This window comes from Triticum aestivum, chromosome 3A, assembly GCF_018294505.1.
Source record: "Triticum aestivum cultivar Chinese Spring chromosome 3A, IWGSC CS RefSeq v2.1, whole genome shotgun sequence".
NCBI lineage: Eukaryota > Viridiplantae > Streptophyta > Magnoliopsida > Poales > Poaceae > Triticum > Triticum aestivum.
The window spans coordinates 12,036,510-12,107,243 of record NC_057800.1 but is presented as its reverse complement, the minus strand read 5'-3'; the positions used below and the strand labels follow the sequence as shown (position 1 = coordinate 12,107,243).

At 48.5% G+C, this 70,734-nt stretch overlaps 4 protein-coding genes across 4 annotated transcripts; 3 read left to right on the top strand and 1 right to left on the bottom strand.

Annotated features, from left to right (window-relative positions):
* Nucleotides 1–12,907: 12,907 nt before the first annotated feature.
* On the bottom strand, nt 12,908–14,037 carry LOC123057535 (BTB/POZ and MATH domain-containing protein 1-like). Its single transcript, XM_044480484.1, has one exon. The coding sequence runs from the start codon at nt 13,982–13,984 to the stop codon at nt 12,908–12,910; it is 1,077 nt and encodes a 358-aa protein (XP_044336419.1). The 5' UTR covers nt 13,985–14,037.
* A 15,771-nt stretch (nt 14,038–29,808) lies between these two features.
* Nucleotides 29,809–31,295, top strand: LOC123057534 (BTB/POZ and MATH domain-containing protein 2-like). The gene has a single exon (XM_044480483.1). It carries the CDS (start codon nt 29,977–29,979, stop codon nt 31,126–31,128), a length of 1,152 nt encoding a protein of 383 aa, XP_044336418.1. The 5' UTR covers nt 29,809–29,976; the 3' UTR covers nt 31,129–31,295.
* A 7,714-nt stretch (nt 31,296–39,009) lies between these two features.
* On the top strand, nt 39,010–42,848 carry LOC123059823 (CSC1-like protein ERD4). The gene is made up of 6 exons (XM_044482337.1): nt 39,010–39,425; nt 40,158–40,303; nt 40,392–40,667; nt 40,786–41,630; nt 41,771–42,026; nt 42,208–42,848. Exons 1-6 carry the CDS (start codon nt 39,152–39,154, stop codon nt 42,586–42,588), a joined length of 2,178 nt encoding a protein of 725 aa, XP_044338272.1. The 5' UTR covers nt 39,010–39,151; the 3' UTR covers nt 42,589–42,848.
* A 17,889-nt stretch (nt 42,849–60,737) lies between these two features.
* Nucleotides 60,738–62,326, top strand: LOC123057531 (BTB/POZ and MATH domain-containing protein 2-like). Its single transcript, XM_044480482.1, has one exon. It carries the CDS (start codon nt 60,791–60,793, stop codon nt 61,877–61,879), a length of 1,089 nt encoding a protein of 362 aa, XP_044336417.1. The 5' UTR covers nt 60,738–60,790; the 3' UTR covers nt 61,880–62,326.
* The last annotated feature ends 8,408 nt before the right edge of the window (nt 62,327–70,734 follow it).

The window sequence follows — 70,734 nt, the reverse complement described above, 5'->3', positions numbered from 1 at the left end:
CTCATGCGTACGCTCTATCCATCCCCATGCAGCGCACGTTCCACCTACCCATGCTCCGGTGGCACAGCAGCAGCGTCATCGGCTCCAGCAGAGGCTACCTCACCATCGCCAGTGCCATCGACCGGCGTCGTCCTGGGGTCTTGTTACTGAACCCCGTCACCGGCGAGCAGATCCAGCTCCTTCCTCTGCCGTACACACTGGTAGAAAAAAGCCCTTTAGTCCCGGTTCGCAACAGCCTTTAGTCCCGGCTGTGCAACCGGGACTAAATAAGCGCGACTAAAGACCCCCCCTTTAGCCGCGGCTCTTACGGACCGCGACAAAAGTCTTTAGTCCCGGTTCTTGTGGCTAACCGCGACTAAAGGCCGCCACAGGTTTTTGAAAAAAAAAATTGAATTTTTTTTTTCAAATTTCTGAATTATTTTAACCTCTAGTCTCTAATCACCACCCCTTATCACTTCTCAATTTATTCTTTTATCACCCCTCATCATTTCAAATCATCTAACTTCCCAACCGGTCACCCATCCCTCTCACTACTCCAGCCCAAGCACGCTTAACTTCCGGGTTCTATTCTCCCACGCTCCAAGTCTGCACTTGTTGTTTTCCTGACAATAATAAGATGTCAATCCTATTAACCTTCAGGAATTTTGCTTGAGCATGAAGTGACACATTTCACTGTTTGAGTTTGAAACTATTGTTTTAAAAAACAATAATTATTTAGTAACACTAATATTTCTTGAATAATTAGTTTGACCATTGTTTGACCACAGTTTGACCACAGTTGACCACAGTTTGACCAGATTTGACCAAAATTGAAATAATTAAAATAATTATTTAGTAACACTAATATTCTAGAATAATTAGTTTGACCATAGTTTGCCCACTGTTTGAATATTTTTCAATTTTTTCCACTCTAGATCTTACAAGCCCCGTAACTTTTTTTCTATTAGGTTTTTGAGGATTTTGAAAATGTTTAACGGGGTTCCCAACAACTAGACCACATATCATATGAGAAACTTATTTTCTTTTATTTTTTTGACATTTCCATTATTTTCTTTTATTTTTTTTAAAACTGAAAAGGCGATCCCGGGGGGGGGGGGGGGGTTAGAGTTTGAAAATGGGACCTTTAGTACCGGTTCGTGGCACGAACCGGGACTAAAGGTCTCAACCCCATTAGTTCCGGTTCGTGCCACAAACCGGGACTAAAAGGGAGGAGCTTTAGTCGCGGTTGGCCTGGCCAACCGCGACTAAAGCCCGCGAGCGCCCTGGGCCCAGGCATTTGGTCGCGGTTCATCTGCCGAACCGCGACTAAAGACTTCATTAGTCGCGGTTCCTACAGTTTCGCGACTAATGGGGCTGGACGGAAGCCTCTTTTTCTATCAGTGACAAGCCCTACCCCTACCCCGCGCAGAGTCGTGCTTGGGCCGAACCCAAGGCCTGGTTGCTACACCGCCGTGGCCATCTTCTACCATGAGTACGCCACCGAGGTCGCCTACGTGACCAGCGGGGACGCGGAGTGGACGATCGCCAGAGTTGGCGTGAATGGAGCGAAGCTGGTCGATCTGATCTACAATGCCAGAGGTGGCGGACCGTATGGACTCACCGGCGCCCATACCCTTGTGCAGATGGTAGCCGGCGATGTTGAACACGTGCTTGCCCCTCGCCGTCTCGGAGGTGCACGTAGACACGGTCGTTGGCAGCGGTGGTTCCATTGCTGCTAGCCAGTTTGTGCGGCGGCGGCGACGCAGGTGGGGATATTTTCAGAGGGAATGGGGAATGCGAGGGCACAGAAGAGCTACAAGAAGCAAGCACAAGCGGAGGCCCATCAACCGGAGAGCTTGGCCCACTTGCTACAACATCTCCATCAGTGCACATAACCAGCAGTAATTTTTTTCTCAAAAAAAACAAAACCAGCAGTACATTTTGCTAAAAGAACCACCTCTACATTTCCCTAAAGAAAACCAGCTTGTCAACGCCTGGAAATTATGGAGTATCTTTTTTTATTTACTATGTATATTAAAAGCTAAATCCCTTCCTCCTGACACATCTTCATTTGCGGAAGTAATCATCCAATATTGGAAGTGAGAATGGCTCGCTCTCCTTCCCCTCCCCCCCTCCCCCTCGGGCGAAGCAACCTTGACGCCATTAAGGCGCCCCAACCCCCAGCTTCCCACCCACCCTCACATCTCACCGAGCTCTCCCCGCCGCCAATCCCCATCCCAGAGCAACCATGGCTGGGGCACGTCGCCGCGGTGTGCGGGTTCGCCGGCTAGCGCCGGTGGCGAGGGTAGCGGAACCGCGGGCGCTTCCGCCACCTGCGGCGGCGCCGCTGCCCGAGATCGACCCGCACTCGCCGGAGGCTCGCCGCGAGATGCGTCGGGTGGTGATGGAGCGTTTCCCCGACCGGGACGAGTGGGGGGAGATCCACCTCCACATCCTCCGCCATGTGAGCTTCGTCGAGCGCGCGCGCTTCATCGGAGACGACGGCTGCGAGGATCTGGAGCTCCTCTTCTGGGCGATCTAGGAGGCAGAGTCGGCGGATCCACGTCAGGCTGCACGGTGGGAGAACTTCAGGACGGCGAACCCATCCGGGCTCAACATCAGGCCGCCATCGTGGGAGGGCATCGCCAACATCCCGCCGGAATTCCTCCCGCCGGGCATCGTTTGGCCGCAGCACCGCCAGTAGATCGTCTGCCCCGACCGATTCAAAACTCTGCGACGTCCCATCGAACCCCCACCTTGGCCTGGAGAGATAGGTATGAATCTCATTCATGTTGATTTATCGCTGAAATCACGTTTGAGGGAGTTTCGTTTGCGTCAGAGGAGGATTACAGTCCCATGTGGTTCTATGGATAGGTCACTGGGTAGGGAATTGGTAGTGGAAACGGGGGTTCTCCCTCGCCGGTCGGTGAATTTCAATGAGCGAGTCGCTGTTTGTGCAGCTGGTGAGGCCTCGCCGGAGTTGGGTTCCGGCGAGGTGCTTAACCATGGAGACAACATGGTTCCTATTCCGGGGGGCAGCTCTCTGCCGGTCCCCCTGTTCAAATCCAGCAGTGTCAGGGCCCGCCTTCAGAGTGTGCCTTCGCGGTGAGAAAGCGGGAAGTGAAGGTAGATTACGTAAAGTGGAAAACCTAGAAAGTGTGGAGGAGTACTTTGGCCAGCTATGGCTCATACCTTCCCCTCCGCGCCGCCGCAACCATAAATCCCACTCCCCCCAGCCTCGTGTCGAAACCAAATCCGGGTTCGTCTGCTGGATCCGAAAAGATCTAGTTGATAGTAACTCGTTCACAGCCGCTGATTGCTTCCCTGCTTTGATTCGACCTTTTGATCCACCGCCAAAGAACATCAAGGTTATGAGAGAGGGGATTGGGCCTGGATCTCTGTTGTTTGCGGAGGTAGTGAAGCGTGGTGCTAGAATGGCTGATCACCGAGCTGGGAGTAGTGGTAACCTTGGCGTTGGTCAATCTAAGGCGCATGTGCAGAAGGCTACCTCGTTTGCGGGGCGCAAGCAGCCATCTGCCCCGCCTGCAAAAGAGCAAGCCCCTGCGCCAAAACCTGCCAGATCTACAACGTCGACTGCGGGTTCCGCCCAGGTACAGTCATCTCAATCTGGTGAAGTAGAAGTAGAGCAGGTCTTGGACCCGAGGTACAAAGATATGATCTGTTTCAACTATGGGGGGCCGGGTCACTATGTGGGGGATTGTGTGAAACCAAAGGCATGTTTTATCTGCCAACAAAATCACAACGTCAACAACTGTGCTGCTTGGTCGAAAGTTCAGCCCACTGCTGCTTTCTTTGGCAGTGGGGCTCGAGGGCTTGGTTTCTACCATGTGGATGTACCTATAGCCAATTAATAAATGTATAAAATGATGTAGAAGGCAGAAAATAATTGCCTCGTCAAATCAAAATTTATAGAGAGGCTGCATTGGATGAGCTACTAGTTTCCATATGGTAAATGATATAATAATGAAAATGTTTAACGGGGTTCCCCCTGTTAAATTTGGATGTAACTTTTCGAGTAGATGATTTTTCATATAAAAAACTTTTTCATCCGAGTTAGTATGCAAAAGTTATGCCCATTTTTACAAATTTCAGAGAGATTTTGCAAATAAAGTCAAAATTCACATTTGCAAATTTTCCCAACAACTAGACCACATATCACATGAGAAACTTATTTTCTTTTATTTTTTTGACATTTCCATTATTTTCTTTTATTTTTTTTAAAACTGAAAAGGCGATCCGGGGGGGGGGGGGGGGTTAGAGTTTGAAAATGGGACCTTTAGTACCGGTTCGTGGCACGAACCGGGACTAAAGGTCTCAACCCCATTAGTTTCGGTTCGTGCCACAAACCGGGACTAAAAGGGAGGAGCTTTAGTCGCGGTTGGCCTGGCCAACCGCGACTAAAGGCCTTTGGGCACCTTTAGTCGCGGTTGGCCTGGCCAACCGCGACTAAAGCCCGCGAGCGCCCTGGGCCCAGGCATTTGGTCGCGGTTCATCTGCCGAACCGCGACTAAAGACTTCATTAGTCGCGGTTCCTACAGTTTCGCGACTAATGGGGCTGGACGGAAGCCTCTTTTTCTATCAGTGACAAGCCCTACCCCTACCCCGCGCAGAGTCGTGCTTGGGCCGAACCCAAGGCCTGGTTGCTACACCGCCGTGGCCATCTTCTACCATGAGTACGCCACCGAGGTCGCCTACGTGACCAGCGGGGACGCGGAGTGGACGATCGCCAGAGTTGGCGTGAATGGAGCGAAGCTGGTCGATCTGATCTACAATGCCGAACGCTGCCGTGTATATTGCCTCGATGAACATGGGGACGTGCAAGTTCTCCACATCCCCCGATGCGGCCGAATGCAGGAGCACACCGTCACGCCCTTGCTGGCTGACCGTGTCGGTCCTACCTTCGCCCCACCTTACCAAGCCGTGTCCAGCAAAATATCTTTCATGCGCCTCTTCTTTTGCGAGGGCGCTCTATACCAGGTGTGGCAGAACACCGGGGTGACCATGCGGTTTCGGTTACCGGCTGGCGGTGTATTCACAATGTACTCGTCCTAAGGTACTTACTACCCAGAGCGATCGCCATATTGGGATGTAGTGAAGGATCTAGGAGGCTACTCTGTGTTCATCGGCCATAACAACACGGCATTGGTGCAGGCTGAGGCCGTGTTGGGAGTAAGGCCCAACTGTGTCTATTGGATAGATTGCATGCAATGCACGCCCTGGGTGTTTGAGATGAGCACCAGAACCTCTAAGCGATGCGTTTTCCCTCCTACTAGTGTAGGAACGGCAAGATGTTGGTATTTTAGTGCTGCCTAAGATAACTAGTATCGACTACAAATAACAGAAGAAAATGCCGTATAACGAGGTGTGAGTCTGGAAGACATCCAACTCGATTACTCTCATGTTCCCTGCATTTATAGAGTATGATTTCTTGGTCTCTTGTATCAAGATGGTCCCTTCTCCCCGCTTTATGTGTATTTCACACTTCTAAGTTTTAGTTTTATTGTAATGTTCTAATTAATTTGTTTCAATTTATGTTTTTAAGCCACCCATCTAGTCCTGTCATGAGTGCGGAGCATTTTAGATGCTCGGTCCAACTATTCGATTTAGATGGAGCGGTATATATGCAGACGTGACAAATGACTAGTATTCATGGTTGGAGGTTCTCGGATCATACTATTCTGCATTAACTAGTCCAGTGGCCCTCGCAAATGAGGCGTTGTCCTTAAAACGACACATATAGGGGCAGTACTAGGCGCCCGTCGACCGGCTGAATTTCGGCCGGTCACCTGCCCAGCGTGCCGCGCTGTCCGATTTCACCTTCGTCTTCAACTTTTTTTCTCCTCCCCCCCCCCCCCCCCCCCCACTCCAAACAGCCGCGCCTCCGTGCCACAGCTCCGCACATCGTGCTCGCGTTGTCCTCTCGTCCCTCGTGGCCTCGCCGCAGCCAGCTTGGCGCTCTCGACCTCCTCCGAGACTCGTCGCAAGCACCTGACAACGCCGGTCGCTGGACGTCGTCCCTGCCATGCTCATAGCCTCGCCATGGCGCTCACCGAGACGGCGCCCCTCGTGCCCCCGCCGTCTCGCAGCCCCCCTTGCAACTCCATGGTTATAGTAGCTGGGTGCGATGCCCTGCTGCCCTCGCCGTCTCTCAAAGTCGCCGCTTCCACACATACACGAACGCAGCAAGAAAAACACTGGATGTAGCTTTTCCGTTTGCGGGTTGCAGCCGCCACGGCAACACCACCCCATCGTCGCGCCGCCACTTCCATCTGGTTGAAGCAAAACAATTATTGGATCCAGCTTCGTGGACAAACGCTTCCAGCAATCCGCCTCGCCGGTTGCAGCTCATCTGTTACCGGTTCCAACAAAAAAAATCAGTACCTTGTGCAGCTCCAGTAAATGCCGGTTCCAGCAAATTCACGTACTAGTTCCAGCATTTGTAGCTTCCGTGGAGCCTTGAAGCATTGTGACACGCCATTCCAGCACGGGCCCTCGCGCCGGTTGCAGCTTTAGTCGCCACCGGTTGTAGCTTCCCTAATGCACGGTTGCAGCTATCCGCCGTCAGACACCGATGGATGCAGCTCCATCGATAGGTAGTTGTAGCATCCACCACCACTGGTGGTAGCATCTCCGATGGGTGGTTGCAGCTCTGGCTCCCAAAGGTTGCCGCACCTTCGCGTCCAGTCCGCCGGCAGCCACCGTGCTTGTAGCATCGGCCGGGGCATCGCTCGCTGCCCCCCGTTGCCTTTTGCAGAGAAGTGTGTGGCGTTTGGTTGGAGGTGGAAGAAGAGAGCTGCAGCGTGAGAGGGCCACCACACATGAGTGGGAGGAGAACGAGGAAAAAGGAAGAGATAAAGGAAAGTACATGGGGACCCACCACACATGCCTATCGTGTGGAACAGTTTTTAGTGGGCGTGGGAGGGCCAGCGTGTCCCGCGACCGTTCGGCCGGTGCGCCGGATACAAGCGTTTTCCTAAGGTGAATAAGAAACAATTTTCTCACTCAGTAGAACATATTAACAGTATGTATAAATCTCCGCCGGAAACACCTTGTCCGAGCAAGCCGTCATAAACACCCGCCAGCTCGATGCTTGACTTGATTACCCAAGAGAAAATCAATCTTGATACACGGATCTTGCTGGATTAGGTCGGTGGTTGTCTTCGATGAATTTGTTTGGATCTGATATTGGTTTGTCTGTGTTCATGTGTCTACACGTTGGATCCTTCCGATTTACGCTTCTTTTCAGCGGCGGCGGTTGTCATTCTGGTGCGTTGTTTCTTATGGCTTAGCACGACGACTTCCCGGCTATCTACTACAACAAGGTTTTTCCGGCTTTGATGAAGAAGGAGGGGGCGATGGCAGCGGTGCACGTTTGGCTCGCTACAGTATTTGTAGTCGTCTCTAGGTGGTCTAGGGACATCGACATCATTTCTATTGCTTCTTCTATTCTTTGTACTACCATGATTTTTGATGAATAGATCAAAAGTTTTTGCTGCAAAAAAGGTGTCAGTGCCAAGAATTGTGTGAGTTGATAACATTTACTTATTAGAACTCGCCCTTTGCCTACAAGTAATCCGTGGGCACTGCAAGCAGAATGATGGAGTCATCGAGGGAGGCAACATTTGGCCACCATGAAGCATATACTATGCTACTTACTATCGGATATGGTTGCATCTACAATGTGGGCAATCACTAAGTTGTTAATAAATATGCATAAGGCAAGATATGCTAGTTTAACTGATTATCCCATAGATAGTTGAACATTCATCATCAAATGCTGACTTTCTTGCAACATAAAAGCATTCACACAAACTACTGAAGACCATAGGTAATTCCATATCCAATCATATCAAGGCCTCTCGCCACGGATCCTCCTAGCAAGTTGAACATCCTTAGACATGATGGTGACACGGTTGGCATGAATAGCACATAGGTTCGTGTCCTCAAAGAGACCCACTAGGTATGCCTCTGCTGCCTCTTGCAAAGCGAGCACCTCATGGCTTTGGAATCATAGATCACTCTGCAAAAATAGCCGAGGAGCAAACAAAGATCACTCTGATGAGATACTATCCAGACCGATAGCCATGCTGGGATGTGGTGAAGGATCTGGGAGGCTACTCCATGTTCATCGGGAAGAACAACACATCGGTGGTGCAGGCTGAGGCCACCCTGGGAGTAAGGCCCAACTGTGTCTATTGGATAGATTGCGGGCAATGTATGCCGTGGGCGTTTGACATGAGCACAAGAACCTCTAAGCGGTGCGTTCTTTCTCCTAGTGAAGGAACGGCAAGATGTTGGTACTTCAGTAATGAATAACACTACAATAACACAAAGAGAAACCCGAGCAACTTGATATGATTCTAGAAGACTTTAGTTGATTTTCCAGACCTTTGTATCAAGATGATGTGCAAGCATTCCTTCTCTCGCCACTTTATGTGTACATTTCTAAGTTATTTAGTTTTATTGTGATGTCCTAATTAAGTTGTTATGGATTTATGTTTTTTAACCAACCCTCTGGCTAAATTGGATGATGCCAAGAGCCGTTTGTGTTAGCTTGACAAATCCTGCTCAAACCAACAAACGTGACCATGATCGATTGGTAAGAGATGCACGCAAAGAGATATGTTGGTTAGCTTGTAGCGTTACATAGAGTAGAGTTACATCAGTCAACGAACTGAGCTTACTCCAGACAGACATGATCTTACAATAATTGATGGTGTATGCTGTTTGATTCGCATTGGTCCTCAGCTCTATCCATGCTTGTTAGCAGTGGCGGTGACAGAAAATCAGAAATGTTGTCTTGTGTAGTCAGTTTAAAATTGTGTAGTCAAATATATGAATTTATACAAATTTGTTGCAATATTTCTACACCTATATGCTAGTTTCACCAAAATACTGGGTAGTCAATTGACTACCCAGCTTGTACGTGGCTTGGCCACTGCTTGTTAGGAACAGCATCAGATAAATGTAAATTGTAAAACCTCGGGGACCCACGGTACACAACAATAGCGATATTGTCGTGCATATACATTGGTGATTCTTACAGATTTCATAAGTCAGAGGACACAGCTTCTATACTCAAAACAAGCAGATGAAAACACAGAAGCAGTTGACAGATATTCAGACTGTGCACCATGCAAAAGTGCACTAGCACCATTCACTCATACCACGCACTTGTGGTAGTGCATAACAATAAGATCACAGTCACTTCGACTTCTCGAAGGCATTTAATTGACCAGCTGACTACAGAAACTACATGTCTTCATTAGTGCTCCCATCACCTGACAAATGCAGCGGTCATTGTCAGATCAATGCACACAAGCTAGAAACACCGTCTTGTAGAATGACCTCGATCAGCATCATCTACAAGTACAACCCTCCAAACGTCATCCCGACCTCCAGCATCCACATCGTCACTAGCACTCTCGTGGTGATGGTCATCTAACTATTAGAGTTGTGTCGAATATTGTATACAAGTTAGGTTACATTTGGACTCTGAGTTGTATTGTGTTTAGGTAGGATATGGAGTCGTGTTCTAGTAGGACACTTGTATCATAGGCCTCTCATATATAGCGGGGCTAGCCACACGATGTAACATATGCCAACATAATAGCACCGGAACGCAGGGGAAGCCAGCGGCATGTGCCGGTGTCCAGGACGACCGTGTGCGGTATTGTAGCGGTGTCATGGGGAGGAGCGCCCATAGTCAGGCCCCGGGGATGTAGCCATATCGATGAACCTCGTTAACAAATCTCGGTGTCGTGCTCGTGTGATTGCTTGGTCCTCGGATGATCGACGACACGCCTCAGATTTATTCTAACAAGTGGTATCATGAGCTAGGTTATTCGAAGGTCGTTGTGTTGATCAAGAGGTGGCCGAACCGTATGTTGATTATCGGCGTAATCGGACAGCGGCAGAAAAAAGTAACAGTTTTGCTAAAGCACATCTAGATGTGTCATAAGTATTGCACATCTAAATTATATGCCATTGATATTACATTGAAATTCGTGTGAATATTTTCTTATATTGCACATCTACATACCGGGCCGGGAGGGGCACTGGTTATTTAAACCGGGTTAGCCCCTAATCCAAACAAGGGTAGGCCCTACATGGCAGTGGCCTAGGCAGCCTCTGTGTGGCTGTGCTTGCGTCCATACAGGCAGAAGAACACGACGACAGTGGGCGCGGGGGAGCGGCAAGCGGCGACATGCGACTGCGGGCGGGCGCGAGCACGCGTGCAGGCGGTGCAGGGTGCCATCGGGCGCGACCTGGGGAGAGGCAGGGCGTAGGCAGGAGTGAGCGTGCGTGCGCGCGAGGAGCAGAGCTCCTGGTCATGGCGGCAGAATGCGGTGGGAAGCTATATGGCGACAAATCGAGGCTGGGAAATGGTGGATCCGGGAGAGGATCTCACTGTGAGCGTGATGGCGAGGTCGGGGACACCGGGGCGGTCACGTGGTGCGGATCGACGGTGAGGTAGCAGCAGCGTCCGACGAGGGGAATCGACGCGGGCGATGGCGAGGCAGCGTCTCGGTTCAAGCTAACAGGTGCAGGCGATGTGGACGACGATGGAGGTCCTCCTGGAGATGCCCGGGCGTCTCGAAGTGGATGATGGTCGGGGCAATGACGACGGCGCGGCGATGGCAGCATGCAGTTGAGCTCGAAAGAGAGAGTGTGGGGCGCACAGGGGAATGGAGTGGCCTTGGGTTTCCGGGGGTCGATGGGCACTTGTAGGTCGCCGGGGCGTCGCTGGGTGGTTGGTACGTGGCCAACCGTGGCTATGCACGCGTCGCAGTCGTCCACCTCGTCTCTGATGAACAGAGGTAGGGAATGACCCGGCTGGTGGGCTGGGCCTCACTGTGCACTTGAGGCCCAAGTGTACAGTGGGGGCTATTATTTTTCTTTTATCTTTTACACCTCTTTTCTCTCTACAACATCGAATACGGTAGACCTCTCATGTATTCCAATGTGAAAAAATGGACAGCAAGACACACACACACACACACACACAATTGAAAACTCGATTTTGTGTCCCCAATTAGTCAACAAACGAAATGTGTGGGCTGAAATTCCTACAACGGGTCAGACCCGTGCTCTCTCGTGAGCAAAACCTACGAGCCCAGTTGCGAGTCGAGAGGTGGCTTGCTACTTGGACAAAAACAACTACCTGCCTAGTTTGCGAGTCGAGTGGGGAAATGCAACTGTGACAACAACAACATAAAAGGGCCTAGTTGCGAGTCGAGGACGGACATGCAACTGTGATAACAACAACAAAAAACAGGCCCAGTTGCGAGTCGAGGGCATGCTTCCAACTGGGGCAAAAACAACTACGAAGCCCAGTTGCGATTCGACGATAATTTGGGTCGGTTGAGGGTGGGATTGATATTTTGAAGAAAACAACTATAGAGGCCAAGTTGAAATAGACTGTCATGGGCTTGCAACTCGCACAAAAAATTACAACAAATAACCAGGTGCCTAGTTGCCGGTTGATGGTGGACTTGCAACGAAAACAACTATGGGCCAAATTGCGATTCGAGGGTGAGCTTGCATCTAATGAAACACAACTACATGCCCACTTGCGAGTCAAGGGTAGACTTGCAACTTAGGCAAAAACAGCTATGTGGCCCAGCTACAGGTCGGGGTTAGTCTTGCAACTACGACGAAAACAACTATGGGCCACTTGTGAGTTGAGGATGGGCTTACACATGGGACACAACACGTACATGGCCGATTGTGGAGTCTGGGGTGTGGACTTGCAACCGGGACAAAAAACACAACTACAGGAGCAATTATATGACTATGATGTGCTTGCAACTAGGACAAAAAACAACTAAACTGAGATGTTAGTGGAATGCAAGAAAACGAGACCGAAATTGAGAGAATGCGCGTGAGAAGGAAAACTTTAAGTTGCCAGCCCGGGGAGTCGAAATTTTCAAGCCAGCCCATTTAACTACGATTCCACACCAGCCTAACCCTAGTACCCTTCTCCCATCTCCTCCGGTGCCAACCATCAGCCGCCGCCACTCCACCTATCCATCTCCTGACGCTCCATGTCGGCGCACAGATTTAAACATCCTTTGAATTCGTATGTGCGCACAGATTTCAGCCGTTGATTTCATATTTCACGCGGTCTTTATGCATGTCTTCTGATTTAGATTTAACTTCATGATGATTTCCCTCCCATGGCATAAAACCAGGTTTCCTTGGCCTGGAGAAGTTTGTGATACCTAGGCGTTTCATCCATTTTGCCGAAAGAACTGCATCATTTTGGCTTTTTAGTGCCTTATAATAGTTGATACCCGTCTTACTAGCCATAAACTAGTTCATTTGATGTTTGGGTGCTTAGTTATCTTCATCCTAATCCTTGCTGTGTTTTGTTTGAAACAGAAACGCCGTCTGAAGAACACCGTGAAGGATAGCAAGAGGAGCTTGGATGATGTCGACGTGAGTGACATGGACGCCGCGAAGGGAGACCAGTGAGCCGCATTTTCTTTCGCAGCTGATAGCCGAAACTTGTTTAGTCGGGAGTTTATGAGCAACATTTTCTTATTTGTTGAGTGGTAGTGATCCGAGGTCAGAGCAGGATGTGCTATGCGACTGGATTAGGATATGCTAATATACTATGTAAGTGGAGCAGAGGACTTGTTCGGTTTAGTTGCTTCTTCTTCTGTTAACAAGAAAGGTGACTGCATCGGGAGTAGGGACGTCGACCAAGCTGCAAATTACGTCAGGAAAGTCCGAATCCGGCATGATCAAGAATTAGAAGATGATCACCATTTTCATTTATATTGTATCTCAACTCAACTGCTAAGTTCACACCTCTCTGGAACCCTGTTTGCCTTCAGACTTTTTTCAGGGAAGTGTTTACACCATTAAATGATACCAAAGGCAGGGATACTTCCAAGAGCAGTTAAATTTTCCGAGACTTGGTAGCCCTCTCAAAGACATCAAACATGAGAGCAGGACATGATCTTTTGAGGTGTGCGTACTCTCTGCTTGCCACCACAGCATTCAGTCTGTTTGAAGAGAGGATATATTCAACACAAGCATCTTTTAGCTTGCTGCAGTGATGCTGATCAGCTAGAGCCAACGTGGTCGCCGCAGTCTCGACATCAAGGCTCTTGCATAGAATATCTTCACACATCATCTTCATCCTGTCCATGGCATACCTATCGGCAGCCACGAGCAAGTGCTTAACCATGTCTTCACTCTCACCATCATCAGCGTCATCCATAGCAGGCAGAGAATCCGTGTAGATGAAGTGAAGCAACGCCTTGAAAACAGGGGGCTCCATGTCTTTGACGATTATGTTCTTACTCATAGCACCGGCATCGCTCAGGGGTCCATAGAGTTGAGCGTCGAAGACCGGCGCGATCGCGTAGCGAGCATAATCTTGTGAGTTGTGAGCAGAGAAAACCTCGCCTTCAACCTCAAAAGTCACGTCTGCTCCTCTCTTGCCATCCAGCAATTTCCCGAGATGATTCGGCAGGTCCGAGGGCGGCACATCCTGCACCTCAGTTTTTGTTTTAGCATTGATAACCTTGACTTCACACTCAATCACCAGGCGGTCGTCCCGTAGGTACGATGCTAGCTCACTCTGTTTCATGAACTTGTTAGCTCCATAGCCATCGGGATCTTCATCTGGGTCGACGGGGGTGTACTTGCTGGTAAACCTGCGGACCACCGACGGCAGAGCGCTGCCCGAGTTGTCGATGAGCCTGAACACGTAGTCCGCCCTGACCTCGGCGTCCCTGGTGAGGAGCTCGAGGTAGACCGAGACATAGCCCCTGCAGTCCCGGGATATGTCCCCATAGGGGTAGTAGCGGACGCACCAGTCGTAGCCGCCGACGGCGAAGGTGGCGGACCGTATGGACTCGCCGGCGCCCATACCCTTGTGCAGATGGTAGCCGGCGATGTTGAACACGTGCTTGCCCCTCGCCGTCTCGGAGGTGCACGTAGACACGGTCGTTGGCAGCGGTGGTTCCATTGCTGCTAGCCAGTTTGTGCGGCGGCGGCGATGGCGGCGGCGCAGGTGGGGATATTTTCAGAGGGAATGGGGAATGCGAGGGCACAGAAGAGCTACAAGAAGCAAGCACAAGCGGAGGCCCATCAACCGGAGAGCTTGGCCCACTTGCTACAACATCTCCATCAGTGCACATAACCAGCAGTAATTTTTTTCTCAAAAAAACAAAACCAGCAGTACATTTTGCTAAAAGAACCACCTCTACATTTCCCTAAAGAAAACCAGCTTGTCAACGCCTGGAAATTATGGAGTATCTTTTTTTATTTACTATGTATATTAAAAGCTAAATCCCTTCCTCCTGACACATCTTCATTTGCGGAAGTAATCATCCAATATTGGAAGTGAGAATGGCTCGCTCTCCTTCCCCTCCCCCCCTCCCCCTCGGGCGAAGCAACCTTGACGCCATTAAGGCGCCCCAACCCCCAGCTTCCCACCCACCCTCACATCTCACCGAGCTCTCCCCGCCGCCAATCCCCATCCCAGAGCAACCATGGCTGGGGCACGTCGCCGCGGTGTGCGGGTTCGCCGGCTAGCGCCGGTGGCGAGGGTAGCGGAACCGCGGGCGCTTCCGCCACCTGCGGCGGCGCCGCTGCCCGAGATCGACCCGCACTCGCCGGAGGCTCGCCGCGAGATGCGTCGGGTGGTGATGGAGCGTTTCCCCGACCGGGACGAGTGGGGGAGATCCACCTCCACATCCTCCGCCATGTGAGCTTCGTCGAGCGCGCGCGCTTCACCGGAGACGACGGCTGCGAGGATCTGGAGCTCCTCTTCTGGGCGATCTAGGAGGCGGAGTCGGCGGATCCACGTCAGGCTGCACGGTGGGAGAACTTCAGGACGGCGAACCCATCCGGGCTCAACATCAGGCCGCCATCGTGGGAGGGCATCGCCAACATCCCGCCGGAATTCCTCCCGCCGGGCATCGTTTGGCCGCAGCACCGCCAGTAGATCGTCTGCCCCGACCGATTCAAAACTCTGCGACGTCCCATCGAACCCCCACCTTGGCCTGGAGAGATAGGTATGAATCTCATTCATGTTGATTTATCGCTGAAATCACGTTTGAGGGAGTTTCGTTTGCGTCAGAGGAGGATTACAGTCCCATGTGGTTCTATGGATAGGTCACTGGGTAGGGAATTGGTAGTGGAAACGGGGGTTCTCCCTCGCCGGTCGGTGAATTTCAATGAGCGAGTCACTGTTTGTGCAGCTGGTGAGGCCTCGCCGGAGTTGGGTTCCGGCGAGGTGCTTAACCATGGAGACAACATGGTTCCTATTCCGGGGGGCAGCTCTCTGCCGGTCCCCCTGTTCAAATCCAGCAGTGTCAGGGCCCGCCTTCAGAGTGTGCCTTCGCGGTGAGAAAGCGGGAAGTGAAGGTAGATTACGTAAAGTGGAAAACCTAGAAAGTGTGGAGGAGTACTTTGGCCAGCTATGGCTCATACCTTCCCCTCCGCGCCGCCGCAACCATAAATCCCACTCCCCCCAGCCTCGTGTCGAAACCAAATCCGGGTTCGTCTGCTGGATCCGGAAAGATCTAGTTGATAGTAACTCGTTCACAGCCGCTGATTGCTTCCCTGCTTTGATTCGACCTTTTGATCCACCGCCAAAGAACATCAAGGTTATGAGAGAGGGGATTGGGCCTGGATCTCTGTTGTTTGCGGAGGTAGTGAAGCGTGGTGCTAGAATGGCTGATCACCGAGCTGGGAGTAGTGGTAACCTTGGCGTTGGTCAATCTAAGGCGCATGTGCAGAAGGCTACCTCGTTTGCGGGGCGCAAGCAGCCATCTGCCCCGCCTGCAAAAGAGCAAGCCCCTGCGCCAAAACCTGCCAGATCTACAACGTCGACTGCGGGTTCCGCCCAGGTACAGTCATCTCAATCTGGTGAAGTAGAAGTAGAGCAGGTCTTGGACCCGAGGTACAAAGATATGATCTGTTTCAACTATGGGGGGCCGGGTCACTATGTGGGGGATTGTGTGAAACCAAAGGCATGTTTTATCTGCCAACAAAATCACAACGTCAACAACTGTGCTGCTTGGTCGAAAGTTCAGCCCACTGCTGCTTTCTTTGGCAGTGGGGCTCGAGGGCTTGGTTTCTACCATGTGGATGTACCTATAGCCAATGAATCGAAGTGGTTAAATTTTCAAAACTGTGCTGTGGTGAACATTCTGAAAGGTGATGTGGATTGTCCCAAGTTGATGGAACTCCTGACTGCAACTTTCTGCAAAACTAGGCAATGGCCATGGCAAATCAGAGGGTTATCCAGCAAAACCTTTTTGGTTAGATTTCCCCCTTGGAAGAAAGTGGAAGATCTCATTGAGTTGCCAGGGTTCTCTCTACCTCAAGATGTAAATGTCACCTTGACTGAATGGAAGGGTGGATGTGATCCTTTTCGGGAATTAATTGAAGCTTGGGTGCTAATTGAGGGCATTCCTCCCAAATGATGCACATGGAAAGTATTTGCTCAAATTGCTTCCCTTTTTGGGGTGTTGACTGATGTTGACTGGAATGGTATGTTCAGGACTTTCTTTGAAAATGTCAGGATTAAGATTGCTTGCAGAGACCCAACTAAGATACCATTTGAGAGACAAATTGAGATGAAGAAGAAACTCTTCCTGCTAGGCTTTACTGTTGAGGGATTTGAACAAGTGGGTGGAGTAGATTCTGTCATTGATATTGAGGAGGATGAGGATGGTGATGAGGAAGCAGAGAAAGCTGAAGAGGATCAAACAGGAAATGGCAGGGGGACTTAGGATGAACATAAATCTGATGGATCAGAGGATGGGGGTTTGGCCATTGAACATGGTTCTGCCAACAAACATGTGACATAGAAGCTGGTGTTCTCACCAATGGAACCTTTCATTGATTCTGACCAGGAAAACTTTGTCCTGGCATGTGCTTTATCTAAAGCTGGCAAAACTACTACATCTTCTGATGGTGATGGAAAACAGAGCAACCAGAACAAGCAACTGCAGATGGAGAAAAACTGCGATGATGTGGGTAAAGGTGAGGATGATGCAGTTGTGGGAGAGAGCCTGACCCAGAAAACTCCTGTCTCTATTTGGAAAAGAAAGGAGGTACCAACAGATGTGGAGAGGTCTGGCAGTATGGATTACTGTGAGGAGCTACTCAAGGCGGTAGACATGTCAGATTCTGAGAATGAGGGAAATGTGGAGGAAAAGTTGGGGGTTCTCCCCCCTGAGGCGGTTCATATCCTACAAAGTGATAAATTAAAGAGATCTTTGCTTGATTCACTCAACCATGCTCAGGTGAAGGGAGTTGTCCCAGGGAAGGGATCTAAGTGGGGACCTGTTCTTGCTCAAAAACCTAACACTAGGGGGCATGGGAACATTAACATTATGGAGAAAGCTGCTGCATACAAGAGAAAGAAAAATCTGGAGATTCCTGAAACCTTTAAAGATAAATCCTTCTCTACTAATGATAAATCTATTCTTGCTGATCAATTGGAACAAATGAATTTGGTTATTGGGGGTGATGAATCTTAAAAATATGATGTCATTGATGATATGGTAGTTGGGGAAAGAGAGAGATGCCTGGTTTTTGCCAGTAATAACCCTGATATAGTTCTCCCTGAGAATCTGGATCTTGAGGTTAATGATTTAGTTAGCACACCTGTGAGTGATTCTTCTTGTAAGCCAGTGGGCACTGCTGATGCTTGCAGAAGAACACCCATTGTCCTGACTAAGGCCAAGCCTTGTGGCTTATCTCACCCTTTTAAAATTGCTTAGTTATGATAGGTCTAATTTGGAATATTAGGGGCCTTGGACAACCTGGAAAAACTCAGTGCCTGTGTGATACTATTGCCAAATCTAACCCTGATTTTATTGGGTTCCAAGAAACTAAAAGAGAAGTTATTGCTGAGGGTTTCCTCAAAACTATTGACAGGTTCAGTGAATATGCTTGGCACTTCTTACCTGCTGATAATACTGCTGGTGGGATCCTTTTGGGCTTTAAAGAAAATGTTTATTGGTTTCATTAACCAAAGATTCTCTATTGTGGCCACTATTAAAAATAAGTTTGATGGTTTTATTTGGCAATTGGTGTTGGTTTATGGTTCTGCTTATTTAGAATTCAAGATGGATTTTGTAGCTGAGTTGCATGATACCTTGAATGTTGCTTCTTATCCTATTATGGTGTGTGGGGATTTCAATTTAGTTAGAAATGAATCTGAGAAAAGCAGTGGGCATATTAACCAACAAACTACTTTCCTCTTTAATGACTGGGTTAATAGATGGGCCCTGTTGGAAATTTCTATTTCTAATAGAGTCTTTACCTGGTCTAATAATCAGAGTGCTCCTGTTTTTGCCGTCCTTGACAGAGTGTTCACTTCTGTGGACTGGGATGCTCATTTTCCCTTTTCTACGTTGATTGCTCTTCCCAGGGTTGGGAGTGATCACACACCTTTAGTCCTTGATACTGGTTCTAGGGCTCCAACTAATCCCAAACCATTTAGGTTTGAGAAATGGTGGTTAGCTCAACCTGGGTTCCATCAGGTGGTCGCAGAGGCTTGGAATTTTGTGACCTCCACTAAGTCCTCTGCTGACAATTGGATGATTAAAGCTAGAGTGCTTAGGAAAAAAAATCAAAGGTTGGCACATTAACAGGGAAGCTACTTTGAAAAAAAGAAAAAGGCACTCCTTATGGAGTTTGATGCTCTTGATGTTCTCTCTGAATCTCAACAGCTTTCTGCTGATGATTTCGAGAGGATGAAAAATGTCAAACAAGAGCTGGATGATATTTGGAAAAAAGAAGAGACTGCCTTATGGCAGAGATCAAGGGATAGGAAAATCTTAGAGGGGGATAGGAACAATGCCTATTTTCAGGCTCTTGCTAACCATAGACACAGGAAAAACCATATTGCTGAGCTGAACAACCCAAGGGGAGTGGTTACCTCCACCAGAGATATGCTTGATGTGGCTACTTCCTTTTATAAGGAATTGTTTGCTTTTGAACACAGACCTGACATTCATTTAGATGTTGATTTCTGGGGGGTGGATGAAATGGTTTGTAATGAGGAAAGAGAAGCCCTAGAGAGCACAGAAGAGCTACAAGAAGCAAGCACAAGCGGAGGCCCATCAACCGGAGAGCTTGGCCCACTTGCTACAACATCTCCATCAGTGCACATAACCAGCAGTAATTTTTTTCTCAAAAAAACAAAACCAGCAGTACATTTTGCTAAAAGAACCACTTGCTTGTCAACGCCTGGAAATTTATGTATAGCACGTGTTCTACGCGAGGTCTTGTTCTACGCGAGGCTGGCGGGTACGCCAATGGCGGCGGCGTGTTCTATGCGAGGTCTTGTCAGGAGAGGTGACGATCGAGGGAATACACGCAGCGTGCAGCAGTGGCGCGTCCCGACGGCCCAAGGCCCAGGAGTGCAGCGGATCAGCGGGAGGGCGTGCATTTGCACGTGTAGATTTAATAATGATTGATTTTATCTAGATACGTGCATTTGCACGTGTACGATTACTAGTAGATTTAAATTTGGTGTAGATTTAATATATTACATAGAACTAAAACTAGGTTCGCATATTTAGATAAAAATCTAACCTAATCCGATTCGTCGGATTCTTCCTCGAGTTGCTTTCATTCCCTTCTAGACATGCCGCCGATCATCGGGTCCGGCCCGTCGCTGCCGCCATCATTGGAGCCGTTGTCGTGTCCGTCGTCATAGTCGTTGTGTTAGAGTTGTGTCGAATATAGTGTACAAGGTAGGTTACAGTTGAACTTGTAGTTGTATTGTGTTTAGATAGGATATGGAGTCCTGTCCTATTAGGACACTTGTATCCTAAGCTTCATATATAGCGAGGGTAGATACACGATGTAACCCATGACAACATAATAGCACAGGAACGCAGGGGAAGCAGGTGGCTTGTGCCAGCGTTCAGGACGACCGGGTGCGGTACTGTAGTGGTATCATGAGAAGGAGCGCCCATAGTCAGGTCCCGAAGGTGTAGCCATATCGGTGAAGCTCGTTAACAAATCTCGGTATCATGCTCGTGTGATTGCTTGGTACTCAGATGATCGACGATGGCCTCGGATTTATTCTAACAAGTGGTATCATGAGCTAAGTTGTTTCAAAGGTCTTGAATTGTTGATCTAAAGGAAGCCGACTTGGTTCACTTGTTTAGTTCGTCGCTGGAGACGATCTTGTCTCAACGGACGGAAGATACAGTCGAAGCAATCGGGAGACAGCAGCTCGCACTGCAACAGCGGAAGCAGATTTGTGGCAGGCCAGCAACAGTTTTCGGCGTGATAGGTCTTGGTGTGGAGGCTGGCGGGTACGCCAATGGCGGCGGCGTGTTCTGCGCGAGGTCTCGTCAGGAGACGTGACGATCGAGGGAATACAGGCAGCGTGCAGCAGTGGCGCCTCCCGACGGCCCAAGGCCCAGGAGTGCAGCGGATCAGCGGGAGGGCGTGCAAGGTGTGGCAGCCTGGTGCAGCCCAGGAACAGCTGGCTGGTGCAGCGCTGCTGGATGGAGCTGGAGGCAGGCACAAAGTGGCTGCGATAGCTGGTTGTGGGCGTACATGCTTGAGATTTGTTTAGGAAAAAAAATTGGCACAAAGACTAGTCGAGACCGGGATGCTATCAAGAAGAAAAAAAGAAGATAAGTCCAGGAGCTATATACGTGTGCTCTTTACACGGGAAGGTTGTAAGGAATTTTACCTTGGTTTTCTTTGGTGGTACACTTTTGTGTATGGATGGCGTATCCATTGACGGCTTGAGGAGTCTGGAGCGTGCCAGGCAGCCAGATAAGTTTGGCTGGGTCGGGTTAGATAGTCTGATGGATCGACACAAGTTGATTGGTACAGAAGATGGTGATGGGACCGACGATGATGACATGGAAGCGTGATGCTGATGGTGACCGACTTCTAGGCGTGGTAACACACAGCACGTGCCCGAGGCTTGTGTGGCTTCGACAAGACTATGACGCGGGGTTGATTCAAGGTGATGTGCACACGGAGTTTGAAGTCGACAGGGTGCGAGGGATAGACTGATCATCTACCATGGAGTCATGTTGAAGGTGGAGCTAGATTGAGAGGCTAAGGTGTAAGGATCCAGGGAATCGAAGCCTATTCAGCAAGGGGGAAAAGCGAGTGACATGCAGTTCGGACTGGAGCTCAGTGGTCTCATGGAAGCATGAAACTCGTCATCGGTCGGTGATGATCGTTGGTACTCTGCAGTGGGTGCTCAGTGGTGTGGGTTCGCGACCCTTGAGACTCGACCAGGACAAGGAGGCTCGACGCGGTAATAGCGACGAGGCATGCGGTATGCACGGTACATGGAGATGGTCCAGAGCTCTGGTCGTCATACATGTGGTGAGACAATTGCGAATTTGACTCGGGGTGACTATAAGCAACGGTGAAATTTCTTTAAGTTTCAAACAGGCGGTCAAGGAAGAGCAGTGATGTTGAGTTCAGGTAACTCTTATGTGTGACTCCCAATATGTGAGTTGTTCACTTTCATGCAGATCAGTGATCAGTGTATGATAACATTGGACTGGTACTCTGGAAGTTGGGAGTACAAACTAGAGTAACAAGGAACTTAATTTTGCTCGAGCATTGACTGTGGTCAAGAAAAGAAGAGACTACAAGTTGCAGGTGGAGTCATATGGAGTCTTTGGAGTAGCAACAATTCTCATGGGAAAAGGTCAAGTCTGTAGAGAGATATTTTGCAATACAATAATCATTGTATTGATGGGGTGCTGGTGCACGTATATATAAGTACAGGATAGGCCTCAACCTCTACTATACACAACTAGGAGGTGGGCCACAACACGTAATACATGCAGCACAAAATACAACTCAACACCCCCCCCCTCGCGCGGTCAAAGCGTCGCCAGAGACACAGAGACTGGACCAAAACTCCTTGAAGACGGAAGGAGGCAATTCCTTAGTCATCACATCAGCAAACTGTTGCGACGTCGGCACGTGAAGAACCTGAACAAGGCCAATGGCAACCTGCTCGCGCACGAAGTGAATATTGATCTCAATATGCTTCGTACATTGATGGTGCACCGGGTTGGCGGAAAGGTAGACTACGCTGACGTTATAGCAGTAGACAAGAGTGGCCTTAGGAACATCACAAAGCAACTCCAGGAGCAGCTGACAGAGCCAAGAGCACATGGCCATGGCATTAGCCACGGCGCGATACTCTGCCTCAGCGCTGGAGCGGGAGACCGTGGGTTGCCGCTTCGATGACCAAAAGATCAACGAGGGCCCAAGGTAGACATGGAGCGTCGAGTGTCGGGGCAGCCAGCCTAGTCGGCATCCGAGTAGGCCACGAGGTCGATGGAGGCAGAGGCTTTCAGGGTGAGTCCCAAAGACATGTTGCCGCGTATATATCGGAGAATACGCTTCACCAAGGTCCACTAGAAGTCACGCAGCGTGTTCATGTGGAGGCACACCTACTGAATAGCGTACTGCAGGTCAGGTCGAGTCAGCGTCAGGTGCTGTAAAGACCAACAATGGGGCGATAAAACGCTCCATCGGACGCGAGAGACCCCTCCAGAGCAGAGACCTTCGCCTTCGTGTCGACGGGGGTGGGTGCCGACTTGCAGTTAAGCATACCGACACGCTCCAGGAGCTCATGGGCGTACTTCTGCTGATGCAGAAAGAAGCCGTCAGTCCGGCGGACCACCTCGATGCCGAGAAAGTAGTGCAGGGGCCCCAAGTCCTTGAGGGCGAACTCATCACGAAGACGAGCAGCAGCCGCTGAAGGAGATCAGGGGTGGACGCCGTGAGGATGATGTCATCAACGTAGAGCAGCAAATATGCAGTGTCAGCTCCCTGATGATACACGAAGAGTGAGGCATCAGAGCGAGTGGACCGAAATCCTAGAGACTGCAGGAAGGCTGCGATACGCTGGTACCAAGCCCGAGGCGCCTGCTTCAACCTGTAAAGAGAACGGGAGAGCAAGCACACAAAGTCTGGGTGCTCAGCGTCGACGAAGCCAGTGGGCTGCTCATAGTACATCTAGTCGGCAAGATGGTCGTGCAAGAAGGCGTTGGAGACATCCAACTGGTGCACAGGCTAGGCGCGCGAAACCGCCAACTGGAGCACGGCGCAGATTGTGTCTGGTTTAACAACCGGGGCGAAGGTGTCGGTAAAGACCATGCCCGCGCGCTGCCGAAATCCACGAACCACCCACCGAGCCTTGTAGCGCTCGAGAGAACCGTCCGGGCGGGTCTTGTGGCAAAACACCCACTTGCCAGTGATGATATTGGCACGAGGGGGTCGCGGAACAAGCTGCCACATGCGGTTGCACTGTAGGGCGTCGAACTCCTCCTGCATCGCAGCTAACCAATAGGGATCCCGAAGGGCATCACGAGCGGAGGTGGGAACGGGTGATGGTGTCAACGTTGAGGCGACGCACACATACTCGTCGGAGGAGTAGCCCATCCTCTGCCGAAGCACTCCTGCTCGGGCCCGAGTAGTCATGCCTAGTGGCGGGGCAGCATGGCCGGCGATAGCGGCAGGGGCCGCGGCCACGACAGGGGCGTCAGCGGCTGCGGGGGCACTCGCGGCGGCGACAGGGGCCGCGGTGCCGGTGACGGGGGCCGCGGAGGCGGCAACGGTGCCAGCCAAGCTGGCGGCCGAGGGGGCGAGGGCGAGGAGGATGTCGAGCCCGTCGCCGGGGTGGCGGCGCAAGCAGGGTTGGCGAGCGGAGTACCCACCGGCTCAACCTCGTAGGAGGGAGACGGGGATCCAGGCGCCTGGTCAGACTCGACCTCTGGGGAGGGAGTCGAAAAACAGGGTGGTGGCAACAGAAGGCGCCGTGCCGGAGGGGCCTCCGGGGGCCGCCGCCGCGCATCGCTCCAGGAAGGGCATGCGGGGGACGGCGCCGAAGGGGCTGAAGAAGGAGGAACCTGAAAAAAAGGAACATCGTCTCGACAAAATACACATGCCTCGAGGTGTACACACGATGAGTGACAGGATCACAACACAAAAATATATGCAACACAAAATACAACTCAACAGAGTCCAATGTATATGACAGTTTGACGCATTGACGAATTCAAGGTGGTGGAGAATATTGCCAAGGTGGGGTTTGTTAGAGTTGTGTCGAATATGGTGTACAAGGTAGGTTACAGTTGAACTTGTAGTTGTATTGTGTTTAGATAGAATATGCAGTCATGTCCTAGTAGGACACTTGTATCCTATGTGTAACGCCCACGATGCGGCTATATTTTCCACGTGTCGAGGCACGGCTTAGAGCCATAACCGCATGGTGGTTTAGTCGCAAGTGGGGTAATCTTCACATAATCTCATGTACTGAATTAAGAAAGAGATAAAGAGTTGGCTTACAATCGCCACTTCACACAAATAACAAGCTAAGCATACATTATCCAGAGTACAATCAAGGTCCGACTACGAAACCAATATAAAAGAAGACCCCAAATGCTAGATCCCCGATCGTCCCAACTGGGCACCACTACTGATCAACCGGAAAAGACGCATAACAACGATCAAGATCTTCATCGAGCTCCCACTTGAGCACGGTTGCGTCACCTGCTCTGGTATCATCGGCACCTGCAACTGTTTGGAAGTATCCGTGAGTCACGAGGACTCAGCAATCTCACACCCGCGAGATCAAGACTATTTAAGCTTATGGGTAGGATAGGGTAATGAGGTGGAGCTGCAGCAAGAACTAAGAAAATATGGTGGCTAACATACGCAAATAAGAGCGAGAAGAGAAGCAACGCAACGGTCGTGAAACTAGAAGTGACCAAGAAGTGATCCTGAAACTACTTACGCACAACCATAACACAAGAACCGTGTTCACTTTCCGGACTCCGCCGGAAAGAGACCATCACGGCTACACACGCGGTTGATGCATTATAATTAAGTTAAGTGTCAAGTTCTCTACAATCAAACATTAACAAATTCTCATCTGCCACATAACCGCGGGCACGACTTTCGAAAGTTTAAACCGTGCAGGGGTGTCCCAACTTAGCTCATCACAAGCTCTCACGGTCAACGAAGGATATTCCTTCTCCCGGGAAGACCCGTCCAGTCTCGGAATCCCGGTTACAAGACATTTCATCAATGGTAAAACAAGACCAGCAAAGCCGCCCGAATGTGCCAACAAATCCCGATAGGAGCTGCACATATCTCGTTCTCAGGGCATACCGGATGAGCAGTCGATACAACCAAAACCACCCCTCAAGTTTCCCCGAGGTGGCGCTGCAAGGGGCTCTAGTTCGGACCAACACTTAAAGAAGCACTGCCCCCCCCCGGGGGGGGTTAAAATAAAGATGATCCTCGGGCTCCGGAAACCCGAGGGAAAAGGTTTAGGTTGTTAGGCAAATGTGAAACCAAGGTTGGGCCTTGCTGGAGGAGTTTTATTCAAAGCGAACTGTCAAGGGGTTCCCATAACACCCAACCGCGTAAAGAACACAAAATCAAGGAACATAACACCGGTATGACGGAAACTAGGGTGGCAAGAGTGGAACAAAACACCAGGCATAAGGCTGAGCCTTCCACCCTTTACCAAGTATATAGATGCATTAATTAAATAAGAGATATTGTGATATCCCAACATATCCATGTTCCAACATTGAACAATCTTCAACTTCACCTGCAACTAACAACGGTATAAGAGGGGCTGAGCAAAAGCAGTAACATAGCCAAACAACGGTTTGCTAGGATGGTTGAAAAAGGTTAAAGGTATCATGGCAATTTGAGAGGCTTGATAAACAAGTGGTAGGTAGCACGACATAGTGATAGAGCGAACAACTAGCAAGCAAAGATAGAAGCGATATCGAGGGTATGATCATCTTGCCTGAGATCCCGCAAGGAATAAGAACGAGTCCATGAAAAAGACAAACAGACGTAGTCGAACGAATCCTCACAACTCCAGAACGAAACCGAAACTAACGAGAGAAGCAACCCAGAAAGAAGCAAGCAACATGGTAAACAACCATCACATAAATATGGCATGATGCACAATCAAGTATGACGCATGTCCGGTTTAAAGAGGCATGTCATGGCAAAGTGCAACAAACAATACAACGAATTAAGTGGGTTGCATATTGACGAAACACCACATGACTTAGTTAGTTCTCTCTCATTTATGCTACTCAACAAAATTAAATGTTATTAAACATTGCAAGGGGTGAGGCAAAAGTAAACTACACATTTTAGGCAATTTAAATGAGGTCAGAAACATAGAACAACAATTCCGGTAAATCCTCATGTGTATTAGTAATTTAATGCAACATCAATTTTAAACATTTTAAATGATGTTATCATGATGCGAATGACATGTGCAAGTTTTATGCAATTTTTGTTAGAAGTTGACACGAACATGATATGAAGCATTTGTCATCGTGGCGGAAACGAAAGGGGGTGCCACGGCGACGATAACGAGACGGTGCCACGGCAACGTTCCGGTTCCGACAACTCATTGAGATGTCGGTGCAAAAGAAAGTGTGGCGGGAGTGTGTCAAGCACGGATGGTGGGGTGATCCCGGTTACCGGGTTCCCTCGAGACAACGGCATGGCAACGGGGAACATGCAAGAAACATGTCGGACACGGTGCAAACGCGAGCATTTCATACAACATATGCATTCGTCCACGGGCGATCGTTCTCGACGGTTATACCTTCGAAGCATGCGTTTTTAGGCGGACCAAGTTCAAAGCGGTGTAGGTGAAGTAGACATTCTCGCGACAGTCGTGGAAGTAGTGGTACACATTCGTTTCGGATGGGAACTTGACGAATCCACGGTCGACGGTAGTTGTACACTTGGTCTTGTCGGATCCACAGTTTTTTGGGCAACGGTAGTCGTACACTTCCGTAGATGTTCGGGGCCGTCGGTAGGGGTACTCGTGGTATTGCGATGATAGTGGTACAAGGTCGTCGGGGTACTTGTCGGTTCGGTTTTGAAGGTCTTGTTTTTGCGACGGTAGACGTATTAGTCGGCGGTAGTGGAACTTGACGGATCTGAGCTCTTCAGGCGTCGTGGTACTTTGCGTCCAAGTGGGCTCAGGGAGACTTGTGTATTTGCGTAGTCGTACATGGGACATTTGACTGCGGTCTTGGCGGCTTGAGCAGGGGCCACCCGAACTCGGCAGGAGGCAGAAAACGAAGCAGAGTGCTCATGCTCGGGGACGTTGCAACAACAGCAGCAGCCGGAAGTGCACGCGGAAGGAAGGGTCGGTCCTAGGCCGGATGCAGGGAGCAGCAGGGGAGGTCACAGAGGCGAGCTCACGGCCAGCAGCATCAACAAGGCGCGGAACGGGACGGAGCCGGCGTGTTTGAGGCAGAGGTCGCCGGATCCAGCGAGGAACTCAATCAGCGGCGATGGCGGGTCTTGGCGCGAGCGAAGGGCATGGGGGGCGGCGCTGGTCCTCTCCTCCAGCGAAGCAAGAACGACGGGTGAGCGGGCGACCTTCAGGCGACGCAGGGGAGTCCTGCTGTCTTGGTGGCGCGACGAACGGGCGAGGACGGTGGGAACGAGGTCGGGCTCGGGAGGAGGGAGGCCATGGCAGAGGAGGGCGGCGCGGAGCAAAGGCACGGTGTGGAAGGAGGAAAGGCCGGCGTGGTCCTGGTGGAGCTCGACGGCGGCGTCGCAGGCTTGCCGGCGCCGGGAACAAGGTGCAGGAGAGGAGAGGCCGGCGAGGAAGACCGGGAGCAGGGGGCGGGCGACGCGCGAGCTCCTCTCTGGTGCGTGATATGGGAGACAAGGGAGAAAACGAGCGGAGGGAGATGGGGCGCTGGGTCTGGCGGCGCGAGGGGAGAGGGTGAGGGAGAGATCGAGTGGAGGGGAGTCGGCCTAGGGTTGAGAAGGCAGGGGCCGACTGGGCCTAAAGGGGCAAATGGGCCGGCGCTGGTGGTTGGGAGGCCTGGCTGGGCTCTCTCTCCCTTATTTTTCATAGCAGAAAAATAAATGCAAAGAAAGAAAAAGAAGTGAGGAAAAGGTTAAAGAGTTTGGGCATGGGATTATTTTCCCGGACTCACAAGAATATGCTTGTTCCGAGAAAATAGAAAAGGTCATGATTGATAGATGTAAATTCAAACTCATTTGAATTTAATTCAAATGGGTTTCAACTAGGACTTGGTAGAAGGAAGGTCCAAAAATGTTCGGATTTTTGGTGGAGCTCCGGAATATGATGAAAGAATATGTGACGAGGTTGGAGACCAAGAATTAAGATAACAAAGGCATTGGGATATTTTGCAAGTGTGTTATGGTGAATTCCAAATTAATGAAATGTTTAATATAGCTCCTTAATATTGGGAGGATATGTTATAAAGAGCAATCACCATGTGAGTCCCCTCGGTTTAAATGGACCGAAGATCCATGCAATTTATTTAGTTGAGTTGCAGAGATTAAAGACATGATGGCATGATGACATGATGCAATGCAAAATATGCAATGATGAATGCAACAAGCAAAACAAAACACACCACGAAACTCGGAAAACATGGAAGGCATCTGGAGCGCCGGTCTTGCGGTGTCACACTATGCCTCTCATATATAGCGAGAGTAGACACATGATGTAACATATGCCAACATAATAGCACAGGAACGCAGGCGAAGCCGGCAGCTTGTGCTGGCGTCCAAGGCGACCGGGTGTGGTGTTGTAGCGGTATCATGGGGAGGAGCACTCATAGTCAGGCCCCGAGGATGTAGTCATATCGATGAACCTCGTTAACAAATCTCAGTGTCATACTCGTGTGATTGTTTGGTTCTCAGATGATCGATGTTGGCCTCGGATTTATTCTAACATGTTGCATTCTTTATCTTTGCATAGGTCCATCACATTGGTCCTTCCCATCGCGTACTTCGCGTACAATCATCGTTCGGCCTAGCTCCGAGAAACGGCGGCGGAGCTCGGCCATGTATGACTTGCTGCCAGCCTCCACTATGAGCACTCGCGGGCCACCTGGTCCTCCCGCCTCTCCCTTGCGCTGGCCACCCAGTTGTCCACCGGCGGCTCCGTAGGCGGCAAATATCCATCGGGGAAATTACGTCGGCCAAGGCACCGACTTAATGTCGTATGGTCGGGCCGCTCCCTGCGCTGAGTAGAAGGAGCTTAACTAGTGGGTCTTCCCGGTGTCACGGTTGTATATTTCTGCGACCCAAGTGCCCCACTGGAGTTGCCGCACGCTGTGGTATCTCGGCACCTACGGCAGGGGCAGTGCGATCTCAGGGGATGCCGCTGGAGGAGGAGCTGCCACTGATGCAAGAGGAGGAGGCAGAGCTGCAGCGTTGATCTGCGGGCAACGCGTTGTGGATCATAGGTGGGGAGCGGCGGCGGCCTCCGGTTCCACCCATGTCGCCCGCGGGGTGAATGGATGGGCGGCGGGTTGCGGCCGAGGCGTGGATTCGGTGGCGGCGGCGGAGAATTGAGTGGCGCCTAGAAGGGAGAGAGAAGGGAGAAGTTTTATTCCTCGGCCGAGCGAGCGAGTATATTTGATCCTCGTTTGTCGCTCGGAGTAGAATTTATAGTCCTCTATGGGTTTTAGGAGATCGGCTAAGTCCAATTTAAAAGAGTAAACTAGAATTTTTATTTCTCTAATCGGATCTAGGTGATCGGCTAGAGATGCCCTTAGCTTACGGAGGGGTTTGTCAGGAGCAAAGTTTCCACTTTCGAAACCAAGAAAATTTCACTCACCCTTGAATTTTTTTCAAAATTTCAGGAAAAAATTGAGCAAATTAATGATTTTTTAGTTTGGATAAGTCCGATTTTGAAGAATTGAATAAGCTAGTATATTTGCTGGCCACACACCAACCACGGAAGCCCATAGACTATGACCGAGATCCATACAGCGAGAGTAGCCATCCATGAGACCATGACCGAGATCCAGCCGTAATGGTAACAAACTCTAACCTCTATCCTTGCGTCTCGGCTGAAATCCCAACTGCCTACCTTCCTTCTAAACTCATCAATGGAGGCCAGGCACGCATGATCTTGTGCACTCAACAAAATCGTTAGCCGCCATGGGTTGTGTCATGTCCAGCTCCTCCACCCCAACTCCCTCCGCCACCGCCGCTGCCGCCGTCAAGCCTCAGACCGTCTCACCCAGGTCAGGCTCGCATGTTCTACTTCTATACATCAACGTGTACCCGACATACCAAGGGCTCGGCAACGGCAAGTGCGTCAAATCGGAGACCTTCCTCGCCGGAGGCCGCCGCTGGTACGTCGAGTTCTACCCCGACGGCCAGGGCCCGCAGGACGCCGGCTGGATATCCGTCTTCCTCTTCCTCGTCCCGGCCGGCGCCTTCGAGGTCGTCACGACGCAGGTCAAGATCAGCCTACTCGACGCGCACGGGAAGCCGGTGCCGTCCTACGGCCGCAGAGGTGGGTGGAGGTGCTGCACCTTCTCCAGCAATGAAGGGCCGTGGGGTTACTCTCGGTTCATCACCAGGGCTGATCTGGAGAGATTAGGTCACGTGTCATGGGAGAACGGTGGTTTCAGTGTCCAATTCGACATCATTGTGTCCAAGGAGATTTCCACTGAGTACGTTCCTGGACGGAACCATGATCGCATGCTAGTGCCGCCGTCGGATATCCTCCATGATCTCGGTCAGCTCCTCTCCTCCGGTGAAGGGGCGGATGTCATGTTCGAGGTCGGCGGTGAGATGTTCGCCGCACACAGGTGTGTCCTTGGTGCTCGTTCCTCTGTCTTCAGGGCGCAGCTTCTGGGTCCAATGAAGGAGAGCACATCAATGTGCGTGCAGATAGAGGACATGGAGCCAAAAGTATTCCAGGCATTGCTTCATTTTATCTACACCGATTCGGTGCCCGATGTCGACGATGCCGATGCACTAGGGATGATCCAGCATTTGCTTGTTGCCGCGGACAGGTACGGCCTCAAGAGACTGAAGTTGACCTGCGAAGAGAAACTATGCGGTTACATCAACACTAGCACAGTTGCCACTACACTGGCACTCGCCGAGCAACATGCTTGTCCTGCACTCAAGGAGGAATGCTTCAGATTCCTCGAGTCCTGTAACAATAGCATGCTGGATCTGATCACACGGAGTTCTGACTTTGAGCATCTAGCAAGAAGTTGCCCGTCTATTATGAAGGAGCTTATTCCCAAACTTGCTCGCAAACCCCCTTGTGTAATAAAATATAGCAACATGTAACTAGCTATATATTGAGGAAGTTTCCAAAGTCCACATTTAGTGATCAACTGCTGTCGACGAGGATGGGCGCATGATGGCCAAAGAATGTACTGGACTGGTAGTACTGCTATCTTTTTGCTTGGTCACGGTGCACAGCACACCTTTTTATTTAACGTTTGAGTATTACTATGGAGTCATTGATTATTTGAATTATTGAATTTTACGGTGTGCTGCCAATGAACTAGGTATCATCGAGTTTGCAGCTCATACATTATTATTGAATTAGATGACTCAATTGGATCCCAAGGTGGTTAGTTACTTCTGTTGCTTAAGGGTGTGTTTGGTTGGAGAACGAAGTGGAATGGAATGTCATGGTTCCGTGACATTCCATTCCACTAGAATGGGTTGGTTCCGTTCTTACGTTTGGTTGGGCAAGTAGGTGTAATGGAACGGTTCCATTTCAGTGTTTGGTTGGAAATAACGTAATGGAAGGCATTTGATGTCACATATATGCATAATTGTCACTAGTCTTTGTATTTTTAACACATAATAAGAAAATGCCAGAAGCATACTAGTTATTCACTCATATACATGTCAACAATCTGTCAAAACGCTAGCCTAAAAACTGTCAAAATACAAGTCATGCATTCATATTCATGCCAAAATACGAGGCATCCATCCATATAGATGTTAAAATACTAGCCATTTACGCAAAATCATGCTGCTGTGATTAGGAAAATCTACCAAGTTTCAGAACACAATAGTACGTATTCCCGAATCGATTCAGCAGCTGATTGTCGCTGCTTGCCCAGGTGTGGCACATAGATAAGGGATTAGCACTGCAGCCGGAGCTGGCAGTCAATGGCCGGCACCACAAAGTCGCCACTGAGGGACGGCAACGAGTTCACCAGCACATAGCTTGCTTGCGAGATGTAGCCGCCTCATCACGATCCAGTTTAAGCTCACGGAGATCCGCAGCAACCCGACATGGAGCATCACCGAAGATCCGCAGCAGCCCGACATGGAGATCCTCAGCGACTAGACGCGGAGCTGATAGGTGATGGAGATGCATCGCCGGAGAGGGAGATACCTCGCTCGAGAGGGATGGAGGAGGAGAGGCGGCGCACTAGTGGGAGAGATAGAAGAGGGAGCGGTGGCGGCGCGGCGATGGGACAGAGTTCATGGTTGCGGGAGTCGCGGGCAGAGGTGAGAGACGCGAGGCCGAGCCGTTCCTTGTGATTCCTCCAAATCGGAGGTACGAGTGTATTCCGGATCTTAGGGGAATATTCCGCCCGGGCGAATGGGTTGGTTCTGGCGCTTCGCTACTACCGAACATAGGAATGTGGGGCAGGCACGGGATGGACCCGTTACATTCCATCCGGTGACCAGAACCAAACACACCCTAAAGCTTTGTGTCTATCTCTATCATTCTTCTATGTGTCATCCTTTCAGCTAGCATACATTGCTCTTCTGTAATGAATTCTACACAAGAAGAAGATGGCATACATTGTTTGTCTGTAATGAATTCGACAAAAGAAGAAGAAAATTACATTTATTCGATTATCTTTGTTGTACTAATTGCTCTTCCAAAAAGATGTAGACTTGAAATCTATCACCGATATGAAGCAGGCACTATGGTGTTATGCATTTGTATGGAGCTTCTGGCTGAAAGTCTTTGCTAGTACCGAAGACTCAACGTGATCCTCCACACATCAGACATATTAAAGTATAAGTCATGAATTTGTATTAATTACTGGATGGAAAATGAGAAGATAGATAAATAGCAGAGTTAAGGATTCAATCTACTTGAACCTTCATCTCCCCAACCCAAAACCCATTTTGCGCTGTCAACTCTGAAAATTGGCGCACAACATGTGGTTTAGGTCAGATTCTCAGCATCCAACGTTAGCATCGATGATGTGTTGTATGTGTAGGTAAACATATACTACTATATTTTTTCGTTTGTATGTATACTGTGGTAAGCTTGTTTAGTACAGGTGCATCTGCTATAGTCAAGGGCTCAAGGCTTGCCTATGTATCCTAAAGATGTATCTGGCATCATCACACATACAGATGCACTTGGTACCTTTGTAGGAAGGTACATTTTTTTGCGAATAGTAGGAAGGTACATTTAACTAATGATAACTGAGCTTAACACAACTCACATGAGAGTAAAAATATGGTTTTTGTGACGAAGGTGAAAAAATTTAAAGTTTCCGTGCCCATTTGCCAAATTGGGATATCTGAAATTGTCGTAATGATTTCGGTTTTAACAAGGTTGGAGTTTCAAACTTCTTACATGTCATGTTCCACTTGGGTGCACTCACTTGGAGATTATATTAATATAGTTTTTGCAACGAAGGTGGAACAATTTGAAGTTTCTGTGCCCATTTGCCAAATTGAGATATTTGAAATTGACGTGATGATTTCGGTTTATACAAGGTAGGAGTTTCAAACTTCTTACAGGTCATGTGGCACTTTGGTGCAATAACTTTGGATGATGGTCTAGCAATAGAATTTGTGACGTATAAGTGTGCCATGTGAACATTTTTTTTTCTGATCGACATGGCATATGGCGTACTTACTTTGCATCTGCTAAGGATTAGAGGATGTTTAAAACTTCATAACAAAGATGATTGAGAATTTATAGAAAGTGGTTGCACACGAGCTGCTATATTTTATTCACAAGGTAGTGAAATATAATAATCGATCCAAATTAGAAACTAATAATTATTAAGGTAGTGAAATAAAATAATCAATCCAAATGATTAGATCTATAAATAAAAAGTACCAGAAGCACAAAGCACCTCAAACATAAAATAAATGCATTAAGGTCCATGACCACCAAACGACCACAGTCGCCACAAGAATGAGCCACCGACAGTTGCTTTCGCTGCTCCTATGTCGGAGCTGGCTTAACCTTGTCGATAATAGCCGAAAAGCCTTCATGCAAGAATTAGCGCCCCAGAGCAGCAGCCATCGCCGTTGAATCCGTGAATCGATCTGAAAAATCTGACACCAAATCTTGCCATTGTGTACGCACAACGAGAAACCCTAACCTCTCCGACCCGGGGAGCTAGAAGGAATCAACACCAGAGCTCCATTTAATCTGTCCCAATAGACGAACTTGAGGACGATTGGAGCTCGAAAGACTAACTGGAGAAAGAAGCACCGCCATTCGTCCGAACGTCGCCCCTACAAGGAATAAAACGTACCTACCTACTAGCCGGACCTAAGAACCAGGATTTTCCTCCCCGCTACCGGCTGTCGGAAAAACGGACAAAGAGGAGACGGATCATCGGCAGAGATGTGCCGAGATGGGGGGGAGGGGGGGGGGGAGGAAGGCTTTCCTCTAGTCGCCTTGCAAGAGGCGAAAGAAAAAACATAAATATATCACTGTCCAGAAAAAAGTCAACAAATCATGAGAAAACTAGAGAGAAAACATTCACGAGCCTCGGATGTGTTACTATGAGCTGGCCACATGGATATGAAGTTCGTGCTGTTCATCCAATTCGGATTGCAATCTAGCAATAGAATTTTGTGACGTATAAGTGTGTCATGTGAAATTTTCTGAAACCACCACGGCCTTCTGTACACTTACCTTGTACTATCTGCTACTCTCTCCGTTCCAAAATACTAGGTGTCATGAATAGCAGGTGTTTTCTTAAACACAGTACAAACGCAAGTGCTCATATTCACACAAGTCGGCATATCATCTTAAAATTTACGAAGTAACTGTAGGCACCTCGTCATCGACGGGAACGTCTTCTTCAACTGAATACGCATCGTCGGAAATTCTGAAATAAATTCAAAAATAAATGCGAGCATCAGGATTTAAACCCTGATGGGCCTAGGATAGCACAGCCCTCTAACCGTCCAATCACAAATTGGTTCGCAAATTAATAAATGTATAAAATGATGTAGAAGGCAGAAAATAATTGCCTCGTCAAATCAAAATTTATAGAGAGGCTGCATTGGATGAGCTACTAGTTTCCATATGGTAAATGATATAGTAATGACTACAAATTACAATCTAAAAAGGTCAATATATGTCTAGAAAAAATCTGCAAAACATGAGAAGACAGAAGAGAAAAGAGCGGCGGACATCGGATGCATCATCATCTTGGGTTGCCTTGGTCCCGAGCGGTGCAGCTTCGCCAACCCGATATCGGAAGGGTCTTCCGTATCCGTTGCGTGGCCGCCAACGACGTTGTCCTCGTGCTTGCACATGTCCTCCTGAACCATGCTGCTGCAGGGGAGCTCCGCCTCCTCGAGATCATCACAAGCATCCGTGGCCGTGCTGCCAAACACTCTAGCCGCCGACGTGACGACGACATCGATGTCGCACCTGACGATGAAGCAGTCGTCCACGACGTAACCCGACTTCTCTAGCTGGTCTCTTCCCATGAACCTAGACCGTTCGCCGATGACATGGCCGTTGAACTTGAAGACGCCCCCGAAACTGGAACGGTAGTGCTTGAGCTTGGCCGGCGCCGGCTTCTTGCCGTCGTGAGGGACGAGAGAGAACCGGACGTTTGCGTTGACATGGCTGAGGACGTACTTGTCGGCGATGCTGAGGGCGAGAGAGATGCCGTCGGCGTTGTTCCACGATCCTCCGTTGGGGTAGTAGTGGATCCGCCAGCGGTGGCCGGCTGCCTCGAACTCGCCGGACGGGGCCGCCACGCCGTTGCCGAGGAGCTTTGTCTCCGTATAGCCGTTAATTCTGAGGACATGGCTGCCGGTGGTCACCGTGGTGGTTAGGGTCGAGGTGGAGGCGTCGTCGATCATCATAGTCGATCGCAGGTAATAGGTTGTAGCGATGTATACCGGCGGGAGCTACATATATTCACACGATCACATCAACCCTGTCCGTGTAGGCGTGGGTATATATTTCGATCCGGATAGGGCTATATATCCTCTCCGACTCCGACTGTCACCGTCTTGTTGTCCCATCGTTGATGTATTTTGTTGTGTAAATCCTTTGGTAGCTACTACTCTCTTTGTTCCTAAATATAAGTCTTTTAGGCATTTCAATATGGGCGACACTAGGCGCCGGCGCACCGACCCAACAGTTGGGCAGGTCCAGCCCTAGCCGCCCGATGCAGCGATTAATGACCGTCAGATTTGTCCCTCGCTTCGTCCTCCTCATGAGTCATTTTTTCAAAAAAAATTGCAACGACCCGAGCGCCGTCGACACCACGTCATATCCCCGCAAGAAAACAACCGAGCTTGAAGCACCACCGCGGCGTTCCTCATCGTCGGTGGGAGCCCTCGCCGGCTGTCCGCGCTTGCCTGAGATCCGCGCTCGCCATGGATGCAGCTTCGCTGCCCGCACTCGTCAGAGATCTGCGCTCACCATGGATGCAACTCTGTCACCCGCGCTTGCCATGGATGCAGCTTCACCGCCCACGCTCGCCATGGATGGATCCCGCCCTCACCGTCGCGCACGCCATGGATGCAGCTCCGCCTCGCTGGTGATTGACTGGTTCCAGCAAATAGAATTGCCCGTTGTAGCATTTTTCATTGTTTGTCGTAGCAAAATGAAGACACGGTTGCAGCAAAAAAGAAACGACGCCGTTTTCACTGGTTGTAGCTCGCCGTTGCAGGTAGCAACATTTGCATAATGAACGGATGTAACAAAACCCGTTGCTAGACGTAGCAAATACCTACGACGGTTGCAACAAAAAGTCGTCGTCGCCGCCGCGGGTCACAGCTCGGCCGTGCTGGATGTAGCAATACATTATGCCAGTTGTAGCAAAAAGTGATGCTAGTTGTGGCAAAACCACAACGCCGGCTGTGTGTTGTAGCAAAACGTGACCCTAGTTGTAGCAAAATCTATACCGGTTGAAGCATGTAGCAAAACTGCAGCGTTTTGTCATCTTCTTCCAGCTCCAGCCGTCGCTGGTTGAAACTTTTTCAAACTACAGTTGAAGCTTTCATATGGACGAGTGTAGCTTTTTTCTGTGCGCGGTATCCGGTTGAAGCTTAATATACCGCGGGTTGAAGCTTTTGAATCAAACGGTTGTCGCTTTTTGCATCATCGATTGCAGCATTGGGTGGAGGAGCAAAAAATGCTTTCAAGTTCGTTTCGGGAGATGGTGGTTGCAGCGGTGGGGGAGGAGGTCGCTCCGCCGTGGCTGTAGCATCTCCGGCGGACGGTTCCAACACAAGGAACTATGAGCAGCAGTTCACGGACGGTGTATCCATGGAGAGTTTCAACTCTGTCTCGCCGGGGCGGAAGGAACCTGCAGCCAGGGGCAGCGGAGGGAGTTGGAATGAGCTGAGGTTGGAGGTAGGGATCTGCGCGGGATAGGAGCTAGCCGCCAGCGGGATCTGAACGAGAAAGACGAGGGGCTGGCCGCCAGCATGCGTGGGTGCGGCTGAGAGAGAGAGAGAGAGAGAGAGAGAGAGAGAGAGAGAGAGAGAGAGAGAGAGAGAGAAGGGGATCTGGAGGAGGAAGAAAATAAGGTGGGGCAGGAGGTGAGCAGAGACGTACGATGGGCTCGCTTGGCTTGCGCGTGACCGGCTTGTGCGTTCCGACAGCGCTCCGGCTCTAAACGTTTACCTTTCAATATGGATCACATATGGAGCAAAATAAGTGAACTACATTCTAAAATATGTCTATATACAACCATGTGTATAGTTCATATCAAAACCTTTAAAAAGACTTATATTTAGGAAAAGATAGAGTACGAACTAGTAAAGACTTGTACTCATGCTATCTTTGCTGATACTACGTGCTTGTATGTAAGAGCATCTTCAATAGAAAATTGTAGATGCAAAAATAATTATTTTTTACACCCGTGAGGCCCTAAAATGCACCTTTAACAGATGTAAAAAAATTACATAACCTGCTCCAAATGATGTAAAATGCAACACAAGTACTAGAACCACATACATTTACAGACTTTTTTGTGGTAAAACTTTCAATCTATTCATCGTCGATTATGATAGTACAACGAATACCAGAAATAATAAAAAATACATGCAGATCCGTTTTTGTTTTTGAGAAAATTATGTTTTTTGTCCCTCAAGTCCCAAAAAGTATAGACTTGGTCCTTCAGGTCTCAAAACCGGATAAGTTTCATTCAAAACCAGATTTTGACCACGTTGACCAGGTTTGACAGGATTTGACCATGTTGACTAGATTGACTGATGAACAGTAAATTCAAAAAAATAGCAAATAAATTCCAAAAAATATGGAATTATATGAGAACCAAAATTCTTGGGTGCGGGAGGTACATGTAAATTTTTGTGGTCAAATAACTTCCAAGGATCTCTAACAAAAAAATAAACTTTGGTTTTTTTAGCCAAAAATTGGTTTTTTGCCACGAGCTTCACGAATGTCGAAACACCACACAAAATTTCCCTTTCACACCCAATCATCTTGGTTGACACAAAATTATAGTTTTTTTTAAATTTGTTTGCTGTTTTTTTTAATTTACATTTCATCTGTCAAAGCCGGTCAACACGGTCAAAATCTGGTTTTAGACGAAACTTATCCGATTTTAAGACTTTAAGGACCAAATGTCTACCAATTTTTTTAAGGGACCAAGTCTGTAATTTTGAGGAACTTGAGAGACAAAAATCATACTTTTCTTGAACATGAATATATACATATTGGTACAACGCACAGGACTGTTGACCTCCACGATTGCTGTTGTTTGCCGCAGCTACTGTCGAATGACAGAAAAAGCAAAGTCCTACTGGACCCGGATGGAGGGACTAAAAGCGAGACGATTCGAATCGTTCAGAAACAAAAGAGGAAAAAAGGGACGGAGACAAAGTTAGAACAGACACCGAGGCAAGGGGCATTTCAGACATTTTGCTGAAGGGAAGTCGGCAACCTCCTTTTACTTTTCTTGAAGCAGGGTGGTCGGCAACCTCCACAGCGCATGAGTCATCAACTCCCCAGTCCCCACCACGCGTCCACGCCAGGGCACACCAAAGCATCCAATGCTCACCCCTTTCCACCCATTACTACCCTCCACCACTAACCCCCTCACAATCCTCCCGGAGGAGCGGCGGCGGCGGCGGCGGCGAGATGGACATCCCGTCGTTCGTGACGTCGATTCTGACGTCCTTGGCCGTCTTCGTGGTGCTGGTCCTGGTGTTCACGTGGCTGTCGCGGCGGCCGGGGAACGCGACGGTGTACTACCCGAGCTTGCTGCTGCGGGGGCTCGACCCGTGGGAGGGGCGCGGGCGGGGCACGCGCAGCCCGGTGGGCTGGATCCGCCAGGCGTTCACGGCGTCCGAGCCCGACGTCGTCGCCGCCGGCGGAGTCGACGCCGCCGTCTACCTCGTCTTCCTCTCGTCCAGTACGGCCAAGCAGACCACGCTCTTCACTTCATTTGTTTAACCATGCTTTTGTTGAGTTGCTTGTTTGGTTTCTAGTTCCTACTAGGTTGATTCGTTTACTACTTACAAAATCTGTTTTGCGTTTCCATGTTTTCTTTTTGTGCTTCGCCAATTAGGAGTTCATGCACAAAATATAAAATTTAGTCCTGCTGTCGTTGACTACGATTTTTATGATGAATCTGCTGTGGTAAACTGGTTTCAAGCATGCTGTATTCTGCTCTACGTTCATGCTGTATTTTTGTGCTTCGCCAATTAGGAGTTCATGCTGTATTCTGGTCTCCGGCCCGTACTCCACGTCTGCTGCCGGCGTTGCCACAAGTACGGCCGCCGACGGGTGCAAGTATCTGCGCCCGAGGAGCCAGCACCAGCTTCTCTCCGTTCTCTCGCTCGTCAAGCTTTCCTTCCCTATCCACAACCAGCACCTCAAACCAGCCATGCGAGCACGCACCTCGAACCAGCCAAAAACGAGTATCATGCATGGAGGATTGCTGGAAATATGAAATTTAACCTATTAAATTGCTTAGTCTGTAGTGCAAAAAGGCCGTTGAAAAGGCTAGGATGCATGCGTTTTCGGCCAAATATAGGTAGGTAGATATAACTAGTACATCATGCAGAGTAGTTGCTCGAATTAAAGATATATAGCATGCACATTTTTCACCAATTATCAGATCTTTTATTCTCTTGTGTTCCAGTGTTTGCAATCCTTGCTTTTGCCGGGATTGTGTTGCTTCCAGTTCTGTTGCCAATTGCTGGAACTGATAATGCCCTGGAGGATTCTACTGGCAGAATGCCGTCCAACGTCACACATTTCGAAATATTGTCATTGGCCAATATTGAAGTAAGTAATTCTCTTATTTGAGCCTAATCACCTGTCCTTGATACGTCACAACCAAACTCAGCAGTGTACTTCTTGATATTTTCTCCAGGACCGAAGTATGAGGCTGTGGGCATTCATATCAGCAGTCTATTGGGTCTCCTTTGTCACCTATTTCATACTATGGAGATCCTACAAGCATGTTTCGAATCTGAGAGCAGCTGCAAGATCAACATCAGAGGTTAAACCACAGGAGTTTGCCATGTTGGTGAGAGATGTTCCCATTCCACCTCCTAATCAAACTATAAAGGACTCGGTGGACTCGTATTTCCGAGCACTTCATCCTGACACATTCTACAAAGCAATGGTTGTGACAGACATCACCAAGGTACTGTAACTCACAAGTTTTCTTTTCTTTAGGGGAGTTGTTTATTATTCGTGACATGTGTCTTATTTCCTGCCAATACAAGATAATAATAATAATAATAATTACCGTATATATGCAGGTTGATAAAATTTTCCAAGAGATTGAAGGTCACAAACACAAAATTGCTCATGCTGAAGCTGTCTATGCAGAATCAAAAACAGCAAACAGACCTGAGGGCACGAGGCCTACTCATAAGACGGGATTCCGTGGCCTTATCGGTAAAAAGGTCGACACGATTGAGTATTGTAATGAACAGATAAAGGAATTGCTGCCCAAACTAGAGGATGAACGGAAGAGCGCCCTCAGTGAGAAACAGCAACGGGCTGCCTTCGTCTTCTTCAATAGTAGAGCTGCTGCGGCCTCAGCATCTCAGACTCTCCATGCCCAGATGTTTGATGAATGGACTGTTACAGAAGCTCCTGAACCACGTGAGGTAATATGGGCCAATCTTCCAAGGAAAATATATGACAGGCACACCAGACAGACGGTGGTCTATCTCATTGTCTTCGTTACCGTTGCCTTCTACATGATTCCCATCACTGCCATCTCTGCCGTTACAACGCTTGAAAAACTGAGGGAGAAGCTGCCCTTTCTGAAGGTGGTTGTGGACCAGCCGTTTGTTAAGACGGTCTTACAGGCTTACCTGCCGCAGATCGCGCTTATTGTTTTCCTCGCCGTGCTGCCAACTCTTCTTGTGTTCCTGTCAAAGTCCGAAGGGATTCCTTCACAGAGCCATGTGGTGAGGGCGGCATCGGGAAAATATTTCTACTTCATCGTCTTCAATGTCTTCATTGGCTACGCAATTGGTTCCTCATTGTTCAGCGCTTTGGAAAAAGTTATCAAGAACCCTACTGGGATTTTTATGACGCTTGCCACCAGGCTTCCCGGAACTGCAACTTTCTTCTTCACGTTCGTTGCACTCAGGTAATTAATGACTGTGTCTCGCTCATTTATGCACTTTAAGTTGCTGTCCTGAGCTTCTTCCAGTCCCAGTCCAGTATACGTACACATTTCTGAATTTCACCCAGCCGTAGAATATACCGATTGATTGTTGTTTTCGACAGATGCTTTGTTGGTTATGGGCTTGAGCTCTCTCGTTTGGTCCCTCTCATCATTTTCCACCTGAAAAGGAAGTACATATGCAAGACAGAGGACGAGGTGAGAGCGGCATGGGTTCCAGGAAACCTGAGGTATAACACCAGGGTTCCCAACGACATGCTCATCGTGACAATTGTGCTGTGCTACTCCGTCATCACGCCTTTGATTTTGCCATTCGGTGTTGCTTACTTTGCTCTGGGTTGGCTTATAGCAAAAAACCAGGTGAGCGAGATTTTATAATTACTTCAATGTATGCATGCATGTCGAACAGCTGGACTGACCAACCTGGGCATGTTTTTCTTTTTCTTTCTTTTTTTGCAAATAGGCATGCATGGCTTCTTGAAGAGAACAGATTTCAGAAGTGACTTAATTACCTTACGTTCCTCCTTGTTGCTAAATGCAGGTTTTGAGAGTTTATGTTCCGAGTTATGAGAGCAACGGGCGAATGTGGCCACACATGCACACAAGGATCATTGCAGCTCTCATGATCTATCAGGCTACCATGATTGGTATCATCAGCCTGAAAAAATTCTACTATTCTACAATCCTCACACCACTCCTGGTGATAAGCTTAATCTTCGCCCGCACATGCCATGCACGCTTCTATCCTGCATTCGCCAAAACCCCTCTCGAGGTGGCAAGTCAGCAGCTGAAAGAGACGCCCAACATGAGCGCCATTTACACTGCGTACATCCCTCCTTGCCTCAAGCCCGAGAAGCTCGAAGATGTGCAAGTCTTTGAAGACACTCAGTCACGCACCACCTCCAGAGCTCCGTCCTTTTAATGTAACTAGCAAAGGTGCAAGCGCTACGCACGTTAATATTTAGTCAATATATTAATTGCACGCGGATATTAGGTATGATATTATTTGTGTGTTAATCCTGTGATTAGTGCAATATTTGATATGATATTAATTACACGTTAAATACATTTAACGTTCATCATTGGAGCAGTCTAAGTCGTTGGATTGACTTAGTTCGATGGCCGAGATCAGTTGAATCTGCCCCTCTGAGTCTTTTTATATTGGTATAGATATAGATGTAACTAGTTGCGTCAGTCAAAATTGGATGCGTAACCATTCGAAACATAGGGATGACCTGAGCACCCTGTGAAGCTTCTGTTTCCAGGACATATAGGAAACTGATATCATGTGCCATGTACATGCATGCGCTGTTGCATGTTGGAAGACGTCTTTTTATATTGAGTTAACTCCACTGTTTAGCCCCTCAAGTTTCACGTTTGTGACAGATATTATCCTATTTAGCGAAATTTCTCAATTTATAACCCATTTAAGCAAACATGTGCCACATTTCATCCCATTTAGTGTTTTCCTCCCATTTGGATGCTGACTGGATGATGTAGACCAAACCTCGATCCTGAGACCAATCTGTTGTTGCGGCCGATCTTTCACGACACTCCACCACCAATAGCAACAGTAAACTCTCGCCCGCGCACGGATGTACGCGAAATAGAGGGATCCAACCTTACGGTCCAGCATGAGAAAACCAATCTCGACGACGGTACTCACGTGCAAAACAATTTCCTCGCAGGAATCGCAACAAAGAGGTTTTCTAAAGCTTCCTCCAAAACTTAGGGATTTTTAGACAGCTTTCCCCCAAAACTCAATACGGGTGTCTATCCTAGAAACACATCGTGTTTATTATCAAAATATAACATGAATTTTACAAAGAGCTAGTTTGGCTTTATATAATAGCCGCAGCCTAACTATCTTGGAAAGCAAGACTTGCTACGTACTTAAAACAGAAGGTAACACGTAAGCATATCTAAACCGACTTGAAAGATTGAAACAAAATAAAACTAGTACTAGCTTTCGTGCATGAGCTGGTTTGTGCATGCGTTGGGTCAATCTGGGTGGGCCCCAACCAATATCCTTCAAGCTCAAAAACTCCCAAATAAATGGCCTCCTCACGTACATGGCTTCCTTGATTGGCAGGAAAAGAAAGAATAATATTCTTGTTCTTTTGATTCTTACGCTGGACTCCTTGGTGCCGCCTCCTGAACGTAGCTTACCAAAAATAACTAAAGTATTATTTTCCTTCGTTTCCTCTTGATGCATGACAGTCTAACACCGAAGCAATTATCATCTTAACCTGAGCAGGCTTCTCTTCTCTCCTGATGCACATTGCTTGAAACGCTTCAGCATGCATGCATCTATCTACTAGTGGTTGCTCATATTCGAACTTAACTGTGGGTATTTTGATATACATCGCTCCATATCAGCTCCAGTCGAAACCACGACCATCTCTGAATTTAAATTACGCGTGGTTGTATCACTGGAGGTGCCATGCTGGCGGTTTAGCAATCTCTGTGTTTTTTCAGGCGGACTCGGCTGGTTTATTTGCAAAAGAGCAGGACCTGGTCGAACCGCACCCGACTCGCCGTGCCATGCCGATGGTCGCGCCGCGCCGCACCAACCACCGCGCCGTGTTTTTATGGCCGTCCGATGCTTCTCTTTGTCGTGGCAGACTTGGCACTAATGTAATGCCAAAAAATGTCTTACATTATATGGGACAGATGGTGTATTTTCTAGCTAGCTCTCTTGTAGAAAGACCAACCAAACTCCAGCCACACACACACTTGAAACGGAGTAGTGGTACTAATTTGCTTTTGAAACTGATCGCTTGAATAGCTTGTGTTACAAGGAGTGCAAACCAGCCTATTTGAGATGCTCACCTAAGCGCTTACATCATGTCCTAGGTGCTACATCATTGTTGACCTCGTGTGCCTATGATCACCTCATGGCAGACCTCACTACTTTTGACAAGGTTTAATCCCTGACCCAAACGCTTAGATCATGTCATAGGTGCTACATCACTGCAATCAGTCTATGAGCGCCACGTGAGCGATTGGTGGTTGCTCCTCTCGGGGCGGCTCGAGCAGTTCTCGATCTCGCCACCACAGCGGCTAAGCTCTTGCATGCCTGCCCTCACCGCTGCCAGCGGGTCTCGTGCCGGGGCGTTCGGTGATGGCTGGCCCATCTGACAGGGGCGGTTCCTTTCGTCCTACTGGCGGCTGCTACCGTGGCTGGAACCGGTGGCCATGTATGCAGGCCTCTTGCCCACATCTGGCCGAAATAGCAACCAGGGGTGGAGGTCTCCCCTTGTCATCTTCCCCATGACAAACAGATATGGCTTTTGAGATCCAAATCCGGCCATGCCGGCCCTTCGGCCGACGGTACTGGGCATGGCTCTCTTCGGCGAGGTGGCAGTCGGCGGTGGTGTCCTGTGATGGCAGCCCCACTGCAGATTGTGATAGCCATTGGAAGGTCTTCGTGACGATTTCTTTCTTTAGATCTGGTGCTTGGCTTCGACGCTGAGATGCAATCTATGAACGATGGCTTGACGCAAAGGTTATAGTTGTGAAGCGGTGGCATTGCATATAGCTGCTCGGATGGAGGAAAAGTGGTGGCGACAACACATGAGTGACTTCGATGGTGTTGCTAGCACCTGATTTGAAGCACCGGGGTGAAAACCTAGGTCTGGCCCAAGTTGGTTATACCTGGCAATGACGATGCTTTTTGTGTCGTCACCTTGTTGAAGGCATTGCTTGAATATGCTCAGATTGGGTTTTCAGGGTGAAAACCTAGCTAGAGTCTAATCTTTGGTAGTTGGATTCGGTGACATTGGTGCTTAAGTGTTGCTCCCTTCCAGAAGATGTTGCTGTTGAAGAACCTCGTCGTCCTTATGGGGTCTTGAGATAGCTTGTGTGGATAAGTGATGGAAATATGCCCTAGAGGCAATAATAAAATGGTTATTATTATATTTCCTTAATCATGACAAAAGGTTTATTATTCATGCTAGAATTGTATTGACCAGAAACTTAAATACATGTGTGGATAAATAAACAAATACAGTATCCCTAGTGAGCCTCTACTAGACTAGCTCGTTGATCAAAGATGGTTAAGGTTTCCTAACCATAGACATGAGTTGTCATTTGATAACGGGATCACATCATTAGGAGAATGATGTGATGGACAAAACCCATCCATTAGCTTAGCATATGATCGTTTAGTTTATTGCTATTGCTTTCTTAACGTCAAATACATATTTCTTCGACTATGAGATCACGCAACTCCTGGATACCGGAGGAATACCTTGCGTGCCATCAAATGTCACACGTAGCTGGGTGATTATAAAGATGCTCTACAGGTATCTTCGAAGGTATTTGTTGGGTTGGCACGGATCGAGATTGGGATATGTCACTCTGAGTATCGGAGATGTATCTCTGGGCCCTCTCAGTAATACAGCATCAGAAGAAGTTTGCAAGCAGAGTGACTAAGAAGTTAGTTATGAGATGATGTATTACGGAACAAGTAAAGAGACTTGCCGGTAACGAGATTGAACTAGGTATGAAGATACCGACGTTCGAATATCGGGCAAGTAACATACCGATAGACAAAGAGAATTACGTATGTTGTCATAATAGTTTGACCGATAAAGATCTTCGTAGAATATGTAGGAACCAACATGGGCATCCAGGTTCCGCTATTGGTTATTGATCGGAGAGGTGTCTCGGTCATGTCTATATAGTTCTTGAACCTGTAGGGTCCGCACGCTTAAACGTTCGTTGATGATATAGTGTTATATGAATTATATGATTTGGTGACCGAATGTTGTTTGGAGTCCCGGGTGAGATCACGGACATGAAGAGAAGCTCCAGAATGGTCCGGAGGTAAAGATCGATATATAGGACGATAATATTTGGACATCGGAAGAGTTTCGGGGGTTACCGAATAATCATCGGATCACCAGAAGGGGTTCCGGGAAGCCCCGAGAGGCTATATGGGCTTAATAGACCAAAGAGGGAAAACACCAACCCACAAGGGGCTGGTGCGCCTCTCTCCCTGGCCGCTAGCCCTAGGGGAAGAAAAGGGGAAGGGGCGGCCCCTCCTGCCTTTCCCTCCTCATGATAGAAAAAAAAGGGGGAGCGCCACCTCCCCCTGCCTTCCTCCCGTGTGCATAGGATGAGCGGGGGGGGGGGGGGGGGGGGGGGCAGCAGGACAGGGGCCAACGCTGGCCGCCGGCCCCCTTGGGGGTGCCCTAGGCTGCCTCCCTCCCCCCCTCCCACCTATATATACATGAGGAAGGGGGCGCCACACACCCACGACATTATTCTAGCCGTGTGCGGCGCCCCTCTCCATAGTTTTGTCCCTCAGTTATATTTTCGTAGTACTTAGGCGAAGCCCTGCGGAGATAGCATCACCATCATCGTCACCACGTCGTTGTGCTGCCGTAACTCATCTACTACTTCGCCCATCTTGCTGGACCAAGAAGGCGAGGATGTCACCGAGCTGAACGTGTGCTGGACGCAGAGTTGTTGTATGTTCGGCACTTGATCGATCGGATCGTGAAGAAGTTTGACTACATCAACCACGTTAATAAACGTTTTCGCTTACGGTCTACGAGGGTACATAGACACACTCTCCCCTCTCCTTACTATGCATCTTCATGGATACATCTTGCTTGTGCGTAATTTTTTTTGTTTTCCATGCAACGTTCCCCAAGAATAAGGTCATTGTTGTAGGTTGTCGTCGCTGTCTTGATCATTTTGGGTTTTCTTTTCTTTTTCGCACTTAGGCATAGTAGCTTTGGTCTTATATGACTTTGCTATTTTTGCCGACGTGTTTTTGTATGTGTTAGTGTTGCTGACCTGCTAGAGTCCTTGTGTCTAAAAAAAACAGACCCTATGCCACATCAAATCCGAGCATTTCCTAGGGTACCCCGAGCGCCGAACAAGTTGGTCCTCCCACGCAGAGTGCTCCACTCGCCTCCAAGCTCGCAGACCACCGGACTCACCACCGGACCGCCGCCACCACCACCACTAAGCAGGACCTTCCAGAAATCGATTGGAAAATCGCATCTCCTTACTGAAGCAAGCGGGGGAAGAGGCGATCCGATCCGATCCGGTCTCTTGCTGGCTCGGGGAGGATTTGGGATTGGAACCAAGTGTGGAGCGAAACGTAGACTTCTTGGACTTGCTACAACTCTCCTCTGTTGTTCTTTCCAATCCCAGACTCTCATATCTAAATCTTCTCCTCTCGTATCCCAAATCTTTCCCAGCCTCGTGACCGATCCTTGGCCCTTTCTGCCTCTCGCTATATATACGTATAATATAATCCAAAGGCAACGGAGCCTTGATCGCCGCCTAATTAGCCTGGAGAGACCCCGGCGACTAGCTAGCATGGAGAATTATCAAGACACGTAAGTGCGTGCATGCCCCTAATGATCTCTAATCAATCTTCTTACGTTACTCCCTCCAGTCCTTTTTAGTTCGCATATAAGATTTGTCTGAAGTCAAACCTCGTAAACTTTGATCAAATTTATAAAAAAATATAAACATTCAGAATGTGAAATCAACAACCTTAGATGCGTCCTGACTTTACTTTTCATATTGTATAAATTTAACATTGTAGATGTTAATATTTTTCATATAAATATGGTCAAACTTTATGAAGTTTGACTTCAGACAATCCTTATATGCAGACTAAAAAGAACCGGAGGGAGTACTTCTGTACGTAGTCAAGTCGACCCGTGAACGCGTTGTGTGAGGTTAAGGTTAGCTAGGGTTCAGCGCGTTTCCTTCAAAGTATAACTCAGGGCATCTCCTAAAAAAGTTGTATCCCTTTCACCCGTATGTGCATACATTCATCGCTATGAAGTATGAACACACCCATGGACACCTTATCCTATGGGCACCTCTCAATGATTGAGCCGGCAAATCTTGAAATAGAGGATATCATCATAGACGTCTCGCTATCGACGGGACATCATCTATCACTCTTTACAATGTAATGATAAAAGAACTGTAGAATGCACAAAGGTATATATATGTGTGTGAGTTGAATTTCCACCGAACAATATGTTATTTTGTTATCACTGAAAGTTTGAACTTTAAGCACAAAGGCGTTCTGCACGAGAGAGGATCAACAACCATATGTCGTTGATTTTTTTTCTATCTGAAGTGGTTGTTTGGGTATCGAGAATTAGACACAAGTTTTTGGAGGATCTTCAAGTTTTTTTTCCCTTTGTTTGGTTAAAGTATAAATATATACAATTTTTTGTTTGGATGCGCTGCAATCTAGTACATAGAAAAAAATTACAAGACGTATGTTTTTTTTCGAAAAGGACAGGATGTATGTTTTGTTAGATAATTCAAATAAGGTTTGACTTTGTTACACAAGAAATACCGCATAAAATAAGAAGTACCCCTTCCCACTTTGTCGTTCATTTAATTTTTAATTTTTGGCAAGTCCAAAGTTGAGGATGAAGGTCTGTATTTCACTTTAGATTCCTATAATCCATTAGCATTTTTCTTCTTTTTTGAAGGGAATTAGCATTTTTCTTCTAGCAAGACTAATAAATCAACTTGGCTATTTGTTGCACAGTGGACCATTGGACTCCTCCAGATTAGAGCAGCAGGAGTGCGATATGGCTGGCGCATCTGAGCAAACGCTTGAAGAATCGAGTGTCTCGTCCCAGGAGGAGTTGCTCCAAACTACTACATTGGAAAGGGAGCTCATGAGTCATGACACCACTGATGCCCCACCGCCATCAGTGTGTCGCCCTGAAACCATTTGGGTTGTGCGACCCTGTGACTGGGGCATCGCGTTTTACATCAGGATGGATCTTTCCATACAAATCCTCATGTGGGTGGGCTGTTTCAGAGCCTCCAAGAAACTCACAATGCTATTGATCGCTATCTTCATGACCGCCAGCACCCAAAAATGTAAGGCTCTCAACTTAAGCTCTAGATAGCCCACCAGTCCGTTTCTGAGAAATTAAATGTCTACTAATCATATAAAATGCTCTGTTCTAAACTAGGTTTAAGCCTGGGCCTTCTCTTGTGGAGATGGGTGTACAACGTCTTCTTTACTGGCCTGACGGCAGTAGGAAGGTGGCTTCTAAATCCCATCCAATGGATATATTCCGTCCCTGTCCCCCTCTATCCCTCCCTTCTAACACTGTCTTATCTAATCATTACTTCTGACCGGGTTTATGCTTCTCACTTTAGGATTTTGCATATCAACTCAAAGAAGTCATGCGCTGCCAAGCAATTTGCGAGGGTGACGTCCTTAGTTTGTATTATCACATCAATTTCACTGCAATGGCACATGGAGTTGACCATGGCGTGGCCAAGCTCTTTTTTGCTGAACTCACATCTATTAAGGGAGAGCATGAGCAGTTGGTGCCCAACTGTTTACTCATGCTTCAACCTACTGACAGTGGTAAATAAAATATACTCTTACCTTGAATGAAGTTCTTAATATCTCAAACTCAAACTAGTTCATGTACACACGGTGTTTTTACCTCTTAAATGTCTTTTCGTTTTTCATTGCAAGGTACCTGCCATGGTTGTCAAAATAATGGAAGCGGCGAGCATATGAAGCACCCGAACCAAGTTTTTCTATTTGCTTATGGCCACGTGAAGGATGCATTTTTGCCATATGGGGCACCTAAATCGCCTCGTGGAACACGATTTGGGGTACAGAGCTTGCCTCCGATGGCATACCCTGGAGGCGACGACGATGACGTATGATTGATTAACTTATTATTCCTTGGTATACTGGCGTTTTAATGTTTCTTCTGTCCCTCGTTGTTCCATTGCTAACTGTGTGTTGTGTATAGTTGGATGCAGCTGCAGCTGAGGAGGTTAGGATAAGACTCATGTTGAGGGTAAGGGAATATATATACCTGTGTTGTATGGTATTTGTAATCCCCAGATGTCTATTGATTAATAGATTCGACTTCCTTGCTTGATGTCTAGGGCCTTGATGTCTAGCTGAGTGTAGTGAACATGAAAACTTAATCTTCAGATAACCAACCAAACTGAATGTACTCCCTCCGTTCCTAAATAAATCTTTTTAGAGATTGCACTATGGACTACATACGAAATAAAATGAGTGAATCTACACTCTAAAATATATCAATATACATCCGTATGTAGTTTGTAGTGAAATCTCTAAAAAGACTTATATTTAGGAACCGAGGGAGTAGTGAACATGGCCCACTTCATGCAATGTGCAAACCTTTCGGTTAGTGTGATTTGCATGGCACCCTCTGCATCGTTCTTGTGAATCAAACTTCCTACCCTTGCCCACGTAACATTGCAATGTGCTGGATCAAGGACTAGACATCAATCCACGTATCTGCGTCTCTCGTTCTCTCTATATTTTTAGTTAGTCCATCCAATGGATAGGAAAGCATCAGAAGCATCTTTTATGGAGAACTGGATGGTAGTCTCAAACCAGGATCATCGTGGTATTCTTCCTCATCAAATCAAAGCACTCAATAGCTTCTCAACTCTCAATCCTGTGTGCCATGGCGTCGCCGCCGCCGTCGCCGGCGAAGAAACCCTCGCAGCTCCACCCAACCACGATAACCACCCTCGACGACGACACCCTGCGCGAGATCTTCCTCCGCCTCCCCTCCCTCCCGAGCCTCGTCCGCGCCGCCCTCAGCTGCCGCGCCTTCCTCGACGCCGTCCGTTCGCCCCACGCTTTCCGCCGCCAGTTCCGCGCGCTCCACCCACCCCCGCTCCTGGGCCTCTTTCTTGGCATCCAAGACACCGTAAGTCCTACCTTCGTGCCTCTCCTCCACCGCTCCGATCCGGACACCGCGGCCGCCGTCCGCGGCGCCGATTTCTTCCTCACCCACCTCCCCGTCTCCGAGGACGACGACAAAGAGGATGCCGGCCCCGGCCCCGTCCCCGAAGACGACAAGAAGGATGCCGTCTCCGTCCCCGTCCCCAACCCCGAAGACGATGGCGTCTCTGTTCCCGTCCCTGTCCCCGAAGACGAGGAAGCCGACTCCATCCCTGTCCCCGTCTCTGAAGACGACGACGAGGATGTTGTCTCCGTCTCTGAAGATGAAGACGACGAGGATGCCGTCTTTGAGTGGTCAATCGGCGCCTGCCGCGACGGGTTCGTTGTTCTCGACAACTGGAGCACCCGGCAGGTGGCCGTCTACAACCCGCTCAGGCGGACCATGGACCTCTTTCCCCTGCCGCCCCACGGGGACGACTGCGAGGGCTTGCATTTTGATTACCACATCCTTGCCGCAGAAGAAGACTACCGGTCACCGTACCGTGTCGTCTGCGTATGGCATGGCGAACGCGGGGCGCGTGCTGACGTCTTATCATCGGACACCAAGAAGTGGCAGGTCTTCCCATGGACAGACATCGACGGGCTCTGGCCTCAGCGTGGTAAGCTGGTGAATGGTCGCATCTATTGGACCATTGGAATGCCAACAGATGCCCGTGTGCTTAACACAGCTACGATGCAATTCTCTCGGATGGATATGCCGCCGAGCAGCAGAGTTAATGAAATGTTGACGGCCGGCGAGACCAAGGATGGAAGGCTTTGTGTGGTCTTCGCACCTAATGTAGAACTGAATTCCAAATCCGCGCTCGTTGTTTGGACATGGAGAGCCGATGATGACAATGGTGTCGAGAGATGGATGCAGGACAGGTCGCTTCCGTTGCAGGAGATACTTGGGATTGTTCGGTGTGATTTCAGAGATGATGTTAAAAGAATTGAAGTGAGTGTCAAGGCGATCATCGGTGGCTTTGTGTACTTGTCTGCTTATTGTGGGAGGTGGCAGCATCATCATTCAACTCGCTGGCTACTATCCTTCTGCATGGAAACAGCGGTGCTGAACAACCTTGGTCGTATCATTCATGGGGCTTCCTATCCCTACATCATGCCATGGCCTCGTTCTTTGGTTGGTACACAGCACAGTAAGGTGAGCACTCAAGGTTGCTTGACTAGGAGGATTTAACTACTAAGTTATGATTTGTTTTTTCTTGCTATGGAAATTCGGTTTACTCATCCAAATAATAAGTCAACATGGTGTGATACTAAGAACCATATTATGCCACTCATACCAAGCTTGAAAGATTAACTGAGTTCAGTGTTCAAGGTATGATTTAGCAGCCAGGGTTGACGTATTATTTAGATGATTACTGTTACTCCCTGTAATCGTATATGTTAGCCTAGCAGATCCAGATTTAGCAGCCAGGGTGAGAAACTGGGAACTAATTCTCTGATATGCATGCCAGAACAAAGTAAAAGTCCATGTTTTTCTGGTTTTACAAAACCACCTTATCCAGCGTGGGCTGATTGTGTTGATATCTGTTTTGTAGCCAACCTACTTATCCAGTTAAAGGCTATGTGAGCTACGTCCAAAAACCATTGAAGTGATATATGCTCGTTAAGCTGCATCACTGGATTCCTTGAGGCAAGAGTGCAGAGAAGAAACATTTGTGCCCTTTGTACTGGCAACACAGTGGGTCCAGAATAAACTACATATCTTGGCTGTGGAATACCAAAGGAGCAGGGCGGCAAGCTTGCAAGCCAGGCTTCATCGATGTGCTAGACTTCGGTTCACACGATTGAATCTAAACTATCTTCAGTTAGAAGTTGCAATACTGTGTTACAACTTCCATGCAGCACTAAAGTTGCAGCTGTTATGATCTATTCAGGAAACGAAATACTAAACGATCACGCTGTTTAAGTGTTGATTGTTGCAGAACAGAGATGCCACGCGGCAGTGCATCATGCTTGCAAAAGATTTTTCTTTTCTGGAAACATCAAAGCAGGGCACTCCTACCCTTTCTAAAATATCGCACGAACCATTTGCGTTTTACGCAGGGATTAGTTGGAAGTACTGTTGTCCGAATCCTTTTGCATTTGAGTGTTGTACTTTGAAATTCTGCTTCCATGCGGTGTGGCCTTAGATCATATCCTGCAGATCCCGTTTTCTTTCTTCGCTGATGGTTTTTGCTGGGCTTTCCATCAGGGCGAAATTCATACCAGTAATTCAAACACTTCAGAATTACAAAGTTTGTGGCTAGTAGTTTGGGATGCTTACATCAGGACACCATTCATTACCAATTTTATTGTAATAGTTTTGACTATACTTCCACACATGTATGTTATGTTGTCTATTGTAACTTATTTGGTACTGCTGATTGTTACTAGTGTAGTAGCCAATTCAATAACAAAATAAGGGTAATTGTATTATCACTCTTGCAATTTGTATCAAGGATATATATGTTGTTCATCATCAGTGACTGTGATTTGCTAGATACTCAAAATTATTTTCAAAATCTTTGCAAATAGTAGCACTCTGATAATTTACGGCAAGGCTACAACAAGAAGATTTAAGCCTGCATGATTACAGAATTGTATAGTAAAAATATGAAATGGGGCTTTCCATGACCCAATAGATCACATGATGATAAAGAGAAACCTTCCTTCCCCGCGAGAATCATATGAGTAGGACAATCATTTAAAATTACAAAGTTCCACGGCTACAAGGAAGGGTCGTTAGCACATTTCCTTGTTCCGTGCCTACAAGTAGTGAGCTAGCATGATGCTTACATGTGGACACCATCCAGATATCATTTCATCAGGGCGAAAAAGGAAAAGAAATGAAAAGTAGCTAAACACATGCACTCGATCAGTGATGTGGATGGTCAAAAAGCAACGACAACAAGGAAATGTCCTCAACGTGGTTCATGCATCCTAAACATATGTTTCCTGGTGCCATCCATTCATAATCTACCATCTTCTACTCCGATCAGCATCAAAGCTAAATCCCCATCTTTCTTCACTATAGATATGCAAGAAAGTCCAGTGCTATGCAATATGGTGTAAGCAATGACATGGACGAAGTACATGGAGTAGTAACCTGTGGGCACTCTACTTTGCTCACTAGTATATGTAGCACTAGTAACCTTTGTGTTGAGTAGTACACATTATGTAGCTCCAATTACACATTGATGAGAGTAGTAGGTGTCGTATTGATTTCATTCAAGTTAGTGTACTATTAAATAGTAGTAATATGTACTCCCTTAGGCCGGGTTTTTTTTTTCTGTCGAAGTGTCATGGTTCAAACGGGGAGGTTTTACTGACATGGTGGCTTAATAATGGTGTAAGAAGATCAGAGGAGATACTAATGTTGGGAGGTGGCATTTTAAAATCAGTCACCTCAAAAAATTGCTATGAGGCAGGGCTAAGAGTTCCAAGTGGTGTGTAAAAGAGGAAATAGTTGCTTGCCATTGTTGATGATTTAGATGCTAAAGCGGAAATGCTCCCGTTTCTGCCGCAAAACATGCCGGCACGAAGTCATGGCCAAACTAATGTGTGAGGAAGAGATCAAATGGGCCCAACGTGCTGAGATTAGACATGTTTTGAAGGTGAAAACAATACGAATTCTTTTCATTTGATCGCAATGGCAAGGACTATAAAAGGGAAAAAATTCCAACTTGAGGATATTGGAACACCGAGGAAATTTTTATTTCCATGTAGCTAGTTTTGTGATAATAGGTGCTACCGGGCTGATGAACATACAATTCAATGTAAAATGCTAGAATTCAGTTATAGAGAAAGATAAGATGAAATTGGCTTCCAACAAGTTGATGTTGAAACAACATTCACCCTGCTTTATTATATTAATAAAGCCACACGACCAAATGATACAAGTTATTGAGGAAATCCTCAAGAGCTGACAAAGGAAAAAATAAAATACAAAGCAAGCTGAGAACGGTACAAATGCACAAACGTGAAACGCCTGTAGCGTGCTACCAAGGATGAGCACACAAGACATGTCGTCACGCCTGAGGGATCACCGCACTCATCCTCATCCCCCAGGAGGGACATAACGTGAAGCGTGCCAGGCAAAGTGGACAAAGGTTCTCACCCCGAGTGTCAGAGGGTAAGGAGAGGGTCAAGGCGGTGCCCCGAGAGAAGAATGACCCAACAGGCATCATCGCCACCGACATCGAGGTGCAGAGCTTTCGCTCGACCTCCCCTACTAGCCACGTTGAAGGGACATGTCGCACAACCTATCCGACGAGGCACACTAGGGACTCAAGATCCGAATCTAGGCTTGGTTGTTGCCGCCGCCGACAGCCTCTCCAGGATAACCTAGCACGCCTTGCCACCCAGATGGCCGAAGCAAACCACCAACACCCGATGCCTTGTCGCTCGCCGGGGTGGTAACCCGAACTCTTGTTGCTGTTCCGATGAGAACCACGCGAGCTCAATGCCTATGCCTAGCCAGGCTGCCCCCTGTCAGCCACCCACGAACAAGAGGGAATAGGGCCCCGCCGCCCACCATGAGGGTATTTGCACAGGTGGCTCAAGCCGGCGGCTGTGGCGAAGAGAGGGAGCAGAGGTGAGGGAGGAAGGAGTCGGCATCGCCGCCCGAGTCACCAGCGGGGATGACGCACGGGCTAGGGTTGGGTTTTTTTTACAGCAGACTTTGCTTTTGTTCCCGAGAGTTGATCCAGCAGTGAAGAGTTAATCGCATAAAACCACCACATTTCGGGCTTCTTCTGCAGGAAACCATCTGGTCCCTAATCATTTGCAAAAATCATCGCGCATTCAGTAAACTTTTTGCAAAAAGCATGATTTAGCCCATTTAATCACTTTCTTACAAGTGGGGCCGGAATGTAAGGAGCTGATTTGGCAACAAACTGACATATACCTCCTTGGATTTAAAAAAAGCAACAACAAAAACTTTACACACACACCCCTGGATCTCAAATAGAAAAGCAATCAACCCCTCCTCCGCGCACGCAGACCCCACCACCTGGAGTTCGTCCCGACCTCGACCAGGACAGGAGCTCGGTCCCTCATCATCGACGGCGGGGTGAGCGCGCGGCCGGCGACCAGGAGCTCGGCGGCAAGGTGCGTGCGCGGGACTGGCCAGCCAAGGCCGACCGCTACACCACCTGGGTCGGAGTCGCCTGGGCGTGTGCATGTGTGACTAGCAGGCTGCAGCCCCCTTTGCTCGCCGTCCAAGTCACGTGGCCGGCGCCGGCATGGGGAGACGACCATGGTGTCCCAGGTGACCATGAGCGGGCGATGTCGATGTGCGTCGGAGGCTCGGGCCTGCACCTAGAGTTCGTCCCTGACTTCCACCCTCCTTGTCATGGATCAGTGGAGCAAAGGAGATGGTGGCGGTGCGCACCTATGCATGGCGGGTAGCACGTTGAGAGAGGTGAGGGCTGCGGGCCGCCGCGGAATCCGTCGCCGTGAAAATGGTCGTGGTTGGGCCGCCCGTGGCTGGCAGCGGCTGAGCTAGGCAGGGGCGAGGTGCACGTCATCCCAGAGGAGAAGGAAAGAAAAGGGAGGAGGAAGGAGATGGTACACGGGGCAACGGTGGTCGCCGGCTCTTCACCGAACCTGCCGTACGTGGCCGTCGAGCTCTTCACCACAGCCATCGGGACATCGGAGCCGGGCGAGGGGCTGGACATGCAGGTGGCGGATCCGACGCGTGCTCGCTCGGCCGTGGTCCTGCCATCTGCCGGAAGCAACACGAGTGCGGCTGCTGCTCGCGGCCTTGAAGGCCAGCGGCGCGCCCAGGCCCTGTCGTGGTATCCACAAGGGGAGGGACTGATTGCGTTTTTCTTTTAGATGTAGGGGTATGTGTGTTAATATGTTGCCAAATCAACTCCTTACATTTTGGCCCCACTTGTCAGAAAGTGATTAAACGGGCTAAATCACCTGATCAGTGCTTTTTGCAAAAAAAATACTGAATGTGTGGTGATTTTTGCAAATGATTAGGGAGCAGGTGGATTTCTGCAGAAGAAACCCGAAATGTGGTGGTTTATGCAATTAACTCAGTAGTGAAGGAATGAAAAAAGGGCAGTTAATAATCATGAAAGTGTTCAGAGGAACCTCATGATGGCCAATGGTTTTATTGGTTTATCTAGCTTATGCAGGCTCGTTGTAAGATGTAGAAGGTAAGCATATTAAGCTGGCGTGGAATTTCAACACGGGATAGTTGATTTTCTTAATTATGCACTGATGTGAAGTGTGCTAATGTGAAGCAACTTGACAGAAGTGCATGCTTCCAATGCAATTTTTTTTTTGCAAATCCAATTAGCTAGATAACCAGTCTGTTATCTGTTCTAGTATTCTTGCTTCCACACATTCCAAATCCATTAAGTAAATTTCCTGCATCCAAATGGATGAATTTTATACATGTTGGTCACTCTGATGTGGGAAGGATATAGAGGATACTATTCCAAAGTCATACATCCAGATTGGCCTTCTCTCCGTGCAAATGTCGCCAACTGCACCAGATCATTGAGTTGAAGATTTGCTTCCCGTCGCCCTTTGACAACAGAGTTACCACTGTTGTGCTGTTCAAGGTAGAATAGCAGCAAGAACAAGTATATTTCCATGATGTGTTTCACATGTTCTAAACATATGTTTTCCGATGCCATCCATTCATACTCTACCATAGTTTACTCTGATCTACATTAAGGCTAAATCCACATCTTTCTTCGCTATGGATTTGCAAGAGAGGCCGGTGCTAAGCAATATGGTATGAGCAATGGGATGGGAAAATTATATGGAGTAAGTAACCTGTGGCGCTCTACTTTGCTCACTAGTATTTGTAGGACTAGTAACCTTCGCGCGGGGGTAGTACTCACTGCACAGCTCCCACTACACATTGATGAGAGTCATGGATGTCGTATTGATTTCATTCAAGTCGAGTTGGTGTATTACTGAATAGTAATATATACTCCTTGATGACAGTAGTAGGTGTGGTATCATGAGAGTAAGTATGCAATGCAACGAAAAAACAGAATGATGCATGTATCTAAGGATTGATCGATTCATAAAAAGACCCGACCCTATCGTGGTTCATGCGGGCACATCGATTTCCATCATTCACTATAGATAGATCGAAAAATACATTTCTTGATGCATCATGTGCAGAGTGCGACCCAATTACTTGTAGAAGGATTAGGAGGAAAAAATGCTAGTGTTCTTAGGAGGAAAAAATTTAACCACTTCGATTCATTGGCTATAGGTACATCCACATGGTAGAAACCAAGCCCTCGAGCCCCACTGCCAAAGAAAGCAGCAGTGGGCTGAACTTTCGACCAAGCAGCACAGTTGTTGACGTTGTGATTTTGTTGGCAGATAAAACATGCCTTTGGTTTCACACAATCCCCCACATAGTGACCCGACCCCCCATAGTTGAAACAGATCATATCTTTGTACCTCGGGTCCAAGACCTGCTCTACTTCTACTTCACCAGATTGAGATGACTGTACCTGGGCGGAACCCGCAGTCGACGTTGTAGATCTGGCAGGTTTTGGCGCAGGGGCTTGCTCTTTTGCAGGCGGGGCAGATGGCTGCTTGCGCCCCGCAAACGAGGTAGCCTTCTGCACATGCGCCTTAGATTGACCAACGCCAAGGTTACCACTACTCCCAGCTCGGTGATCAGCCATTCTAGCACCACGCTTCACTACCTCCGCAAACAATCGAGATCCAGGCCCAATCCCCTCTCTCGTAACCTTGATGTTCTTTGGCGGTGGATCAAAAGGTCGAATCAAAGCAGGGAAGCAATCAGCGGCTGTGAACGAGTTACTATCAACTAGATCTTTCCGGATCCAGCAGACGAACCCGGATTTGGTTTCGACACGAGGCTGGGGGGAGTGGGATTTATGGTTGCGGCGGCGCGGAGGGGAAGGTATGAGCCATAGCTGGCCAAAGTACTCCTCCACACTTTCTAGGTTTTCCACTTTACGTAATCTACCTTCACTTCCCGCTTTCTCACCGCGAAGGCACACTCTGAAGGCGGGCCCTGACACTGCTGGATTTGAACAGGGGGACCGGCAGAGAGCTGCCCCCCGGAATAGGAACCATGTTGTCTCCATGGTTAAGCACCTCGCCGGAACCCAACTCCGGCGAGGCCTCACCAGCTGCACAAACAGCGACTCGCTCATTGAAATTCACCGACCGGCGAGGGAGAACCCCCGTTTCCACTACCAATTCCCTACCCAGTGACCTATCCATAGAACCACATGGGACTGTAATCCTCCTCTGACGCAAACGAAACTCCCTCAAACGTGATTTCAGCGATAAATCAACATGAATGAGATTCATACCTATCTCTCCAGGCCAAGGTGGGGGTTCGATGGGACGTCGCAGAGTTTTGAATCGGTCGGGGCAGACGATCTACTGGCGGTGCTGCGGCCAAACGATGCCCGGCGGGAGGAATTCCGGCGGGATGTTGGCGATGCCCTCCCACGATGGCGGCCTGATGTTGAGCCCGGATGGGTTCGCCGTCCTGAAGTTCTCCCACCGTGCAGCCTGACGTGGATCCGCCGACTCCGCCTCCTAGATCGCCCAGAAGAGGAGCTCCAGATCCTCGCAGCCGTCGTCTCCGGTGAAGCGCGCGCGCTCGACGAAGCTCACATGGCGGAGGATGTGGAGGTGGATCTCCCCCCACTCGTCCCGGTCGGGGAAACGCTCCATCACCACCCGACGCATCTCGCGGCGAGCCTCCGGCGAGTGCGGGTCGATCTCGGGCAGCGGCGCCGCCGCAGGTGGCGGAAGCGCCCGCGGTTCCGCTACCCTCGCCACCGGCGCTAGCCGGCGAACCCGCACACCGCGGCGACGTGCCCCAGCCATGGTTGCTCTGGGATGGGGATTGGCGGCGGGGAGAGCTCGGTGAGATGTGAGGGTGGGTGGGAAGCTGGGGGTTGGGGCGCCTTAATGGCGTCAAGGTTGCTTCGCCCGAGGGGGAGGGGGGGAGGGGAAGGAGAGCGAGCCATTCTCACTTCCAATATTGGATGATTACTTCCGCAAATGAAGATGTGTCAGGAGGAAGGGATTTAGCTTTTAATATACATAGTAAATAAAAAAAGATACTCCATAATTTCCAGGCGTTGACAAGCTGGTTTTCTTTAGGGAAATGTAGAGGTGGTTCTTTTAGCAAAATGTACTGCTGGTTTTGTTTTTTTGAGAAAAAAATTACTGCTGGTTATGTGCACTGATGGAGATGTTGTAGCAAGTGGGCCAAGCTCTCCGGTTGATGGGCCTCCGCTTGTGCTTGCTTCTTGTAGCTCTTCTGTGCCCTCGCATTCCCCATTCCCTCTGAAAATATCCCCACCTGCGCCGCCGCCATCGCCGCCGCCGCACAAACTGGCTAGCAGCAATGGAACCACCGCTGCCAACGACCGTGTCTACGTGCACCTCCGAGACGGCGAGGGGCAAGCACGTGTTCAACATCGCCGGCTACCATCTGCACAAGGGTATGGGCGCCGGCGAGTCCATACGGTCCGCCACCTTCGCCGTCGGCGGCTACGACTGGTGCGTCCGCTACTACCCCTATGGGGACATATCCCGGGACTGCAGGGGCTATGTCTCGGTCTACCTCGAGCTCCTCACCAGGGACGCCGAGGTCAGGGCGGACTACGTGTTCAGGCTCATCGACAACTCGGGCAGCGCTCTGCCGTCGGTGGTCCGCAGGTTTACCAGCAAGTACACCCCCGTCGACCCAGATGAAGATCCCGATGGCTATGGAGCTAACAAGTTCATGAAACAGAGTGAGCTAGCATCGTACCTACGGGACGACCGCCTGGTGATTGAGTGTGAAGTCAAGGTTATCAAGCAGCCGCAGGTGAAGGAGGAGGAGACCGTCTCCGTCGCCGCACATATTGAGGTGCCGCCGTCGTACCTGCCGAATCATCTCAAGAAATTGCTGGATGGGAGGAGAGGGGCAGATGTGACTTTTGAGGTTAAAGGCGAGGTTTTCCCTGCTCACAAGATTATGCTCGCCACGCGATCGCCGGTCTTTGATGCTCAACTCTATGGACCCCTGAGCGATCCTGCGAGTGACAACATAATCGTCGAAGACATGGAGCCTCCTGTTTTCAAGGCGTTTCTTCACTTCATCTACACAGATTCGCTGCCTGCTGCTATGGATGACCTTGATGATGGTGAGAACCAAGAGATGGTTAAGCACCTGCTGGTGGCCGCCGATAGGTATGCCATGGACAGGATGAAGATGTTATGCCAAGGTATTCTCTGCAAGAGCCTTGATGTTCAAACTGTGGCGACAACATTGGCGCTAGCTGATCAGCATCACTGCAGCAAGCTGAAAGATGCATGTGTTGAATTCATCCTCTCTTCAAACAGAATGGATGATGTGGTGGCAAGCCAAGGGTATGCGCACCTCAAAAGATCTTGTCCTGCTCTCATGTTTGATGTCTTTGAGAGGGCTACCAAGTCTCGCAAAATTTAATGTGCTAATCTTGAGTTAGTTCAGTTGACATGTGGCCACCTGAAATGAACTAGTTTCTTATCCTTTAGTTTTTAGAGATCTCTGGGTGGGACTGTCTTAAAAGGTATTTTGGACAAAGCTTGCAAATATTTTGTGTGCTCATGTTGGGTTAACTTCTGGATGACTAGCCACCTGTCATGAATGAGTTCTTCTGGATGACTAGCCACCTGTCATGAATGAATGTTGGTCTTGCAGGATGTACTGAACTACTGGTTGCCTCTTCATATGTATGAATCTACACCTGCTTATTAGTTCTCTAAATTATTTGATTTTCTGAGTTTTCAGTACCTTTACTGTTTATCTGTTATAGTTTTGTCCTTCTGTATCCATTTTTAGACTAAGCATGACCTGAACGTCCTGCATGTTATTTTAACTAGATAACCCTTCGATTTCATTTTTGTTTGAACACCGAGGAAATTTTTGTTTCCAGGTGATTAGTTTTGTGGTAATAGGTGATACTAGGTTGATGACCATACAACTGGATGCTAAGTGCTAGATTTCAGTTGGAGAGAAAGCTAAGATGAAATTTACTTCCAGATTGTTAATAATCATGAACTTGTGCCATCAGAGGAACTCGTGACAGCCGGCGGTTTTGTTGTTTTTCCAAGCTTTTGCAGTCATTCTGTAGGATGCTGAAGATAAGCATAATAAGCTGGTGGTGCACTTATTCCTTGCACAATTTTAATTTTCTTAATCATCTGCTGCACTAGCATTGCCAGGCTTACCAGGGCATGCCAGGCTGATCCTCCTTACTCTCCTCCAAAATGTGCTAGTAGTAATATTGTTTCCACCATGAACTGTGCTAATGTGAATCTACTTGATAGAAATGCAGGTTGGCAGTGCAAAATTCTAGCGTATCGAATTAGCTAGGTAACCGATCATCTGTTTTTGGACTCTTGCTTTGCCTGTTCCAAATCCATTAGTTGTAAGAAAAATTCTGTGTTTTTCGTTTCGTGTCATCATATCATATATATGCATCTGTTCCATGTAAGTTGTAAGAAGATATTTCTTGGAACAATCTTTGCATACCTATAGTATGCGCACTTGCATTTTCTGGGAGATGAATTTTAGCATATATATAATTCTACATGTTGTTCCCTCTGATGTGGGAAGGTTTAGCTTAACTGTGCCCAAGTTCTGCCTCCAGACTGGGGCTTCTGTGCGTGCAACCATCGCCACCCTCGTGATCATTTGTCACTGATCATATCCCCGAACCATCCCGTGAACTGCAGCAGATCAAGTTGAAGATCCGCAGCCCCCTGATTGTTTTCCGTCAGTCTATCAGTAGAGTGCAGAAGAAGCAACCAGTCTGAAATTGATGTGTAACTTCTTCATGTACCATCTATATGTCTGATTTATATTGTTGGCTGTCACCGTTGGTTATCAATGAATATTTTTTGTTATGCGAGCTTTACATGGCAGCCATGCCAGTTCATATTTTTGAAAGAACAGACTAATAAACATTTTGAGAGAAGGTCCAATTGCCACAGGATGTCTGGCCTGTTTGATTCGAGCCCAAGTAAACTGTTGACAACCATTCAAACAAAGGCTGCATTTGTTTCAGTCCTGGAGAGTTTCTACGGCGATCATCATGCCAAGTGCCAACCAGGTTCTGGGGCATTTCTTTCACTAGTTGCTTCAGTTCCCTTCATACGGCAGAAGTTGCCTACGGTGATCATGAAAATGGGGACCTGCCAAAGAGCGCCCCGCCGAGAGCTCCTGTCTCACCACCGGCGTCGGGGGTGCCCGGCGCGACCGCTGCTCGCCCTACCCATCCTTTGATCCTAGGGCCAAACCTTCCGTAATCACCATATGACACTATTAAACAGGTCAATTTTCACTCTATACAACTATTTTGACCAGGTCCGTCTAACTTGACACCAAATCCATTGGGTACCTCAGTACCAGTCCAACAGTTAAAATGCCATAATTTGTCATGAAGTTCTTCTGAACTTCGGTCATGCAATTCGTGCTTCTGAAGTATGTTGAAATGAAATGGATAAGGGCATGAGAGTAGAAAGAAATTTATATCATAGATACTCCATTCTTTAGAACATCGACATGATGTTCAAGACAGCATAACAATCATGAACTGATGGTTAGCAGCAGCGATGCTTCTGCCATACAGAGTGTATTTTCTTGTACTAAAAGAAGTAGTAACAACAAAGAACAGATGACATGTTCCTCAAAAAAGAAAAAAAGAACAGACAACATGGCTGATTTGGGTTAGAGGCTGCAACGGTAGGGCTAACAGCGGAGCCGAGCGCTAGCAGTAAACTAACAACATCGTAAACAGACTATCATCAGTCTTCCATCAGACCACAACATGATGATTAAGATTGCACATACAACAACAACAACAAAGCCTTTAGTCCCAAATAAGTTGGGGTAGGCTAGAGGTGAAACCCATAAGATCTCGCAACCAACTCATGGCTCTGACACATGGATAACAAGCTTCCACGCACCCCTGTCCATAGCTAGCTCTTTGTCGATACTCCAATCCTTCAGGTCTCTCTTAACGGACTCCTCCCATGTCAAAATCGGTCGACCCCGCCCTCTCTTGACATTCTCCGCACGCTTTAGCCGTCCGCTATGCACTGGAGCTTCTGGAGGCCTGCGCTGAATATGCCCAAACCATCTCAAACGATGTTGGACAAGCTTCTCCTCAGTTGGTGCTACCCAACTCTATCTCGTATATCATCATTCCGGACTCGATCCTTCCTCGTGTGGCCACACATCCATCTCAACATACGCATCTCCGCCACACCTAACTGTTGAACATGTCGCTTTTTAGTCGGCCAACACTCCGCGCCATACAACATTGCGGGTTGAACCGCCGTCCTGTAGAACTTGCCTTTTAGCTTTTGTGGCACTCTCTTGTCACAGAGAATGCCAGAAGCTTGGCGCCACTTCATCCATCCGGCTTTGATTCGATGGTTCACATCTTCATCAATACCCCCATCCTCCTGCAACATTGACCCCAAATACCGAAAGGTGTCCTTCCGAGGTACCACCTGGCCATCAAGGCTAACCTCCTCCTCCTCACAGCTAGTAGTACTGAAACCGCACATCATGTACTCGGTTTTAGCTCTACTAAGCCTAAACCCTTTCGATTCCAAGGTTTGTCTCCATAACTCTAACTTCCTATTTACCCCCGTCCGACTATCGTCAACTAGCACCACATCATCCGCAAAGAGCATACACCATGGGATATCTCCTTGTATACCCCTTGTGACCTCATCCATCACCAATGCAAAAAGATAAGGACTCAAAGCTGACCCCTGATGCAATCCTATCTTAATCGGGAAGTCATCGGTGTCGACATCACTTGTTCGAACACTTGTCACAACATTATTGTACATGTCCTTGATGAGGGTAATGTACTTTGCTGGGACTTTGTGTTTCTCCAAGGCCCACCACATGACATTCCGCGGTATCTTATCATAGGCCTTCTCCAAGTCAATGAACACCATATGCAAGTCCTTCTTATGCTCCCTATATCTCTCCATAAGTTGTCGTACCAAGAAAATGGCTTCCATGGTCGACCTCCCAGGCATGAAACCAAACTGATTTTTGGTCACGCTTGTCATTCTTCTTAAGCGGTACTCAATGACTCTCTCCCATAGCTTCATTGTATGGCTCATCAGCTTAATTCCACGGTAATTAGTACAACTCTGAACATCCCCCTTGTTCTTGAAGATTGGTACTAATATACTCCGTCTCCATTCTTCTGGCATCTTGTTTGCCCGAAAAATGAGGTTGAAAAGCTTGATTAGCCATACTATCGCTATGTCCCCGAGACCTTTCCACACCTCAATGGGGATACAATCAGGGCCCATCGCCTTGCCTCCTTTCATCCTTTTTAAAGCCTCCTTCACCTCAGACTCCTGGATGCGCCGCACAAAACGCATGCTGGTCTCATCAAAGGAGTCATTCAGTTCAATGGTAGAACTCTCATTCTCCCCATTGAACAGCTTGTCGAAGTACTCCCGCCATCTATGCTTAATCTCTTCGTCCTTCACCAAGAGTTGGCCTGCTCCGTCCTTGATGCATTTGACTTGGCCAATATCCCTCGTCTTCCTCTCCCGGATCTTAGCCATCTTATAGATGTCCCTTTCACCTTCCTTCGTGCCTAACCGTTGGTAGAGGTCCTCATATGCCCGACCCCTTGCTTCACCAACAGCTCGCTTTGTGGCCTTCTTCGCCATCTTGTACTTCTCTATGTTGTCTGCACTCCTATCCAGGTATAGGCGTCTGAAGCAATCTTTCTTCTCTTTAAGCGCCTTCTGGACATCATCATTCCACCACCAGGTATCCTTATCTTCGCTTCTCCTTCCCCTGGACACTCCAAACTCCTCCGAGGCCACCTTACGAATGCAAGTCGCCATCTTCATCCACACATTGTCCGCATCCCCTCCTTCCTCCCAAGGGCCCTCCTTAAATACCCTCTCCTTGAACACCTGAGCTACCTCCCCCTTGAGCTTCCACCACTTCGTTCTAGCGACCTTGGCACGCTTATCCCGCTGGACACGAATCCGAAAGCGGAAGTCAGCAACCACCAGCTTATGCTGGGGTACAACACTCTCCCCAGGTATCACCTTACAGTCTAGGCACGCACGCCTATCTTCTCTTCTCGAGAGGATGAAATCAATTTGGCTAGAGTGTTGGCCACTACTAAAAGTCACCAGATGTGATTCTCTCTTTCTAAAGAGGGTGTTAGCTACAATCATGTTGTAGGCTAGAGCAAAGCTTAAGACATCTTCTCCTTCTTGATTTCTGATGCCATAGCCAAAGCCCCCATGCGCCCCTTCAAAACATGTGTTAGATGTACCCACGTGGCCATTGAGGTCTCCTCCTATGAAGAGCTTCTCACCAATCGGTACACTCCTAACCATGTCTTCCAAGCCTTCCCAGCACTCCCTCTTGGTGTTCTCATTGTGGCCTACTTGCGGGGCATATGCGCTGATAACATTGAGAACCAAGTCCTCAGCTACCAGCTTGACCAGGATAATCCGGTCCCCACGTCTCCTGACGTCTACCACTCCATACTTGAGATGATTAAGATTGCACATCTTGTAACCTATTCCTACACACAAAAAAAGGCCCAAATCCTTGACACAAAAGCTTCAGCCAAACTCTATTCTCCAACATGGTGAAGGTCAATGAAACAAGTACTGCTTGCCAGTTTTTTATACAAAGAACTTGACATTGTTTTAACAAATATTAGTTGTATTAAAGTAGCAACCAGACACAAAACAGAGCTAGTGATCAAAATTACTTGCCAGACGCAAACTATCAACAGCACTATATCGATGGCAGATTCACAACTATGCCTGTGAAAGAAACATCTCCACACAACGAGCCTGAGCGACCAGATATGCCAAAAGCAATGTATGATCACAGTGTATACTGAACATGAAAGATCCAAATACTACACTATAGAAGAGAATAACTGAACTAACCATTTCAACAACCAAGTAAAATACCATAACTTCTCATGAATGAATTAACATTTCAAACTGCAACCGTGCCTTTCATGCTTTTCAACATTGAAAACTGAAAAGTAAACATGGTAGAACAGTAGAACTGTTCTAAAGCATAGATATCCATTGTTCAGAACATTAGCATGGTGTTCAAGATAGTATAACAAGCAGCAAATAATGATAGCAGAAGCCTGCTTCCTCAATCCTAATAGTTAAGTTCTACTACGAATTAGTAAGAACAAATAACAAAAGACATGACCTGTATGGGATAGAACACTCCAGCGGCACGGCAAGCCCGGCATCATCTTATAGAACTATGATGAACGGAGGCTTGGCATCTTCTTGTTGCGTCTCAAACAATGGAAGTGAAATCATGCTCTCTTGGAGACGATACCCAGTGCGTGACAAGCCGAATTGACGCTCTACCCTTTCCACATTTCCTAAGAACACACCGTCAACGTCACAATGCAACAGGCGGTCAGGATAGTGCTTGATCAACAGCTCACGCTCGTTAATTTCGGCCACGCTACGGATACCTTTCACCTCCAAATTAAGCGGTGGCAGTGCCTCCATCTCTAAGAAGTTAATCCGGTACTGCAAGCTCCAGGTCTCGGCATCATAGTCCTGCAACACCCAAACATCTATCTCGCCGTGACCGGTGAGGTGGTACAAAGCAAGATCGCCGGCCATGTCCAACAACGACACCATATGCCCAAACTGTGCTGGGCGGCTCATCTTTCGGAATGTCTCGGTTACGTTATGTCAACGTTCAGTGCCCAATGCAGGCTACCACGATGGTGGACTGGTGAGTGACCGGCCGGGGTACCGGCTGACAAGCTGAAACCATCTTCCTGAATCTTCCGGCCATTGGATGCGTCTTGGCTGGTCTGAGCCCACGGCGAGGACGAAGAAATCAGGGGACTGAGCTGTATGGTCATGGTTTAACATCCAGATCACCCGGTGTTCTCCGGATATGTGGTGCCGGTAGAAGCCGACGAACTGAGACGGCGCGGAAGCCTGGTCGTGTGGGAGGATGTGGCAGGGAAGCACACTTGCGGGTGGCCGGGTTGCAGATGTAGAAACTGTATTCCCGCGACACGATGAGGAGGCCATCACAGGCGGCCTGGCGTGAGACCCGAAAGGTCAAGACTGCACAGGGAGGAGTGTACCGGAGGACGGGCCGTATCCTCTGATCTCCGGCAGCGGCGAGGGAGTAGATGCCCTGAAGGTGTTGGATGATGGGGAGCGACGGCTGGCGGCGGTGGTGGTCGAGGACGAACTTGTCGGCGGAAGTGCCGGCGCGGCAGCGGAGCACGTCCTTGGTCGGCAGCCGGACCAGGATCTCCTCGACGACGAGCCACTCCGGCGGGTCGTCCAGCACGGTCGCGCCGCTGCTCTCCGGCATGCTGCTCTTCTAAGAAAAATGGAAGAAGAAAACATTAGTGGTGCGACGGATTGGGCGCAAGAAAGAACTGCTTCGGCGATCTACATACAGATCGGCTTAAAGGATACGGTGGGGCAGGCAGAGTCGAGAGGAATGGTCTGAGCGAGAGCGGCGATTTCCAGCGGGGTCGCCTGCTATTCTTGCTAGTTCTTGGGACGTGGGAAGTTGATGCGAGAGAGAAAGCGTTGGCTTGGCGAAGCTGCTGCCTCGTCTGTCGCGCATAGTAAAGGAGGAGGATGGGCGGTGTGAGACGACGTGCACGCTCTGCCTCTGCTCTCTGCTGCAGCGGGTCCATGGGACTGGACGAGCTGCTGCTGCGTGCGTAGCCTCTTCAGCCGTGGAGCGTAGGCTGGAATTGATGATGGAGACAGAGAGGCTGCACTTCTTTGAGACTCCTTCCTTTGACTGAATCCTTACAGTTTGACGGTCGATGTTTTTCTTGTTTTACAAAACCATCTTATCTAGCCTTGACTGATTGAGTTCGTATACTGGTTTGCTTTACAAGCATATGCAGCTGGACTCAGCAAATCCGGCCTCATAAACATCTGCTGATAGCGCGTCCGCGCATACTGACAGACAAGTACCCTCAAATGTCATATTCCAGAACCAAATACCTCGTTAGCAAATTTTTAAATTTATGCAAATGCGTGCAGCGTTAAACCGTTTAATCTTCGCCAGCATCCATCCTTGTTGTTCTTTACCGTGTGCCCCATGTCCGACGGCCATGAGACCCGCAAAAGTGAAGGTCCAATTGCCGGTGAGTAGAGTAGGACATGGGACACATGGCGCCGCCCGTCTCTCATGTCCTACCCTTCCTCTTCGGCGGTCGTGGCATTGACGTCGTTGGTCGAGGTGAGGTCCACGATAGACACCTCGTGGTCGGAGCCTGACACCTCCATGGACTTGGATGCGATGCCAGGGTTGCCAGTCACCCATAGCGGCTCTGCCTCCGTGGCTTCCGCCACGAGAGCTGTAGCAGCCTAGCATGGGGGGCATGCCGCTCCATATTAGCGCCTGGGCCAGATTCATGCATGTCGCCGATCACCTCTGACTCGGATCCTAGCACCACGGGGATGATGCGCCGCCATAGGGGTTGTGCCGTCGCCCCCGCGTGGGGCGCCAGATGAACTGCACTGCTTTCGACGAGGTAATGGTCAGGCACCTCCCTCCACCAGGCCCGACGGATGCAACTGCCATTTGCAAGTGACCAACAAGTATATGGGATCTATCGTAGTATTTTCGACAAGTAAGAGCGTCGAACACAATGAGGAGCAGAAGAAATTGACAAGTAGTTTTTAGCTAGGTTTTCACTGTGATGATAGTTCCATAGATAATTTGATGGCAAGATAATTTGTAACAAGATAAATAATAACAAAAGTAATAGAGTGCAACAAGTGACCCAATCCTTATATACACTAAGCTAAAATGCTTTTGAAGACACTCCGGAATCTCGTCAAGTTACTTTCACCACGATTCATTAAGTTACCGTTTATTAATTCAATAAGTGTTGTGTGGTTGGACCGGAGATAAGATATTGTCCTTACTTCTACAAATACCTACTTATGAGCATACAAGCATCCACAAATACAAGAGAAATAATTAAGATAATTTTAACCATAGCAATAAACCATATGATCCAGGAAAGCCTCTTACGAAACAATTGATAAACTGAGATTTGGGTTTCTATCACTCCTGTAACCCATCATTTACAAACTAAATTCACAATGTCTTCCCTTAGGCCCAAAGATGACGAATTATCTTGTAATCAACATTCATATAACACCACCCGAGGGAGAACAACATAATATATCATCAAAGCATTAAACGGTAGTCAACTTCACATGATTAATAGCAACAAAACTTCTCTCATGTCCTCGAGAAGTAATGGA

Excerpts from the sequence above, each read along its gene's own strand:
- LOC123057535 (XM_044480484.1), bottom strand. The coding sequence starts at position 13,984 with ATGGAACCACCGCTGCCAACGACCGTGTCTACGTGCACCTCCGAGACG.
- LOC123057534 (XM_044480483.1), top strand. The coding sequence starts at position 29,977 with ATGGGTTGTGTCATGTCCAGCTCCTCCACCCCAACTCCCTCCGCCACC.
- LOC123057531 (XM_044480482.1), top strand. The coding sequence starts at position 60,791 with ATGGAACCACCGCTGCCAACGACCGTGTCTACGTGCACCTCCGAGACG.
- LOC123059823 (XM_044482337.1), top strand. The coding sequence starts at position 39,152 with ATGGACATCCCGTCGTTCGTGACGTCGATTCTGACGTCCTTGGCCGTC. Across the intron at positions 41,631-41,770 it reads TTCACGTTCGTTGCACTCAG|ATGCTTTGTTGGTTATGGGC; the intron begins GTAATTAATGAC and ends TGTTTTCGACAG. Across the intron at positions 42,027-42,207 it reads GGCTTATAGCAAAAAACCAG|GTTTTGAGAGTTTATGTTCC; the intron begins GTGAGCGAGATT and ends TGCTAAATGCAG.